The 72,089-nt window shown below is 35.9% G+C and overlaps 1 pseudogene across 1 annotated transcript; it reads left to right on the top strand.

The window, feature by feature from the left end:
* Positions 1-22,117: 22,117 nt before the first annotated feature.
* Positions 22,118-22,705, top strand: LOC308630881 (small COPII coat GTPase SAR1A-like; annotated as a pseudogene). The gene has a single exon. The product of its transcript is annotated as a small COPII coat GTPase SAR1A-like (transcript).
* The last annotated feature ends 49,384 nt before the right edge of the window (positions 22,706-72,089 follow it).

Here is a 72,089-nt window from a genome sequence, read left to right on the forward strand (position 1 = left end):
GCTCAACAATATTCCCATCACTATCCTCTTTGCTTCAAGACATGCTTTGGTGCCACCAAATATGTGGGCTCTCTGTTTCTCTCTGTGTCCTGCCCAAGGTGGATAGGTGCCAGAGGTGGGTTTTTCCTTTTATTGATTTCTAAAAATTTTATTCAATTGAATCTTTTGTGTCCGTAGGCCATTCTGAAAGACCAGTATTAAATCCTAGTAGGATTTTCTTTCTTTCCTAATCCTAGGCCATGAAGCTGTTTGGAAATTAACCATCTCTACTTGTCCACCTTGACTTCTTTCTCCTAACACATTCTTCTACTCACCTTTTCTTCCTGCCTTTGTTTTCCTCTGTACTCCATCCTTGTTCTCTCCTATTGTAAAATTCCTACTTATAGTAAGATAAGTTAGGAGACTTTGACCAGTGCCACACATTCGTCATTCTGATTAAGAGCTCCAACGGGAGTAGGCATATATGCATACTCTATGAAAGATGCTAGTTGGTCTAACTTAGCATTTGTCTTCATTACTAAGCCAACTACCTTGTGAGGGAAGGACTATAATGGACCAGTTCTGGGTTCAGTGGCTTTGTTGGTACTTAGATGATTAGGATTAAATTTGACTGTAGCTGAAATCTCTGCTAACATCAGTGGCCTTGAACAAGACAGGAGGCTCAGAGCACCTGTGCTCCAGAGTTTTTAGTCACTCAGATCCATTCTTATTACAATGTGAGAAGTCTCCATTTTCAAGATCACCTCATGATCTAAGATTGCTTCTCCAGCTCCAACCTTCACATTCATATGCCATCCAGCAGGAGAGAAATGCCATGGGTGGCGGGGGCGGGGGGGGGGGGGAAGGCAAAGGACATTTGCTAAAATCTTATCAACAAAATCCCAAAAGGTATCTCATGAAACTTAATCTCATCTGCCTAAACTCGGACATGTGACCATTACAAGTGAGATTCAGAAACTGACTCGACTCTGGTGGCTATTATTTTGCCATATTGTGGAAGTAGAAACAAATCTTGGCGAACATTTAATAGTTTCTTCTATTGTGTACTGTGATTGCTAGTTCTACCACCTTCGGGGAAAATAGTAATGAAAATAGACATTCTAGTTAAAGCCTGAGGGAAGCTAGGAAAGCCCCCTCAATAATTGATATTGTGGTGTTGGTAGACTTTTATTTTTGAGTACTACAGTGAATCTTGTTATCTTTCTATTATAAAATATATGTACTTACCACAGGAAAAATTTGAGAATGATACTTGTGTTCAGCTATGGTGAAAAAAAAAATTAAAATTAAACTGGCGTTGTAAGATTCCTTCATTTCTGCATTCTTTCCAAAGTAGATCCCAACTATCTTGAGCACTCAAATTAATGTAAGACTCTAGTGGAATCATTAGCTTATATAGAAATAAAATTAAATGAATCTTGTCTTGAAGAAAGATTAGCAGATAATATGTTCAACAAGCACAGGGGGAAAAAGACTTGGTATTCTTCTTTAAAATGGGGGTGGTAAAATTAACATTGCTTTTTTTTTTTCTAAAACTTGATTTTCAGACTTTTTAAATTTAATTGTTCTGACTTTTTTCTTTTTTAAGTAATGGAATCCTAAATACAAAGGAGGGATTCCTTGTCCCCTCCTTGCATATAGTGTGGTCCAATTGCTACTCGTGGGGCTCTGGCCCTTCTAACAGACTAAACTAGGTTCAAGGGCCTTTTCTCCCTGGAATTGTAATGTTGCTTTGAGTGACATTAAAAACTGGAAATGTTTAGAGCTCATTCCTTTGAGAGGAGACTATGGGGAAATGCCTGTTCTGTAGATTATGGACATCTCTGGTTTCTGCCAATTTCTGATTTTTCTAGCTTTTTCTTGGGTTTGGGGAATTTTATGATATTCCGTTTGTCAATTTTTCTTGCTGTGCCCAGAGTTGGTTTTGTCACTTGCTTTAGAACAATGGTATCTACACTGCTGGACTATGTAGCCAGACTTGATTTCTCTCTCACAGGGAAGAAGAATCTCTGTGCTGAATTTATAAACATAGCCTAAGTGGGGGGAATCCATACCTTATCCTCTCTACTACAGCCTTTTGTAGTGTGAACTATAAAATTCTTTAGATGGTAAGGAGAGGTAAAATGTGTCAGTATCTGTTCCTTTTGCCAATTTGTGAGTGACAATCTCTTAATCTGTAGGATTTATGAAAGGGATGATAGTTGTTAGCATGTTAGAAGTGTTATGGGAGGTAGCATTTCCTCAGGCTCAAATGATTCAGTAACAAAGAAGTCTACTCTACCCAACCTAATTAAATTTATTAGTACCTTTATTTTTAATGTTTTTTTCACTTAGACAGACTTTACACTTATGATCATTAACTTCTACCCAGAGCTGTGGATGCATCTTTATTCTAGCCCACAGATAATTGAAAAATTTAAAAAAATGTAAAGATAAGGCCATTATGATTCATTTTGGATTTTTCTGAATTGAAATCCATCCATCAACAAGAAATTTTTTGTATGAGAAGTGGAAACTCACCATGGCTGGGAAGATTGGGAGAAGGTGTTTAAAAGAAATATAACACTTTGGTATTTGTTCTCATGGAAACTGACTAGAGTCAGACTTTGGTGTTCTGTACCTCACTTGAAATGAGAGGGAGCTTAGTTGTTGAGACAAACACTCTCATCTTCTCTTCTCATGGGTAATCAACTTTATTGCACATATTTTATTATAAGCAATGAGGTCCCTGGCACAGAAGTTCAAGAGCAAGTCAACAGTTCAAACTTTGTCTTGATTTCAGTTATTTGTCTTTGGGGACTTTCCAAGGACCTTGTCCTGCCTTCATATATCCTTCAAATATACCAGCCAACCACATCTTTACAGTCCCATGTCAATTTAAGTTATTCCTGCCAACATGCAGCTCAGAGGGATATTTTCCTTTTGATTTCCAGAGCATTTAATACAGTAGATGCACATTACTAATGTGAATTCTCTCACTAGTAATAGCCAGCCCAACTTAAAGCAGCTTGTGGAAAAATGCAATGTATTTGCTCAAGCACCTGCAAGTTTGAGCAGAAGTTTGATATCATCAGGAGTTTGGCTGTTTATATCTTGAGGGACAGAATTTCACTAGTTCAAATCATTAATACTTCAATACCTGTGGCGTTGAGATTATATCAAGATTACATTAAATGATCTTAACTCGTATGCAATAATAAGCCAATAAATATAAGCAATCCCAGGACAAAATGGAACTACAAATTTTTACCAGATACTATTAAACACATGTAGTGAAGACTCGTAAAATATTAGCAAAGCAAATTAATCAACATAGAAAATATACATGGTAGCAAAAGGGTAAGGATTATTGGTTATGGCAAAGAAGACCATGATCCCTAATATTCTTTTTGTAATAGGGATTTCTATTATAATTCTGTTTTTGTAATAGTTTTGCAAATTATATCTGGTTCATGGTCACCTGGTTAGAGGTATACTCTCTAACCTTTGGCAATGAGGTATGGCTTATGACAGTGCAATAAATGTTTTGTGATGGGTAGGGTGAAGGGGAATGCAAATAGAAATGATGTGTGCTGTTTTTCAAGTTTTTTTTTTAAAAATAGGCAACTTCTTGCCTGTTGCTTTATGTAATCTTTCCCCAGAAACTGAAATGGTAGTAACAAAATTAACTCCCAATGGGCCCAGGGTTGAAAGCCAAGAATTGAGGGTGGCAAGCTTGGGCTTCTTTTCTTTGAATAGTTATTTGTGAATAAAATAAACTTCTATTTTATTGAGTTGGATTTTTGACTCTTGTTGTTATAGCACTTCACTAACACATACTAAAGAGGTAAGGCATAATTGAAACCTTAACTGCTTTCATTTATTGCCCCCACCTGGGTGCGTAGTGTAGCTCATTGCAGTTCCATTTGAAAAGCTTCATTTCGAGCTACCTTGGAGTGTAGGATCATAGGGATCTGGAATGACAGTCCATATTTCTTGCATCTATTCCCAATAAACAGAATACACATATGCCAATAAACCATTATCCTCCGATCTGTGACCACTCAAGCCCATGTTAGATATCAGACATTGCTGGACCAGTCAATCTTTTCTCTTGGGAATCAGGAAATTTGAGAAGAGAAAGGCAGAGGCTGTGATTAGCTTGGTAGCTGAATCATGTTACTGGCAGGATACCTAATGATGGACCAGAGACTCCTCTCCTGGGGTCTGCAGAGCTCTACTTTATGGTTTTCTTGGTTTGCTTGCTAAGTGTTTTCCTTGCCTGAACTAAGACATTGCGGTCCCCTTAAAACTTTTATTAAAAAGTGAACACTTGCTTTCATCTTGTAAATTTAGTACTCATAGTTCTCATACCTCACATTCAGTTCCCCAAATTAACATTTCAGTAGGGTACATTTATTAAAAATAATGAAACAATATTGTTGCATTGTTAACAAAGGAAATCTGAATAACAGTGATTTTTAGTTTTTATACAATGTCCTTTTTCTGTTTCAGGATTGCATCTGGAATACTATGTTACATGTGCTCATCATGTCCTTTTACACTCTGCTTGATCGACAGTTTCTTAGATTATCTTTTTTTTGCATAACTTTAACGTTTCAATGAGTACTGACCAAATATTTTGTAGAATATCAAACAATTGTGATTCTCTGGTTTTTCTCAGACTGAATTTATAGGTATTTATTTATTTATTTGAGACAAGGTCTCATTCAGGTTGGCTTTGAACTTGTAATCTTTCTACCACAGCATCCTAAGTATGTGGGATTATAGGTGTGTGCCATCATACCCAGCTGAGTATGTTTTTGAAAGGAAGACAAGTGAGAAAGTGTCACTTTATCATATCTATGGTATGTAGTGTCAACATGGCTTATTGATATGGTTTGTCAGATTTATCAAAAGAGGTTACACATTTTCTTTTTTTTCTACTGAATCTTTGGAAGGAAATGACTATGCATAGATTTAGAGAGCTACATCTTATCTTTAGGAATGTGAATCTACATACCTTTTTGGAATTCTGCATGAGTTTCTCTTAACCCTCATTAATTTATTCACTTCATATTCATAGAAGTATGGAATAGTGAATATTTATTTTATACATTGGGTTATAATCCAACAAAACTTAATTTTGTTTCCCAAATTGTTCCTATGGCCAATGGGAGCTCTTTCAGTTAGCTGCTGGATCACTTTGACATGTTTCCATTACTATGGACTAAATTGAATCCCCCTCCCCGATAAGTTGAAGCCCTAAAAACCAATGTGATTGTATTTGGAGATGTGACATTTGCGAGCTGATTAGGCTTAGATGAGTTCATGACCCTGGAGCCCTTGTGAAAGGACAGGTAGGTGCTCTTAGACACCAGAGAGCTTGTTCTCCATCTCTTTCTGCCCATGGAAGGATATAGAGAGAAGGCAGCCATCTACAAGTAGGGAAGAGAGCCTTCAGCAGAACCCATGATTGGGTATCCCAATCTCATATTTCCAGCCTCCAGACCTATAAAAATGAATTTTTATTACTTTGGCCATCTAGTCTGTGATATTTTGTTTTGACAAGTATGACTCTCATTTGTTTAGAACACTTGTTTTCTGGCAGTGTTTGGTTTCAGGCTCATTTGGTACATTTTCCTGCTTCAGTTTTAGAATGAGCCATTTAAGGAGCTCTCATTCCCTTTTATTGAGAAATAATATTAGAAATCAAAATTTGGGTACCAAGTTTGCTCATTGCTACTGGGGTGTCATTGCTTGCAGGTCTCTGAACTGACCCAGCAAAGAGACATGAGTATGCATACCAACCCATGTATGTACTAACTTGTATATATATACATATCTCTAAATATTTCCTAAGTTCCTTTAAAGTGCTCATTTCCTAAGTTCTTCTTGTCAGCATCTTTCTCCCTTAACATTTTAGTGAAGTTATTTCATTTATTTGTAATATTGTTAGTTTTGATAACAGTCTACGTTTCTTGTGGGATCCTCTGACATTTAATTATGTGTATAATATATATATTTTTTAATATTGAGAAAGTTAAGAAGTCAAGTTAGTTTTTGTTATTTGTAGCTAATCCAAATTTGAAACACTTCAAATAAATATGTACGCCAAGTCTTCATCCATATTTGGCAAAACATAAGTTTATGCCAGTGTCTACACCTCCAGTGCATTCCCACATGGATCATTCTACCCTGTTTCTCTTGCTTACAGGTAGCCTCCTACCCAAGCAGTGACAAACCTGGCTCTTTGATCTGCTATCCATTTACTGAATTGATCAGTTTCATTATACATATATAGCAGTATCAGAATTTTTAGCCCATTTATTTCCATGGGAAATGACTTTATAAAGAAATGTCTGATGCTTATGTACAGTTTCTTTTGCCTTTAGATTTATAGACTTTGCTCATTTCCTAAGTTCTTTGTGTCAGCACCTTTCTCCCTTAACATTTTAGTGAAGTTATTTCATTTATTTGAAATATTGAGATTGTTTTCCTCACAATCTACATTCCTCATGGGATCCTCTGACATTTAATTATGTATATTTTAATATTGAGAAAGTCAAGTCAAATTAGTTGTTATTTGTAGCTAATCCAACTTTGAAACACTTCATATAAAAACAATGCAGGTATGATTTGCAAAGTAGGGAGGGCCTCATCCACTACTTTGTGTGAAATAGAGAGACATATATCCCACCCCCCAAGTTTATTCCTTTCTTTTAGAAAACTGGCATAATAATTTGCATATGAAAGAAGACCATGATATTGATGGTAGGCTTGTACAATTTGCCTAGAGTGATCCTTTTTAATTCAGCAGACATTAGGATGAATAAGTGGACAATTTTCAGTAGCAATAGGCATCAGCGACAGTCTAGATGTGAAAGGAATGCACATCTATGGGCAACAGTGGAGACCCCGTGACCAAGAACAGCTCCAGGGTGGAGGATCAGAGATGTTCCACCATTACTGAAGGACTCTAGGCAGAGTGAGGAGTAAAAATCATTCCAGCTCCCCAGGATCTAGACCATGTAGTTATTAACTTGGATAAGAGGACAAAGAGAATAGGATCAAACACAAGAATAAGTTCAAAATAGCACTAATGAAAATGCTTAAAGGAAGCTTTGTGTGCAGCCCTTTAAATTCCCCATAAATGGGCTGGAGTAGAATCATCTATGTAGAGGGACATACAACCTTTGCTTTCCAATCATGTATTTTATCACTCAGTTTCTGAGTTTTGCAAACTCTCCTTCAGAGTCTGAATATGGGTGTGTAATAGCAAGCATAAAAATTTAAGTGTCACAAAACTGAGAAATCCAGTATATTACACCTGACCCCTAACCTCACATTTGAAGTTAGAGTATAAGGAAGATTGGAAAAGGGTGAATTGGTGTCTCTAAATACCATATGGTTCTGAGTATTGCATTTTCATGATCATGTGCTCTACTTATCATGAATTATATTTCTTTGAAGACCTGGTGCACTCATGATGGCCATTGGTAACCCCACAATCTTTTTTAAGAACTAACAATCCATTTGTTTAAGGTCCTGTTCTAAACTTTGGCCTGGAAATAATGCCAGTTTAAACAGTTGATGTGTACAGAATTTAATAATATTTTTTGAAAATCAAGATATTTAACAGTATTCATTATCATAATACTTTTAAAAGTTTCCATGATTCAAGAATTTAAAAAAAATTCACATATTAATGTTTTTGTCTCCCATATTTTTTTTCTAGGAGGAAGTTAAATATTATCTTATCCATGTTATACTTGATTTTAGTTGTCTCCTAATTGTTTGTGCCTACTCTTTCCATTTTTTGAAATTTATTTTTAAAATGTAAACACAGGAACTCAATTTTTCTTCCTCAAATGAATATTGTATTCTTCATAGGCAATCTTAAATCCCTGGAAATTTTTCAATACAAATGTTATTATCTACTAACCATAAAGAAGAATGTTCCAAGAGCAGTCCATGAGAAAATATTTGAGTTTGAGTGTTCCTTCTGGTGAAGCACAAGAATGGAAAGGTGCAATTCCCCCTCTGTCTCTCATTCCCTCCCACCTCTTATCCCTGTTTGATGGTAATCTTCTTCTCATGCTCTTCCTCCCTGCTCTGTTTTGAGTCGCCCCCCACCCCCTTATATCAAAGAAGACATTCAGCATTTGTTTTTTAAGGATTGGCTGACTTCACTTAGCATAATCTGCTCTAATGCCATACATTTCCCTGTAAATGCCATGATTTTGTTATTTTTTTAGTGCTGAGTAATAGTCCATTGTGTATACATGCCATACCCCATTTGAAACAAATGTATGATATATGATATGTCAAGATCAATGTAATGTTTTGAGCAGCTAATAAATTTCTGATGTTTAAAAAAAAATAAAAAGGCAGCAATATATGCAAAATATGTTTTTAGTAACTAAAATATTTAATCTGTTATTTCTTTAATCAAAATGTCCTGAAGTTTTTCTATAATCAGCAAATACCTTCCCTAATGTATTTTCCTTCATTCTGTTTAACATTCTTTCATAACATGCTAAAATCTTTACTCTGCTATAAAATTGATTAAAAATAGTTTTATTAATACAAACAATATAATATGAAGATGTTTGACTTTTGCCACACTTCTTTCTCCAACACACATGTGCACAAATAAGTCCTTGTTTTTTTAATAACTGGTGGTATCACCACCATCAATTTATTGGTGATAAGTCCTATTCTTCATATGTTGACGGATAACATTAGAGAAGCATGCTGAGGCAAGCACATAAATGGGGCTTATTTAAAAAGGGATGATACAGACTTCTCCTGGGAGGGAGAAGGGGGCTATTGCTGTTATCTTGGTATCCTCTTAAGTGAGAGCATTCTGCCTCCTTTTTATATCCTAAATTTTCTTTGTTCTCCTGCTCTCTTACCCCTTATCTCTCTCCTTTATATGTGACTAGACCCAGAAGATGCTCAGGTGGGATGGCCAGGAGGTAAGAAGCAGATGCACCCAAGGGCCAGCATGATCTGGGCAGGAAGGGAGTCCAGGACACATTAATTAACAACTTTTAAAACTCCCTGTATAGATTACCTTAGAAACAGGTTGGAACAGGGGCAGGTTATCTTGACAAGTGTGGAGGAAGGGCTCTGAAGGCATTAGTATTTCAATTCCTCAGGGGCAATCTCCAACTTCACTCAAAACTGGCCTCTATTCTCTGTCTCACCTGATTTACCTGTCTATACTGACTGCCTGTCCTTAATTCTGGCTTCAGTGGCTTATTTTTATTCTGTTCTACCTCCTACTGATGTTATAGGTATTAAACCGGTGGTTACTAACATTTAAAGAATCATTTGAGAATATGATGGAGGCTACAACATCAGATTAATTAGTATACTATATGAGTGATGGGGACAGAATCTTAGGACTTCTCGAGATTTAGCACCTTGCATTAAAGTGCCAACCTGAGTCTCTTTTAGAGGTATGTTTCCCTTTCCTGAGATGGAAGAATCCAGGTTATGTGGTGGGTAAGTATTTGCATACCCTTTGCTGCATCTCAGCAGGACAGCCAACTTCTCTGCTCTCTGTGGTTACCAGGACCAATAGCATTGATAGTAACAATTGATCTGAATGAAATCTCTCTTCTCAAAAAGATTTAATCTTTATATGTGAAAGAGAGACTCTTGTCTGCTAGGATTTAGGAATCCCTTCTTTATGTGCACTAGAGGATAAGATCCTGTGACTTTATTATTAACATCTCTGCAAAGCTTTGAATCTTTGCTAGACAGGGATACAGATTTTCTTATGTATTCTGCATGACTTTGAGTCTTTATATATTCTGTTTATTCTATTTCATCTTCTAAGATTGCCCAATTCTGCCTTCCCTTATCTTGGTCTAAACATTTATCTGTGTAGCCTAGAATCTGTTCATCTGCTCCAGTGAACTAGAATGGAGGGGAGATATTCTCAAGATACCTCCTCCTCTAACAAGAACTCAGGGAGCACATAGGGAGAGAAGCTCTCCAGTGTGTCCATCAGGACTGCAGGCAGCTTCTTAGGAAGTCAGTGTGTTTCCATACCTCTTGAATCTGTAGCCATAATACTTCCTAACTCTCCCTGGGGAAAATCCTCCATGAGCATCACAACAAACAGCCTTTGGGTCTTTGACATCTAGGTCACTTGATCCTGAGTTGATTTACTTCTCTTCCTGTTGTGTCCATTCATTAATCATTTGCAATTGGTACTCAGAAGAACCAGATGTCACTCCTTTCCTTCCAAATCCAAAGAGGCCCTTGACTTTTGTAAAGTCTTTTGTCATTTGTGTCAAACAGGATAGTGAATGATTTATTTTGGTTTAGAAAAAGATAAGCTTTGTTTCCCAGCTTTGAGCATGATAAAGAAGTGCTTCCCAGCCTGGGCAGTTAGAGTGGTGGGAGCAGGTATGTTCTTTCTCATCGAGTTTGAAGCTTTATACTGGAGAGACTTATTTAAACAAATGGAAAAGAGTCTCCAGTAATTATTCTTATCAGACATAGCGGGTAAAGCACAAGACTTTGGAAACAACTACTTCAACTACTTTTTTTTGGGGGGGAGGGGGTACAGGTTGTTGAATTTGTCTCATGGATCTTTAAGGCATCATTAGACAGAGAATAGTCAAGTTTAAAATTTTCTAGTCTTCTTTGACCCTGATGTTAAATGCTGATTTCTATAGTCTTGAAGGTAATAATAAAAATATCATATAAACAGATCCTCTGGGTACTATGTAATGTTTGAAAGAGCAAATTTCTTGAATATTTGGAAAATGATAATTTTCCAACATTTAGCTCTTTTTATTCATTATCTTCAAAGAGACTTTGGTCAAGTAAGATGTGATTTGAGAGATAGTGATGAGATTTGCACTTATGAATAGAAATGCCTCTCACTTGAAAAATGTCTCTTGGATTATTTCATTTTATTTCTAGGCTTCTGGGCATCAAACAGGCATCCATAGCTTTTGATGTATATCAAATATAAAAAAATAAATTTGCAGAGAAAGAAATTACAATTGATTATAACTAATGTTTTTGCAGGCTCAGTATGTGGTTTTTCTTATTGATTTTAGTCCACATGAAATTAAGTTATACTGAATTACTATATAATTATGCAGACAATTATTAATAATTATAAAAAAAATATTGCCTTGACAATTGAAGTGTTTTACTGATTTCTCCTATTAATTAAATATGTGGACACTTAAGTAGTATAAATCCGGAGAAACGGAGCAACACTGAAAGTGTGGTTATTTGACCTTTGTAAAAATATAATTCATTTTCTGAAGCCTCTTCAAACCAATCATATCTAGAAAATAATTTGAATGTCTCTTAGAAAATAAATAAAATTTATAGTCTTTAGATTGTATTAGTGGCATTAAACAGAAGTACAGACAACAGTTAAGACAAAACTTTTAGAAAATGCTCATTATCACAGGAATGAGCTCTGACCTGCAAAAAGACCTAATTAATCAGAATGAATTTTGCTTTCTTCCTCAAACCCCTCCATCTTCATCATCTTCTTTACATAAAATCCTTTTTAGTTCTATGTTCTTTTGTATTTTGAGAGGGTAGAAAGAACTGAAGCAAAACTACTGAATATACTAAAGAGAATCCAATCCAGACACAGGAACTATTACATACTTTATAATGAGGCAAACTGCTGGGTATGTCTCCCCATTTTGTGGGCCTGCCTGGTTATTTTTGTCTAGAAAAATGTATGATTTCACAGCTGACCCTGAACCTAATGTAAATGGTGTACACATTTGCTTCCTTGAAAGAGACAAGTATGTTTGAAAATTTTCTTTATCAGGCGATTTCCCAGTTAACAGGTACATAAAGAATTTTCTGTGAGCCCAACTTTGTTAGTAAGTATGTAAATACAGATCCGTGAGTAAGTATGTAAATACAGATCTGTGATTCCTTATCTATGATTCTGAAATCTCAAATTTTAGAAAAACTAACAGCTTTCTTTTAAGCCATCTGGCTGCAAAATCTGACCTCACCACAGCTGACTTATCTTTCGAAAGCTAAAATCAATTTGAATATTCATGCTTTTCAGTATAGAATATTAATATGCTTGATTATCAAGTGCTGCTTCTGGCCTCACAGGAGATTCAAAATGTGGTGTTTGCTGGGTATTATCTTTCTGAAGTCAGAATGATACTAAATTCTGAAATACATGTTGCCCAAGAATTTTAGTTAAGGGACCACAGGCCTGTGCTATCAACACACATATTTACACATTGTAAATAGTTTGACAACAGGTTTTGTAATCAGTTCTTCAGTTCTTAATTGTTTGCATCATATTAATCTCATTATCAACTATATGTAATTATTTAAAATATACTTTGTTGAAATACCTTTATATTGAGTATTTACTATGTGTAAGACTCAGTGCTTTTTATATCTGTATATTTTACAGATTTGAAGACTGAGATTCAGTAATGTGTCCAAGATCACATATAGTAATATCAGAGCCAGAAATTTAGAGCCAGGTATTTCTAACTCCAGAGTCTTGGGCTTTCAAGCAATATATCAATTCTGCTGTATAATTTTCTGCTCCACTTTTGTTCTGTTATTGTTTTGTGATTAAAATAATTAAAAGAATCTAAAATTCTCCACAGTTATATGGGGCTTAATTCACATAATATACAATAACCCTCTGCATATTCCCATTATGCAGATGATAAAACTGAGCCTCAGTTAGATCATGGAATTAGACCAAGAACTGCACAATTAGTGACTGATGCAGGTTTTGAAACCAGACAATCTGATTTCATGCTCTTAACCAGTGACTGAAATGTAAACCCCTCAGAATTGTTTCAACCTGCGAAATGCTCAATTGTATGGTCATAGTCTATTTTTTTTTTAAATGTTTCTACTGTAAATTAAATCCATAGCTTTACCTTGGCCTTAGTACCAGAAAATCATTGCTCTGTTGTCTATATATATGACTCCTGATAGTAAAAATGTGAGTCAAGCCCTAGAGGATTATGAGAAGTCTGTGTATGATCACAAATCTATGTCAGTGTGTTAAAAACAAGGTAAACATTTAAAAAAAATTGAAACTTGTTTTTACTGAACTGTACCTCATAAAGACTCAAGTTTTATTCCAAATCATTTTTTACACATATAAAATTTTGTGTGCCCTATATACATCTGTTTTAAGCTAAAGGTTAGCACACTATTCCTATCTTCTGTATCATTGTTTGTTTCAACCTTGATATATTTTGAATATCATGTCATATCAGTATAATGAAAGGTTGTCTCATCTAAAATATAATGGATAAATTCAGACATACAAAAAGTAGATATAAAATGAAAAAGATACTATAAAGAACTCCCATGAAATCATCCATCTTTAACTTGAACAATGGCCAGTTTTTCCCGTACTGGTAGACTAGCTACCTACGACAATGTAAGTTTTCTGCATGCATGATTACTTCAAAGTTCACCTTCTCGCTTTTACCAATTGCCAGCAGGTGACTGAACTCTACTGCTGGTCTTGAACCCTTTACAGGGATATTCAAAACCTTATATTTATGACTGCCAATGAAACTTACTAATGTAGGCACTGAATTTCCATTGAAGCTGATTAATTAAGGATGATGAGAAAGCAAGATGAGCCAAGTCATCATATGAAGAACAATGATGGTCAGACTCATTGAATCCCTATGTTTGGATAAAGCAATGCTTTTTGCTTTGTTCAGATATTAGTTTTTCAGAGAATGGATTTTGGCAACTTTAGAAATTCTGGTTGAAAGCAAGAAAATCTAGAGGCAAGTGACAAATGGTTATACCGAAGCAATAAAAAATTTCAGTACAGTTAGCTGAAATCATCAAAGAAGGTGCTGTTATTTCCTGTATTAAGTGTTCATAAGGTGTAGAACAAACAATTAAGAGGAAAGAGCTGAAATTTTTCTGGAATTTTCCATCTCCCAGAATTTATCACTCAAATAATTTTAGTCAAGATTTAATTGGCAACATTTTTTGAGACAGATGATTTTATCTTTATTAAAGTGCTACCTTATGGTTATATAGTACTTTTCAATGCTTAATATTTTTATGATTTAAATGTTAGGAACTTAACATATTACTGAAATAACCATATAAATTAAACTTTTGGCTAAATAGTAGATAAACTGTTGGATAATATGGTAAAAATGTTTTAGTTCTGTGAGAAAATGTCGTAACTGTCTTCCAAACTGGTTGCACCATTTTGTGTTTCTACTAGCACTGGGTGAAAGTTCCTATTGTTTCATGTGCTTGATAATATTTGCTATTGTCAGTATTTTGGATTTTGAACACATTGATAGTTGTATAGTAGTATTTCATTGTTACAATTTGCGATTTTATAACGTGATTTAAGCATCTTTTCAATAAGCTTGTCATCTGATTAACATTTTTTCATAAGGTGTCTATTCAGCTCTTTTCCTGATTTTTTTTTAATATGGTTATTGATTAAAGTTGAATTTTAAGAGTTCTTGATGTGAATAACAACCCTTTAATAGATATGCCTTTTGCAAATTTATTTTTCAAGTCTGGCTTTGTCTTATTTCCTTGACATTTTTTTCCTCAAAGCAAAAGGTATTAATTTTTAATGAAGTCCAAATTATTTTTTTTTATGAATCAGAAGAATCATGACTTTGCTGTTATCCAAGGTCATTTAGGTTTTCTCCTATGTTATTTTCTAGGAGTTGTATAGTTTTGAATCTTACATTTAGGTCTGCATTTCATTGAGTTAATTTTTTTGTGTGTGTGGAATGTGGGAGTTCTATGTCTAGACTCATGGTTTTTTTTTTTTTTTTGTTTGTTTGTTTGTTTCATGTTAATGTTGTTCCAGCAACTTCTGTTAAAGACCCTTCCCCTTGCCTTGCCTTTGCATAATCAGTTGATTATGTGTTCATGTAGGTCTACTTCCAGGCTTTCTATTCTGTTGGATTTACATATTTGACTATTTTGCCGATGCCATACTTTCTTGATTATTGTACTTTGGAATAAGCCTTGAAGTTGAATATTGTAAATCTTCACAAGTTGTTATTGAATATTGTGTTGATTATTCTGTGTCTTTTATCCTTACTATAAACTTTAGAATTTGTCAGTATCCACAAAATAACTTTGTGGGATTTTTGATTAGGATTAGTTCAATATATAGGTCAAGTTGGTAAGAACTCATGACATCCTTACAATGTATCTTCCTCTCTGTGAACATAAAATATTTTCTCACATATTTAGTTCTTAGATTTCTTTCATCAGGGCTTTAGTTTTCCTCAGATTTTACATATTCTCTTAGATTTGTACCTATGTAATTCATATTGGGGAATACTAATGTAAATAGTATGGTGTTTTTTATTTCAAAATGTAGTTATTTAATTCTAGTGTTCACATAAGTAATTGACTTTTGTACCTGAACCTTGTGTTCCGCAAGCTTGCTATAATCGTTAATAGCTCTGAGTTTTCGTGTTAATTTTTTAAATTTTCTACACAGATGTTCATGTCAATTATTAACAGTTTTTTTTTCCTTCCCAAACTGTATACATGTTGTTTCTTTTTCTTATCTTCTTGCAATAGCTAGGAATTTTCATTACTGAAAAGAATTGGTAAGAAGGGACCTTCTTGCCTTGTTTGTTCCTAATCATAGCAGGGAAGTGCTAGTTTTTCATTGGAAAGCTCTTTAGTTCCTTCTGCTTTCCTTCCATGTCCTGATCAAGAAACAGAGTGCTTTGACTACTTTGATTTACCCAGATCCATGTTTTCTTCTGCAGTGTTGAACTGGAGCTAGGACCTGGAGCATTCATAGGCACTGAAACACTGGCTTAAGTGATTGCCTGGGACACTGATACATCAAGAACCTTGATAATTATTATTAGGAATGAGTCAGGCCCCGAGCTCAAATTCTTTTAGCCTGTATATAAATTCTGTAATCTGACCCCTTGATGTTAACAGATGAAGGCAGAACATCTCTTGTCTTGCTGTCTATCATGAGGAAGTTAGAAGTCCCTTCTGTTTGTAAGTTCCCCTAAAAAACACTTTGGATTGGTCACCCAGGCATTAAGTGTTTCTTTGAGACTCCAACCAGCCCATCTTCAGTGTTTGAGGTTGTCCCTGGCAGCGACTCTCCTGCTATGACTTTGGGATCTACTGTAGTTTTGAGCTTAGTGGGGCTAGAATTCTTATTGTTAAATGTAATTTTTTAGCTGTAGGGTTTTTTTTTTTTTTTTTTGTAGATGTTCTTCATTCCAGTTGAGGAAGATCCTGCCTATTCTTTTTTTTTTTTTTTTTTTAAGAGTTATTGTGAATGGTATTGGATTTAGTCAAATATATTTTCTTCATCTATTGATATAATCATGTAATTTTTCTTTAGCTGGTTATATGATGGATTACATTAATTCATTTTAGAATGTTGAGCCGGACTTGCATATCTGGGTAAAATCTTACTTGGTCATGGTGTGTGATTCTTTTTATACATTGTCAAAAACAATTTTCTAATGTTTTGCTAAGGATTTTGTTTTTAATGTTCACGAGAGAGATTGTATATAATTTTCTTTTTATTTAATTTTATTTTTTTAACCAGGGATTGAACCTAGTGGGGCTTAACCACTGAGCCACATCTCCAGCCCTGCATAGTTTATTTTGAGACAGGGTCTCCCTAAATTTAGTGATGGTCTTGATAAATTGCCGAGGCTGTCTTTGAACTTGTGATCCTCCTGCCTCAGCCTCCTGAGTCACTGGGGTTATAGGCATGCTCACTTTTTTTTTTTTTTTAGGGTCCAGCATTAATTTTCTTTTCTTGTAATGCCTTTGTCTGGTTTTCTATGAGAGTAATTCTTATCTCAAAGGATGAGTTAAGAAATATTGGCTTCTATCTTCTATAAGATTAGAGGGAATTAATAAATTTCTTCCTTCAATGTGTGGTCTGTATTTTTTTCCCCTTAGATCTGCAATCAAGCATATTAAATTCCATCAGTCATTTTATTAGTTTCCTGAATATTATTTGGATGAGCCTCATTCTCTGGTAGATTACTCAAAAAGTTCATAGGTATGATTGCATGAATTCTTATTTAAATTTACTTAATTTCAAATCCTGACACTTGGTGGATTGGTTTTCTTGTCTGGGTTAACAAACGTCTTGTTCATAACTACTTCCTTGAGTTCTTAAAAAGGTTTCCCACTGTTTCCTTAGCTTGTGGGTTGCTTTTGAGGGGTATCTAATTGTCTGCTTCTCTTGTATATTAGTTGATATCTATGCTATTGCCAAGATAATTTTTTCTTTATAAAATACTAATATTTAATTGTATGTCCTGGCACTAATAAATATGGGCTAATTTGCCTAACTAAATGCTAACTGGACCCTTTTAACTGGTAGCTTCAGATCTTTTATTTCCAGAATATTTTCTTTTTCTTTCTTTTTTTTTCTTTTTTTTTTTTTGTTCAGGAAATCAGATATATTAATATAGAAACTTTATTGACCATTTCCCTTTATAAGCATTTTCCTGTCTTTTTGTACTCCTTTATCTTGTTTTTAGTTTCTTGTGTTTCTTCAATGTTAATTATTAAATTTATAATTTTGCAAATGCATTTTTTGGCAATCTTGTAATTTTAGTTTTCTGATGTTTTCCTTTTCTATCTTTTCTGAATTCAATAAGCTCTCACTTTATTTATTTTTGTTCATTTTCTATTTTAAAATTTTTACAATTATTTATTTGGATTGTTTTTTCTTGTCACACAATTCTTGATTGAAAATGTTGGTGAGTTTTATGAAAGTTTTTTTTTTCAAAACTGTGTTTTACATACTAGATCCTTTTCAGAGTTGTTATTTGCAAACATTTTCTTCCATTCTGTAGGTAGTCTCTTCCTTCCTTCCTTTCATTCTTTTTTTTGTTTTGTTTTGTTTTGTTTTGCTCATGCTTTTGGTTTTGTATTTCAAAATCCACTGCCAAATCTGAGGTCAAGAATATTTTATTCTACTCTATAGTTTTAGCTTCCATATTTAAGTCAATCACCCATTTTGAGTTAATTTTTGAATATGCTATGAGATAGATATCCAGCTCCTTTTTTGCATCAATTTTCTATAGATATACATGTATATTTTTGTATTGTTCTTTTTCATTGGTGTACATGCTTCTCTCTCTCCATCTCTCTCTCTCTCTCTCTCTCTCTCTCTCTTTCTGTGTGTGTGTGTGTGTGTGTGTGTGTGTGTGTGTGTGTGTGTGTTACTGGGAATTGACTTCAGGACTTTGCATGTGCTAAACAAGTGCTCTACCACTGATTTACATCTTCAGCCCTCTACATGCCATTTTTGAAAGGCAGTACCATGTGATTTTGATTACCACAGATTAGTACTAAGTTTTGAAATAGATAAATGTGAGGGTTCTAACTCTGTTCTTTTTCAATATTTTTTGGTTAAAAACCACCACCAACAACAAACACTGATCCTTCTCAAACACTTTCAATAAGAAAAAGAAAAAGAAAACACTCCTAGTTTAAAGACTGATCTTCAGACAAGTGGCCAGGCCATTTGAGTTCTGCTTTGGGCCTATTGCTCAGCCCAAGCCTAGAAGATAGCCAGAATGAAAACTAAGGAATCCTCAAGCCCTTTATGAGCACTGGTCCTGCCCTGAGCATAGGTGAGGCTTTCTCAACCACTTTGGAAGGAGGCTTTTGAAAGCCCTTATTGCCCAAACCAGCCTGCCCAGCTTTTCTTCCCAGGCTTTCCACGTATCTATTTTTTGTCTCAGTTGTTCACATGCCTCACAATGTGTTCTAGGAATGCCTGCTGAATAAGTGCTCTTCCCTTCTGAGCACCTCAAGTTAGGTAAAATAAAAACAAATACTCTGTATGTGTTCCTCAAGTAGCACCTGTACATTTTTTGATTCAAGGTTTGCTTGATTCCTGGAGTCTTTCAAATTTTCCCAGAATTATAAAGTTGATTCTTATGATTATGCTTGATTTTTCAATAATTTCAAGGAAGGATGGACCATGGAAACTAGCTAGTTGATGTCATTCTGTATATGATTTTTTATAATAGCTCTATGGTCAATACTCTGATGAACAGGATTATTTCCCTTTTTCACTTATTTTTTTATATTTGTTTTTTCTTAATGTGGGGCTTTCTGTTTGTAGGATTAAATTTTATTTCAATTCTTCTCTCTCGCACAGTTTTCTCAAATACCAGAGTATTTGCAAAAGGTTATGGCAGGAACTCAAGAGTTCTGATAGAAATTAGTATTCCTTTTTCTATGTCCAGGTAGTTAGAAGTTTATTATATTTTCTTTTAATTTTGCTGGAAATATGAAATGTTGTCCTTTTTGCTAATCTGTATCATTTTTGAAGTGTGCATGGAAAGAGTTGGACTTAGACATTTTGTTTTCTTCAGTGCTGAGAAACTCAGGGCCTTATGCATACTGGGCAAGTGCTCTGAGCTATATCACTATCTCAGAAAGTTTTTTAATTTATATTTTGTTTGATTATAAGAGTGTTATTAGTTTCACTTATATTCAAATTGACTTGTTTATTTAATACTTTGTGAATTTATTTTAAGAATCGATATTTATTGAGTATTTAGCTCTGTGTTCTTAATTTTGCAAATGCAAAGAGGGTGAGGTATCGAGGTATGATCACTATTCTCAGGGAATTGTATTCTAAGGAAGAAATAAATATAATAGAATGTGATAATTGCTCTCATCACTTATCACATTATTTAGAGGGTCAAATTGTGTCTCTTTTTTCCTTATTTTGAGTTTAACCCAGGGTACTTTATCACTGAGCTACATCTCCAGACATTTTTTATTTTTTATTTTGAGTCAGGGTCTCTCTATGTTGCCAAGGCTGGCCTCAAACTTATGATCCTACTGCTTCAGCCTCCTGAGTTGCTGGATTGAAGGCATGCACCACCATGCCCAGCTCATCTTCTGTTCTTAAGAAATATATATTCTGTTGGCAAATGAGGAACTCAAAACTTGTTACAAATAATTTATCAGTAAGATACTCTATTTTGTAAAATATTAGGTGACAGCTGCAGACAGGAAGAAATTAGCTAAGAAAAACGAGAAAGGATGGTCTGTTTTCATATCTCTTAATCCTTGTTTTTATTTTTTAACTCATTTGCGAACATCATTGAATATCTACTCTCAATAGAAGACCAACCGATCATATGACCCTATGAATGAGCAATACGACAAGACCAAAACATTACCTTTCAGGGACCTAGTACCAGTCATTGGAGATAAACACATATACAAGTTATTTAAAAACAAGACAAAACTTATAAGTGCTTTAGTAATGCTATATTTGAAGCATGGACAAAAATATATAGGCAAAGAACTATGTAAACCAAGAGTTTTAGAAGCTGGAAGGCATTCTCAAAAGCCTTAGCAAATGTTTTAATTGGGGACATTAATTTCTTTGCATATTGAAGATAGGACTGTTAACTATATTTAAATCCAATCAGTTTCCCCATGAGAGTAGACTTTTTATTTTCAGAGTAGAATAATATCAGGGACAGCTATAGGCAGGGTATGTGAATGGACAATAAAATTGACTTTACTAGCCAGACTTCTCACTGTTTACAACATGGGAAGCCAACAAGATTTTTGACTGGATTACACTGTGTAACTTTTGCACTTATGAAGTAATTAAATGATATTTTTATACACCCACTCCCTTTCCAAAAGGGAGTGGGTGCATAAAAGCCTAGAAGCTATAACCTATGGGTATGTAAAACCAAGATTTACCTATAGATAAAAACTAGCTGGTTTGGCAGCAAGAATTTGAACTGTTGAATCTTTTATGATTCTGTATTATATAGTTGTTTATTGCTTATTTAAAACAGATTGATGTTGGTTTGAAATAGTTTGTGATCATGACAAAATTGCTTATGTGGGTTTTTTTTTCCTTGATGGTTTTCTTTGTAGAATATGTTCTGCCTGTCAGAGCACTGTTTGCCTAATTAAAATAAGCCCATCCCAATCCTGTTGCACGTGGAAGGTAAAATTAGTTTCTAATTTTAAACCAAGAATCAGATTTATTTTCTATATCATTTTTCATAAGCTAAACCATAGCTCAGATTTGTATTTGAACATCTGAACTGTTCCTACTCGTGAAGGAAGGCTATACAATAATAAATTATTTTTAGCTATCATTTGATCCATGAATTGCTAACTGTAGGTCTAAAGGAATGCTTATCAGATTCCCTGTTACCCACCCATCCTGCCACAGCCATAATACTTTAAATTTTTAAAACTTTATAATTGACATTTAAAAATAATATGGTATTTGGATTTCTGGCTTCTCTTGATAATTCAAAGTATCTGGCAATTATTGGGCCCAAGTTTCCACATAGCAGATTTCACTTAGAATATGGAGATCCTAACTCCCTTAGCATTGGCCATGATATTTAATTTAACATCTTTACCTTCTGTTTCTTTCCCACTTTGTTGCCTGGTCACTGTAGGTATTTGGACTTACATGAAAATATATTCAATCCATATTTCAAGTACCAAAAATTCTAAACTTAAAGCTCTCATTTTTTTCCTCCCTCAGATATTATAAATATTAATAGAAATATTATAAAAGATTGCATTCAGATAAGGTGTAATTTTTAAGAAATCATTTGGGTGTTTTAACAAGATACTAAGAGTGGTCAGGTGTGTTCACGTCTTAGTTTGTGCTACTACAACAAGTTACCATAGACTTCTGTTACTTAACAGAAATTTATTTTTCAAAGTCATGGAGGCTGGGAAGTCTAAGATGAAGGTACTGGCTGATCCCAGTGTTAGGCAAGGACTTTCTGGTTTGTAGTCAGCAGTCTTTTACTTTGAGAGAAAGCTTTCCTATCTCCTTTTAAAAGGACACTAATTTTATTTATTAGGACTTTACTCTTATGACTTACTTCTCAAATACCCTTTTCCTATCATGATAATATTGGGGTTTAAATTTCAACTTATGAATTTGAAAGAGATACGAATATTTTGTCCATAATATATCCAAGAAAATATTAGAAATGCAATGAAAAAATGAAATTCTAAAAAGCATGTATATCTGCTGGTCTGTGTGTTCTGAGGGGGGGGTTCCAACTGCCTACCACCTTCGGAGGAGCCCCTCAGGCCACACTAAGCATTAATGTATTTCATCTTTGAGTGGATCTATAATAGCTTCAGCAGTAGAGTCCAGTTCTTAGGACTCTATAAGACGTCTGGAAAACTTGAATTCTTGGGTTTGGACTATGCAGGCAAAACCACTCTTTTTCATATGCTCAAAAATGACAGATTGGACTAACATGTTCCAACACTACATCCAACATCAAAAGAGTTGACAATTGCTAGAATGACTTTTACAACTTTTGATCTTGGTGGGTATGAGCAAGTTTGGAAAAATTATTTTCCAGCAATTAAACGGATTGTCTTTCTGGTGGACCATGCAAATCATTCTTGCCTCATGGAATCCAACGTTGAACTTAATACTTTAATGATTGATGAAATAATAGCCAATGTGCCAATCCTATCTTGGGAAACAAAATTGCCAGAACAGATGCAATCAGTGAAGAAAAATTTCATAAGATATTTGGGTTTTGTAGAACAAACCACAGGAAAGGGGAAAATGTCTCTCAAAGAACTGAATCCCTGCCTCATGGAAGTGTTCATGTGCACTGTGCTCAAGAGGCAAGGCTCAGGCAAAGGTTTCCGCTACCTCTCCCAGTATATTGACTGATGTTTGGACAGTGAAAATAAAACTTTTACTCCTCTGGGCTGATCCTATTCACAGTTCTTCATGAACTTTTCTGACAGAACAAGGAAAGCTCTCCAACCATGTCTGGCCTTGAAAAACCAAGAGTCTCGACTCTCATCGCCCAGTGGGGACATGTGCTCTTCTCCACAACGCTGTGAGGGAGTGCTGTCCCATATGTTGGTGCTGGACTTGGAAGCTGGCAGGATTTGTCGGGTAAGGCTCTGTGCCATCACAGGACACTAGAAGAAAAACGTGTCTCACCACTGTGGGGTTGATTTCAAAAGAAAGTGATTCTGCTTTTTAAAGAAAATGTTGTTAATGTATTTGGTAACCCTCCTAACTTTTTGAATTCACAATTTCCTTGGTTTAGAGTTTTCTATTCTCTTTTTTTAAAATTAGTGACAGACATTTAGATACTTCATAAAATTATGAACAGTTACACATTGGAGGCCAGAGTTCAGGAGGATGAACTCACTCCTGCTGAGGTGGCAGGCTGCTGAGAAGAGCTCCCCTGAGCTCCCTTGACTCTGTAATTGCCCCCTAAGAGGTGACATCAACTTGTCCATGGAGAACTAAAAAAAGGGTCAGAAACTTGGCCTTGTGGTTGTGGCAGGTTTTCACTGTAGTCAGCTGAAGTCATTTCCCCATCACAGATTAGATAACAGATTGTTCACTGTGAAAGAATTAATTATAGAATAGGTTATTATATCATTTTTACTTAAAAAGTTACAAATTTCAGTCAAAACAATAAAAAGCATGTATATGACTCTTCTGAAAATTACAGGTGGCTCTTGACAGCCCGAGAAAAATTGTTGATTATATAAATATTTAGTAACATGTTTAGCAAAGAAACAATATAGAAATAGTAAAATTTTAAAACAGGTAGAAAACGGTCATTAATTTGTTTTATCTATCTTGAATTTAGAAATATATTATCTAAAGATCCTGATACATTGTGGTCCGCCTCTGTCATACAAACTGACAATTATGTGTTTGCCAATATGTAATTAGTTTTGTAGTCAGGAAAATATGGATTGCATATCTATTTCAGCTTCACTTGGTGGAGATAAAGATCTTACCAGTAAGTTAATATGACTCATTTACTTTTCATTATCATTGTTTTTATAACAGAATTTAATGATGTACTATCTTATGGAAAGTCTGAAGAAAAGGTGCTGCGTACGTCTTAGTTTCACAGACATAGAGAAATGAAGAACCAATGATTGCTTTTCCCCCACAAATTTGTAGCAGAATAAGGAAAGATCTTGTCTTAAATTTTTAAATGAGGATAATTCTTTCTTCATAAAAGGTTTTTTGTGCAGGTCAAAGTAAAGATGAACAGGTTGGCATAAAAACCAGTCCACAAAAGATAATCTTCTTTGAAACTGATTTTGTTTTCCTTTATTAAACAGATGCTCTTTGACTGATGGGATTAAATTCTGATAGGCTTATGCTAAGTTGAAAATATCCAATAATAAAAATGCATTTAATACACCTACCTGACCAAACATCACAGCTTAGATGAGAAAACTTATATTTGCCCGAAGTTGGGCAAAATCATCTAAGATAGTCTATTTTATAACCAAGTGTTGAATATCTTATGTAACCACACAGATGGGTGGATATGATGGAATGCCAAAACATAATATCCAAAAGCCTTGGCAATATGTACACTGTTGAGTACTGGTCATTTACTTTTGTGATAAGTGGCTGAAGGGGAGTCATATTGCAAGAGAGCACCACAGTACATGCATTTTGCTAGCCTGGGAAAAGATCAAAATTCAAAATTTGAGGTATGTTTTTGATTGATTGTGTATCACTGCTAATTGACTCAGCCTCTTAGCTCCCAGGGCAGACATAGTCACCAGATTACCCAGTCACTGCATATCCTGCCAAGAATTGTTTTAGGATGGGTATATGACCCAAATCAGTTATAGTGATATACAGGAAAAACACATTATTCAGAAACTACCTGGAGAATTAGAATAAGACTGAGTACCTGGAAAGGTGAGCCTACCTGAGCCTTTCTCTACAGAGGAAGAAACATACTAAGAACTATTGAGTAAGAAGGTGCTAATAACATCCCCTAGCCTGTCAGGACAACATAGTTCTCTGAGTATTTCTAATAATGTTTCAAGCTCTTAAGCCAATATTTTTTAAGCTTAGCTTGTGGTCTTTATGTCCTATACAATACTGTCATTAAAATTTCCTTTCACTCCAGCCAGGACATTTTTCTCTGGCATCACACACCAAGTCAGGGGCATTAGGAGCAAGAGGAATAATTTCCCTGGGAGCAATGTCTACAGAGAATATGAAAACAATAATAGCAGACTAGAGCTCAGCCTGCTTCTTATTATTGCCATGAGCTGGCAATTCTAAACAATGTCAATGCTAAGACACTTCTTCCTAAAAATATCTTTCGTTGGTTCTAAACAATTCTACTTTAGAATTTTAATTGTGTGGCTTAGAATATATAGACTTAGATACACATGTTCATTTCAAGAATAAAGAGGTGACGTCACCTCTAGATCCTGTTTCAACTAAGACTGATTTTCAAATGTTCACTCTAGCCTATTTCACTATTTCAAATGTGGGATGAGCACGCACACAAACACATGCACACACACACAAAACTACAGAACGACACATTTGAAATAAAATCTTTTTTCATCTTTGTTTTGTCCTTATAGTCACCTACGCTCTCATTTTATTTCAAATGCTGAAATATATTGTACTGTGTGTTGAAGATAAGAATTGTGTTCAACACAAACTACGATATTTTTGATCCATTAAAATTTATCAGGTCTCCAAATTCACTTCCACATTGGATGGAAACATGATGCTTACTAAAGGACTTGGTATTATAAAACGGTTAACTTGAAAACTTGTTCCTCGAAATAGTCTTGTTATATGGAGAAGGGATATATTGAGAACCTGATGTGCCTCAGGGGTCAACTATTGCAGGTATAGCACTACTGTATGGGTCCCTCATCTGGTGCTGAGGGCCATTGCCAAGTAGGAATGACGCATCGATATTTCCTTGCCAGCGTACCCCATGTTAAATGGACTTGCCTTGGAAATTTGCTGTGACCTTGCATGTGTGTGAGAGAAAGGTGACCCTGCTCAATGACCAGGGTGGATCCAGGTTTTAAGAAGTATCCGGGTTTAAGATAATTTGTTTTTAAGGCGTTCCCGGTTTAAGACAATAGGGGTTTTAGGGAAGTTGGAGGTTGAAGATTATTGCTGCCGGGATTAGGGTGTTCCTGCTGCTTTTTCCCGTTGAGTTCTCGTGAGATTCAGAAAGGATTGGAAAAGAGCCTCGTGGAGTAGGTGAATTGGGCGGAGGAGAACGGGATTGCCCCAGAACGTGTGTGGAGGCCGGTGTGAGTTTGGGAATAAAGAATTGCTGTTTGAATTGACAAAGCTGTGTGGTGGCTCATGATCTTGTGCCCAGCCAAGACTGCGGCAATCTGGCACTTACCACATACTCTTAAACCATGACGTTAAGGTTGGTGAGTACAAGGAGGAAGTTTGTGCTTATTTGGATCCCTTTGACTTTCCAATAGAGGGGAGACCTTTTAAGTGGACATTTGGAGAATAGTGTAAGACTCTGATGGAGTAGGTGTGTTGTGAAAGCACTAGAATTTAAGCACTGAGTACTTTACAAGTTAAAGACAGGACTCATAGTGGTCAGCTTGAGCACTTAGAGACTGGTAGGGTAGACAGGCATATCTAAGCAGTTGGAGTATATTATCTAGCTATTTTTGATGTGCCCTTTCTGAAGGAGGAGCCCAGATGAACAGGATTATATGAGATGATGCTGCCTCTTGGCAAGGAATGAATTCAGAATCCAAGCTATGAATATCAATTCCTTTTCTCTAAAGAACTGATATATTCTTAAGAGAAGCAGAGACTGAATCAGATGTTATTAAATTTGGAGATATAGAAGCTTGACGAATTGTGGACTCAAATCGGGATCATGGTGATCCAAAACAAGTCACAAGGCAAGGTTTTAAGGAGCAAAATTGTAAAGCCTGTTGGAGACAGTAGGCAGGTAGCAGAATAAATCAAATGTGTACAGTGGAAGAGAAAGAGATGGCAAGCAAGCAAGAAAGAACAACTCAGTTCCCGTGACACCTGGTCATATTTCTGGCACAAGGGTCTATGAAATGATCCTCATTTTAAATAAATTTCCTTTCACTTAATTCATTGAGATTGGGTTTCTGCTTCTTGCCTAAATAGATCACTTCCTTTCCTTTTCCTCAAATTTGGTCTGTTTTAGAGAACATAAATTGTAGGAGAGTTACATCATGTCTTAAGTTCTTTGTGAATACTATGGCACTCTGTATGTGTACACCCTTAAGTAAATATATACACATAATATTGAGTATAATTTCAAGGATTTTATAGTCCATTGCTAGAGCCCAAAAAAAGCCTAACAGTCTAGGTTAGAAATCTCAATATAAAGCATTGCTATGTGTCTATAAATATGTTAACATCAATATATTAATAATTCACTGTGAGAGCTTTCTATTTAATGGAATCCTGTGGTGATTCAATTTTTGGATTAAAGAAGCCCCCCTTAAGCACAAAGATGTTTTAAATTTTTCCTTTTATAATTCAGAATTTTAAAATATATTTATTTGGCCTCAATATGATAGAATTCTAAGTATGTGCTAGATTCAAGTTTATTATATTTTCTTGGTTATTAAACAACCCCACCATATGTCTAGGCTAGAGAATGTTGCTACATCAACCTTTCATATGGGGAAAAAAAACCACTTATAGAGAAGGGTTTTTAAATTTAATATTAAATAATTAAAATCAATCTCACATCCACATCTCAAATTGAGATTGTTTACATGCTCTTTAATTAGATGCAGTTAAGACTCTCTCTCAAAGCATTTATGCCCAGAGGGAGCTTTGGCTGAGTTGATGGGATGACTCTTAAGACGCAGAAGTTGCCTGGTATCTGTGAAGGAGTCTTCCCTCTGGACAATGTGATAGGTATACTTATAGTTTTGCCACAGGAGGAAACAGATGCTGAGAATTTTCTTCAGAGAAAGAAAGATGCAAAGTTCTTTTTGGCAGTCCTGGAGAGCAAGAGATCTTTTCTGCTCTGCCATTAACCTTCCAAATTCCTTCTTAATCATAGAAACCATAAGGATAAACTACACCAGGTAAAAATCCCTGCAGGCCATCTGCCTCACTGGGTATTAGCCTGGAGTGCCTGTGACAGCAAGCCTAGCCCTAGGTTCCTGCAGAATCCCGCTTCACTGACCAGCACCAGACTGCTACTTTTTTTTTTAATGGTATCAGGGATTGATTGAACCCAGGGGCACTTTCTTGATGCATCTCTACCCTCTAATCCTCTTACCCTGGCTCACCTGGATCTAGAATCCTGTTTGGCCTCTTTGCCTGGAGTGTTCTCTTAATCTCCTGGCTGCTTCCGTCATTGCTGTTAAGTGTTTGTTCAATGTCTCCTTCCCTAGTTCCTCTTTTGTTACCCTCTTTAAACCTTTAGCTCCTTCTCCTCCTTGACGCTGTGGTCACTATTTCTGCTTTGTTTTAGTGTTACAATCATCTGATATATTATCTGATACGTTTGACACATTTTTAGTAAATTCTTTTTCTGCTACAATATACATTTCAATAGAACATAGGTTGGTACTGTTTTTCATTTCTCTGTGTTCAGCACCTATAATATCTAAAGAAGGTGATCTGTAAAGATTTGTTGAATGTTTAGATATTGAAAGAATGTAAAGGGGCTTAGTAGAATATTTTTCTGATTTAAGACTATAATTTTCATTTCTAAAATGATTTCTCAGTTTCTCAAGGTTTGATTTTTTTTTTGTCTGTCCCCCTTACTTTAAGAAAAATAACTTTTATCACATAAGTTAAATTTACCTTGTTGTATTTTGAAACTCCTCAGGCTAAAGTTAGCACTTCATAAAATTTGGTAGCAATTGCTATAAACTGGAAAGGCAGATCATTTAGTATATCCCTACTGTTCACCACAGTGTGAATAAAATTCATGGAGAAGTCAATAAATTTGAGGAAGTGGTTAGGAATCTTAAGACAAAATATAGAGCTTTTGAGAATGGTCTTGGCAAAGAAAATAGGCCTTACTCTATTTTTCAAATTTTAGTCTGGCTAGTGATCTTTAAAACCTCAGAGCAAAAGTGTGTGAGCTAGAAAGTAAAAGTAAATTTTTAAAAATTCATTTTGTGTTTAGCAAGAGCCTCAGAAGACTTGTGCAAATCAGGATTGCGAAATGTTCCAATGTCTAGTGATGTGCTCTTTAATCAAAAGAGATTCTGTTTTGTTGTTAGGAATTGTTTTGTGTTGGAACACATGTAAAAGGCAAAAGATGGACAGGCTTTCATAAACAGACCCTTTTTGCTACAGAAACTACTCTTGGAAAATCCTTTCTCATAACAGTATGAGCAGTGGGAGAAAGTCCAAAGGGAACAGAACTCTGATTTTGAAACACAACATTTGTGTACAAAACACATGCATCTTAGAAATTTCTAAGATCGGTTGGCGGTAGTGGCGGCGGAGGAGGCAGCATGAGAGGTTCCTAATGAAGGTGATAAGAAAGAATGTAAGGCAGGAAAATAATTAAATATATTTACTGTGGTTTTTGTGCTACATTGGAGCTGAAAAAAAATATAAGGGGAACACTAAGCATCCTGAAATCCAGAAAATGGATCATTAGGCAATGCTGAGCTGACGTGGATCTGGGGCGAACAGTCTGGGCCTCTCAGAACACACACTGAGCCCAGATCGGCTGAATTCAAGCTCCCATTCGCCTGCTTCCCACAGACAAACGGCTGTGACTCAGCACTAATACATCCGGCTGAAACAACTGGTCAGCCCTTCTGATCCCACGGAGGTAAATGCCAACCGAACCTTCATAGGTAGTGGCCACAGGTTTGAAACAGTGCTTGGGAGAGACAGTAAGGACCCACCCATTGCATTGGTCACCCGGCAAAGGGAAATGAACTGTTGCCATTTGCAAGAGATACCACCATGGCAGAGAACTGACATCACCAGACTGCGGCGGAGGAGATAACTTCATTGAAACCTGTGGCTACAGGAGTAAACAGTAACTCAGCAGTCAAACAGAACAAGAAGTAACATGAGCAGCTTGAAAACGCAAGGAAGAAAAGGAGTACAAACAATGCAGGGCAGCCTAAATATTCAGGAGGACCTAGAGTCATCAGAAAAATGGTCATATAAAGAACTCAAGGAACACCTTAGACAGGTGGAATGGAACCGTAAAGAGGATACGAGACAGCAAATTCAAGGAGCAAAAGAACACATTGAGAATGAATTACATAAACAGATAAAGATGCTTAACTTCTTCTTTTATCAGGAGATAGAAATTATAAAAAATAATCAAACAATAATTCTAGAAATGAAGGAAACAATAAACCAAATTAAAAACTCAATTGAGAGTATCACTAACAGAGTGTAGCAAGTAGAAGCCAGAACGTCAGATAATGAAGACAAAATATATCTTGAAAAGAGTCTAGCCAACTCAGAAAGGCTGGTAAAAAATCACGAGAAAAATATCCAAGAGTTATGGAATAACATAAAAAACCAAACTTACGAGTCATTGGTATAGAAGAAGGTACAGAGATTCAAACCAAGGGAATGAGTAACCTGCTGAATGAAATAATTACAGAAAACTTTCCAGAAATAAAAAAGGAAACAGATATACAAATTGAAGATGCATACAGGACACCGAGCCCACAAAATCACAGTAGACCAACGCCAAGACACATTGTTATGAAGATATCCAATATACAGAACAAAGAGAAAATATTAAAAGCTACAAGACAAAGGAGGCAGATTACATTCAGGGGTAAACCAATAAGGTTAACAACGGATTTTTCATCACAGACGCTGAAAGCAAGAAGGTCATGGAACAATGTATTTCAAACACTGAAAGACAATGGATGCCAACCAAGAATTCTGTATCCAGCAAAATTAAGCTTCAGGTATGACAACAAAATAAAAATCTTTCATGATAAACAAAAGTTAAAAGAATTTGCAGCCAGAAAACCAGCATTGCAAAGCATTTTGAGCAAAACACTACACGAGGAAGAAATGAAAAACAATAACCAAAACCATCAGTAGGAAGTGCCTCGGTAGAGACAGAGGGCGAGGGGAAAGATAATCATGGAGAAACAAACTAAATTTTTTTTAAAAAAGGATAAATAATCAAACATGGCTGGAAGTACAAACCATATATCAATAGTAACTCTGAATGTTAATGGCTTAAACTCTCCAATAAAGCGACATAGGCTGGTATCATGGATTAAAAAAACAAATCCAACAATATGCTGCCTCCAGGAGACACATCTGATTGGAAAAGACATACACAGGCTGAAGGTGAAAGGATGGGAAAAAATATACCATGCACACGGTCCTCGTAAGCAAGCAGGGGTGGCCATCATATCGAATAAAATCGACTTCAAGTCTAAGTTAATCAAAAGGGATAAAGAAAGAAATTATATACTGTTAAAAGGAACCATTCACCAACAAGACATAACAATTATCAATATGTATGCACCAAATAATGGTGCTGTGACATTCATAAAACAAACTCTCCTCAAGTTCAAGAATCAAATAGACCACAACACAATAATTATGGGTGACTTCAACACACCTCTCTCACCATTGGACAGATCCTCCAAACAAAAGTTGAATAAAGAAACTATAGAACTCAATACCACAATCAATAACCTAGACTTAACTGACATATATAGAATATATCAACCATCATCAAATGGATATACTTTTTTCTAAGCAGCACATGGATCCTTCTCAAAAATAGACCATCTATTATGCCATAGGGCAACCCTCAGTAAATATAAAGGGGTGGAGATAATACCTTGCATTTTATCTGATCATAATGGAATGAAACTGGAAATCAATGATAAAAGAAGGAAGGAAAAATCCTACATCACATGGAAAATGAACAATGTTACTGAATGATCAATGGGTTACAGAACACATAAAGTAGGGAATAAAAAAATTCTTAGAGATTAATGAAAATACAGACACAACATATCGGAATCTATGGGACACAATGAAAGCAGTTTTAAGAGGGAAATTCATCGCCTGGAGGTCATTCCTCAAAAAAAGAAAAAACCAACAAATGAGCTCACACTTCAACTCAAAGCCCTAGAAAAGGAAGAGGAAAACAACAGCAAATGTAGCAGAAGGCAAGAAATAATTAAAATTAGAGCGGAAATCAATGAAATTGAAACAAAAGAAAGTATTGAAAAAATTAACAAAACTAAAAGTTGGTTCTTGAAAAAAATAAATAAGATCGACAGACCTTTAGCCATGCTCACGAAGAGAAGAAGAGAGAGAACTCAAATTACTAACATACGGGATGAAAAAGGCAATATCACAACAGATGCTACAGAAATACAGAAGACAATTAGAAATTACTTTGAAAACCTATATTCCAATAAAATAGAAGACAGTGAAGACATCGATAAATTTCTTAAGTCACATGATTTGCCCAGACTGAGTCAGGAGGATACACACAATTTGAACAGACTAATATCAATGGATGAAACTGAAGCAGCAATCTAAAGACTACCAAACAAAAAATCCCGGGACCGGATGGGTATACAGTGGAGTTTTACAAAACCTTTAAAGAAGAATTAATACCAATACTTTTCAAATTATTTCAGGAAATAGAAAAAGAGGGAGCTCTTCCAAATTCATTCTATGAGGCCAACATCACCCTGATTCCGAAACCAGACAAAGACACCTCAAAGAAAGAAAACTACAGACCAATATCTCTAATGAACCTAGATGCAAAAATCCTCAATAAAAATCTGGCGAATCGAATACAAAAACACATCAAAAAAATTGTGCACCATGATCAAGTAGGATTCATCCCTGGGATGCAAGGCTGGTTCAATATACGGAAATCAATAAATGTTATTCACCACATCAATAGACTTAAAGATAAGAACCATATGATCATCTCAATAGATGCAGAGAAAGCATTCGACAAAGTACAGCATCCCTTTATATTTAAAACATTAGAAAAACTAGGGATAACAGGAACTTACCTTGACATTGTAAAAGCTATCTATGCTAAGCCTCAGGCTAGCATCATTCTGAATGGAGAAAAGTTGAAGGCATTCCCTCTAAAATCTGGAACAAGACAGGGATGCCCTCTCTCACCACTTCTATTTAATTTACTCCTTGAAATACTAGCCAGAGCAATTAGACAAAATAAATTAAAGGCATAAAAATAGGAAAAGAAGAACTTAAATTATCACTATTTGTGGACGACATGATTCTATACCTAGAAGACCCAAAAGGGTCTACAAAGAAACTACTAGAACTAATAAATGAATTCAGCAAAGTGGCAGGATATAAAATCAACACGCATAAATCAAAGGCATTTCTGTATATCAGCGACAAAACTTCTGAAACGGAAATGAGGAAAAACACTCCATTCACAATATCCTCAAAAAAAATAAAATACTTGGGAATTAACCTAACAAAAGAGGTGAAAGATTTATAAAATGAAAACTACAGAACCCTAAAGAGAAGTAGAAGAAGATTTTAGAAGATGGAAAAATATACCCTGTTCATGGATAGGCAGAACTAACATTATCAAAATGGCGATATTACCAAAAGTTCTCTATAGGTTTAATGCAATACCAATCAAAATCCCAACGGCATTTCTTGTAGAAATAGATAAAGCAATCATGAAATTCATATGGAAAAATAAAAGACCCAGAATAGCAAAAGCAATTCTAAGCAGGAAGTGTGAATCAGGCGGTATAGCGATACCAGATTTCAAACTATATTACAGAGCAATAGTGACAAAAACAGCATGGTACTGGTACCAAAACAGGCGGGTGGACCAATGGTATAGAATAGAGGACACAGAGACTAATCCACAAAGTTACAACTATCTTATATTTGATAAAGGGGCTAAAAGCATACAATGGAGGAAGGATAGCATCTTCAACAAATGATGTTGGGAAAACTGGAAATCCATATGCAACAAAATGAAACTGAATCCCTTTCTCTCGCCATGCACAAAAGTTAACTCAAAATGGATCAAGGAGCTTGATATCAAATCAGAGACTCTGCATCTGATAGAAGAAAAAGTTGGCTCCGATCTACATATTGTGGGGTCGGGCTCCAAATTTCTTCATAGGACACCCATAGCACAAGAGTTAATAACAAGAATCAACAAATGGGACTTAATTAAACTAAAAAGTTTTTTCTCAGCAAGAGAAACAATAAGAGAGGTAAATAGAGAGCCTACATCCTGGGAACAAATTTTTACTCCTCACACTTCAGATAGAGCCCTAATATCCAGAGTATACAAAGAACTCAAAAAATTAGACAATAAGATAACAAATAACCCAATCAACAAATGGGCCAAGGACCTGAACAGACACTTCTCAGAGGAGGACATACAATCAATCAACAAGTACATGAAAAAATGCTCTCCATCTCTAGCAGTCAGAGAAATGCAAATCAAAACCACCCTAAGATACCATCTCACTCCAGTAAGATTGGCAGCCACTATGAAGTCAAACAACAAGAAGTGCTGGAGAGGATGTGGAGAAAAGGGTACACTTGTACATTGTTGGTGGGACTGCAAATTGGTGCGGCCAATTTGGAAAGCAGTATGGAGATATCTTGGAAAGCTGGGAATGGAACCATCATTTGACCCTGCTATTGCCCTTCTCGAACTATTCCCTGAAGACCTTAAAAGAGCATGCTATAGGGATACTGCCACATCGATGTTCATAGCAGCACAATTCACAATAGCTAGACTGTGGAACCAACCCAGATGCCCTTCAATAGATGAATGGATAAAAAATGTGGCATTTATACACCATGAAGTATTACACAGCACTAAAAAATGACAAAATCATGGAATTTGCAGGGAAATGGATGGCACTAGAGCAGAGTATGCTTAGTGAAGCTAGCCAATCCCTAAAAAACAAATGCCAAATGTCTTCTTTGATATGATGAGAGCAACTATGAACAGAGCAGGGAGGAAGAGTAGGAAGAAAATAGTAACATTAAACAGAGACATGAGGTGGGAGGGAAAGGGAGAGACAAGGGAAATTGCATGGAAATGGAGGGAGACCCTCGTTGCTATACAAAATTACATATAAGAGGTTGTGAGGGGAATGGGAAAATAAACAAGGAGAGAAATGAATTACAGTAGATGGGGTAGAGAGAGAAGATGGGAGGGGAGGGGAGGGGGGATAGTAGAGGATAGGAAAGGTATCAGAATACAACAGTTACTAATAGGGCATTATGTAAAATTGTGGATATTGAACCGATGTGATTCTGCAATATGCATTTGGGGTAAAATTGGGAGTTCATAACCCACTTCAATCTAATGTATGAAATATGATATGTCAAGAGCTTTGTAATGTTTTGAACAACCAATTAAAAAAAAAAGAAATTTCTAAGACCCAAGTATGAGGCACCTAGTCTTGCACTGTATTTGAAGATATGCTTTTGCTTATAATAATTCTGTTTTTATAACACAAATGTAGAATAGGAGGTCTGTAAGAATGTCGGTGGTAGGTTGTGTGCTGTCAGAAGTATGAAACAAGACACTCCTCCAACAGGCAGGATCAGTGGGTTGATTTTTTTATCTACCGGGTGGGACTGCCAGGTTGAGCCTTCCTGCAATTGTGTGAAGGGAATGTATTAACCCAGAGTCAACTGGATTTCCAGACAGGGCAACAGCAACAACCAATTTTGCTTAAAATGTCAGGGAACTTAGTAGTCACTGTATAAGTAATCCTGGCAACCTCAGACTAAGTCAAATGACCTTGTGGAATTTAATATAAAACCCAGTGAGAGGAGAGATTTGCTTAGTTTGACTTGGGCTATTGTGATTTATTTAATTTCTCTGTTCAGTTTTACACTCTGGGGATTTGTGAAGCTACATCCAGTCATAATCTGTTGGTGATTCGTCATATAAATGAGTTTATAGATCCTACAAGGACAAGCTTTCTATTTGTTCTCTACGAGCAAATATTATCAAAATCACTGGCATATAAAAGAATCTAGATCAGTAGTTAAACTGGTGAGACATTAAATTAAATTCTCTTTCCATTTTATAAAATACAAATGACAGATTATTATGTCATTTAAATAAATCAAATATACTGATTTGTCAACATTTCACTACTCAGAATACTTAACAATAAATACATGATATCCCAAATTTTAAATGAATGTGAAAGAGAAAGAATCCTTTCACTGATGAAAAGTGTGTGTTTATGTGCATGGGTATATAATAGCCTCTTTGAATCTATTTTGTAAAGCCACGGTGTATATTTTTGAATAGTTTTATTTAGATATATTCTCAAGCTTTGACTATACTAGCTGCCTTTTTGTCATTGCAAATAATTGTGGCCTATTGTAAAATAGATGGATTCCTGTTGAGATTAATTTTGAATCTCTATTATAGGTGGCCATCTGAGAAGCAGCTAGATAGAAAATTAGCACTTGCAAGTTAAAACATCTGTCCTTAAATCTTTAGCCTTGAGGTTTATATTTGAATCCATCTCTTCCTTCTGGAACCTTAGTATATGTAGGGTAACATACCTGGAAGTTTACTCGACTCTTGTTTGACCCCAGTTTCAACTTTCCTGCAGTGCTAGTTCTTATTTCTAGAGAGTCTCTCCCAGGCCTCAGAGAATTTTGAGAATGCATGGTTACCTATATTTTCATTTCACCATATACTCTAAACCTGTGCAAATATATTTGTTAATTTTAAATAATATAGTAATATCCTAGTACAAACAACTTTTTGTATAGCTTACTAAATAAAAAAAATCATAGACAAAGAATATGAGCAAATTTGCTTATGGGATATGCAGAATGATACAATGCTTGGTTGTCAAAAGCTTAGTTGTTATTTTGTTTTTGTGAAAATGTGGTATTCATAGAAGCACATAATGAAGATTTACTATTTACATGTGTTATTACTTTGAATTTATATCTGAATCTTATATTATTGCACATATATGCTGAGAACCATGAAATTTATTGCCAAGAAATATATATATAAAATTCTTTTTTTTTTCTTTTTTTTTATTGATTATTTATCGCATTACATAGTTCATGATATATCATCTTTCATACATTAGACTCAAATTGTGCTTTGAACTCCCATTTTCACCCCAAATACAGATTGCAGAATCACATCTGTTACATATTCGCATTTTTACATAATGCCATATTAGTGACTGTTGTATTCTGCTACCTTTCCTATCCCCTACTATCCCCCCTCCCCTCCCCTCCCCTCCCATCTTCCCTCTCTACCTCCCCTGCTGTTGTTCAATTCTCTCCCTTTTTTTTTTCCCTCCCCCTTGCCCCTCATAACCTCTTATAATTTTATGTATCCTTGAAGGTCTCCTACCATTTCCATATGCTTTCCCTTCTCTTTCCCTTTCTCTCCCCCCATTCGTCTTTGTTTACTGTAGTCTTTTCCTCATGCTCTTTCTTCCTGTTCTGTTCTTAGTTTTTCTCTTTATATCAAAGCAGACATTTGGCATTTGTTAGAGCAGATTATGCTAAGCGAAGCTAGCCAAGCCCTAAAATTCTTTATTAGTGCATAAACACTTAATATTTTTATGTGGCCCAGTGTGAGTTGTAACATTCTAAAGAAAAAGGGTTCATAATGCTTAGTTTCAGAGAGATGATTTATGGGTGATAATTACATGAATGATTTTGCAGGGGTAAAGGATCAGTGTCACTTTTAGGAATTACCCTTTTCTAAAGGAATCATCAGATAGTACTTTTATTAGATGGTTGGTATTATAATTAAACCATTTGTAGGTTATATTTACTTGTTCCAAGAAAGTACCTAATAATGTAAGAGTCCAACGATAGTAATCAAATTCCTTGTGACAAACCTGGCTCATTTGGGAACTAAATTTACTGGTACTTTTTATGGAATATCTTATAAAATGGAGCAAGGACTCAGAAAGCAAGCTATTGGAGATATTTTCTCCAATTCCAACTTTAAACTTTGTCCAGGAGTCATGTTATGAATAATACTAATAGAATGTCTAACCAGAACAAATCCTGGGAAGGTTGATATTCAAACATTATCAAAATTATTCATATACCCTTTAGGAGTTCTGTTATCAAACTGCCCACTGACACTGTTCAGTGATTTAACTCATCACATAGATTGCAAAGAGTCCCTCATATAATAACCTTAAATAGTGCACCAGAAAAGTTCCCTGAAAGTTCCATTTTTTCATTAAAATGAACATTTATTACTATGTGTTAGATTCTGGTAGGAACTGAGGTCATATATCCAATTGGGAAAATATACAAATACTATACAACTTGGAATATAGCTATCATAAAGTTAAGCTTAGGAGAGGTGTTTGGCCCCCACCATGACTACTGGGGAAGAATGGAAGCAGGAAAACATCTTAGGAAAGGTACTTATGAAATTCATTTGGAAGGATGGAATTCACTTGTCATGTGATTTATAGAAGGTAATATTAAAGGCACAGGGGTGTGGGACATTAGGGGAACTGAAAATAATTTTGATGTTTCTTATTGAGAATGGGAAAAGTGTTATCAAAATTTTAAAAATACTCTCCAAAGGACATCTGACCATAAGAAACCTGAATAATTTGAGGATAATGTAGTGAATTTTTTTTTGTTTTCACCCCATGGTGCAGGAAAGTGAAACACATCAGGACCTTTGAATTATTTAAGTTGGAAAATGAATCATAGCTAGAATAAGTGTGGTTCATCCCCTGAAGATAAAGAAGGTAGAGCAATGACTTGAAAAGAGCATCCTCAAGCAGAAGGTGACAGAACAGGGAAAAGGATCATTCTTCTCTGATTGAAGAGTGGTTTGTTTTGTGTTCGTTCCCCTAGTGGGAAGTAAAAGGCACCCTATATTACAAGCAATCAACCTGAGATGTTGGCAGAATGAATGTGCAGTTTTTTAAATGGGTAAATGACCTTTGCTTCATACTAACAGTTTGAAGATAATAACACTGTAGTTTATAAATACTTCTCACTATATTTTTAAAAAATCAAGATTTTTTTAAGTGTACATGTTAAACTTAAAAAAAAAATCACATCTGCAGTTGTTTCTTACTGTAATGAAAATTGTCAGCTGGATCTTTCTAGCAAAGATTCAGCTGTCTTTTTCTCTGCAAGTGTAGAACCAAAGATAGGGATTACTTTTTTTATAAATATGCAATTATGATTTTTTAAGATTCTTACTAATTCATCCCCAACTCCTATAACATTATGTTTAGAATGTTAAACAACTGGATGAGTCAAGTTTTGATATTTAAGGAGATTAAGAGGAATATTTTGCATGAATTTTAGTTTCCATGACTGCCTCATAGAATATTAGTGGAGGACAATTTGAGGTAGATTTGTTTCTCTTACCCAAAACACATGTCCCTATGTTTCACTCCAGAAAGGTTTGGTCATCTGTGGCTTTGATAATCATGTGGACTCTATACCATGGCTCTGTATCAAAGCCATGCTGCTGACTTAGAGCAGAAAGTAGAGCTGGGTAGAGTGTATTCCTTCTTTTCTCTCTATTAAACACAGAATCTGAATTCTAATTTAAAAAATTGCGATAGAATAACTAGAGGCAAAAAGTTACACTCCCTTGGTTCAAATCTTAATTCAGTCTTGAAAAAATGGGTAAGTTACTTGACTTCATCCTGCCTGGCCTGTCAATAGGAATAAAAGGAACCTTGTCACCACAAAGCTGTTATCAAAATTAAATGAGATGATATATATATATAAAGTGCCAAGTACAGTGTTTAGCATATTGGCAGTAAACATATGGAACCTTAGCTATTTGTGCTGTTACTCAAGAAGAGACACAATGGAGTATAAAAGTATGTGTGGAGTGGAGTGGGTATGTGCCTATGGCATGGATGTGTGTCTGTTAAGTTATTCTGAACCTTGTAAAAACAGTAAGGATGATTTTGCTTAAGACTTTTAAAATAGGAATATTGTAATAGCAGAAAGATTGGACTCGACTCCAAATATAATAAAGGCAGGTGAAACAGATTTCTAGCCAGTGAGCAGAGCAAGGGGGTTGTTGGATGGAAAATTACTAAGAGGAGACATGGAAAGTAGGCATTGTTGGAAAACAAGTCTGGGGACTCTTGTTAAAGATAGGTCAAAGACTTAGCTGATTGTTTACCACCATCAACATCTATCAAGGGTGGGGGATCTTCTCTTAATGGTATCAGTAGGAGTCTTTTGAAGACTGGGCTGGGAGAGCCAAATACAGGATGGGGGCCTCTTTTAGTCAGCTTTTTCACTGTTGCAACTAAAAGATCTTACCAGAATAATTTTAAAGGAAGAAAAGTTTATTTGAGGGCTCTTGGTTTCAGAGGTCTCCATCCATAGACAGCAGGCTCCATTCCTTGGGGCTCCAAGTGAAGATGAATATCATGGCGGAGGGAAGCAGCTCACGTGGGAATCAGAGAGCAGAGTTTCTACTCTCCAGATACAAATATATACTCCAAAGCCATGCCCCCTCCTTCAACCACAGCCTACCACTTCAGTTACTACTCAGTTAATCCCTATCAGGGATTAATCCAGTGATTGGGTTAAGACACAACCCAATCATTTCTCCTCTTAACCTTCTTGCATTGACTCATAGTACATAAGGAAGTCTTAAAAATAGTGAAGGCTATGATCATTTTATATGTTATACAGCCTTTAAAAATGCATTCATCTATGTATTAGGGCCCAGTTTTTAGTCAAAATCTGTTGAGACTTGAAATTTAAGAGTATATGAGCAAAGTTAGGAAGACTGCTTCTATGTGACTCACTCAACTTTTGATACCGCCCCCTCCGTGGAGTTCTGTTGGATGCAGAGTAGAATCCAAAATTGTTAGCGGGGTTTCCAAAATTGACAGCGGGGTTTCCAAAATTGTTAAAAGAGGTATACTAGTTAGGACAGTGCCAATTGCTGTAATAGACAAGCCTGTCAGTGGTTAACTCAGTTAAGATTTATGGGTGATGAAAAGATTTTCACCGATTTCCACTGAAGAAATTGTCATTTATCTGTTTCTAGGCTATTTCTAATCCACCAATTCTCTGAGCCTTGTACATGATTTTCCTCAAAACACGCATGCAAACGTGCATAAACCCTTCACTGTTCCTCTGCACATTTTTCTGTAGTGTGCATGGCTCAACAGGCCGTGTGCCCAGTCAGCCACAGCTACTTAATGAAGAGAACATTGTATCATATTAGATTCGGCACCATGCCCAAACCATGGATTCCCTAAGATTTGCAGTTTCCCCTGATTTATTTGCAAAGTAGGTGGGGACCTAGCCTTTGCATTCTTGAATTCTTCCAAACCTACCAGCACTATATCTACTCCTGTAAGTTCTCTCTCCCTACCAGGCCCTCTTACTATCCTTTGAGCTTAAGGAGCAAAAATATTCATATCTCACCACTTGACCTGACAATTCTTCTCTACAATGTCCATCATCTCTTCCCTCTACTGTCTCCAAAGAAAAGTTTTTTTTCCTACTCTCTATTTTTCTGTGGTTGATGATATTCTAGAAAACATATTCTCTCTTGTAGGCACTAAGTCTCTTGGCCACCCTTTATGGTTCAGGGGCTCAGGGAAGAGTAAAAATTCTCTATTAAAAAGAAATGAAATGTAATTTGGGGCCTTTCCAGATATCATACCATCACCTACCTTTCTATAAGTCACAGAAAGCAAAGTGAACTTAATTTCTTAAGTCAATTCAGAAGTATTCCTAGAAGATTACAAGTTATAATTTTTAATTAGTGTATTATAATTTTAATAGTGGGGGGATTCATCATACTATATTCATACTTGCACATAACAATTTGCTCAGTCTCCTTCCCCAGTACCTTCCTTTTGTTCCTCACCCCTCCCCCTAGTAGCTGTATTTTTGCACTTATTATAAAATATGAAAGTAAGATTTTTCCCACCAAAATGGAGTACTCTCTACCTGTTTTTCCTGAATTTTGATTTGCTCAGAATTTACAGTATCTTTTAATTGCTTTCCTTTCTCTCTGCCCTTCTATAATCTATGAACACATGTTTTATTATATGTTCCTTGACATTTTATCTGCATAAATGGGATAAATAATGTAAAAATATGGAAATTCTTTTTGTTAGTAATTTCAGGGTCTTTGAACCCATTCATTCAAGAAGTGCATATACAGTGTTTAGTCTATGGTGCCTCACTTTACCAGCCACTTACCTCTTAGATCTCTTCTTTGCCTTTTCAGTAAATGGAGGTTAATCAGGACCATCTCTAGGGTCTGTTTCAGCTCCTTATTCTATGAAGTTGATGCTGTCCATCTTAAGATTTTTTAATTTCCAATATTCAGAAATGCGGATTTTGTACAAGTCTTTGTGCTGATCAGCATTTCATCACTGACAAATACCTGCGGAAAACATCTTAGAGGAGTTTAGAAAGCAGGCTTTGCCCTACTCTGTTATTCCATGATGAATAGAACAGTAATGTTCAGGCTATGGCATGTCGTAGAACAGTAGTTTGCCATGAGTTGTTCATTTTGAGAGTAAGTGCTAAAGTACAATGAATCCACACCTTGTTTGTACCTGTAAACATCCACCATCTGCACAGCACAACCATAAGGCGCAAACTGATGAATAAATTGTGCTAATAAAAATGACCACCTGTGAACTTATCAAAATAAGTCAGAAGCATATGCATGCACGAGTGTATCAACTGCATATCAGAAAAAACAAGCCCATGAGATTTTCAAGCATACCAGACAACTGAGTGAAGCAACACCTTCACCTGAGACCCATAAATGGAAGAGCACCCCAAAACTGGTAGGAGAAGCACACATCAACCTGACATCAGACCATCTGGTGAATGTGTCACAAGTTGGATAATGGCAAACCTCTGACCCTGTCCTTGGGCTTCAGCTCAGCTCAGTCTCTTTGCTTGATGTAGCCCACTTTGAATCTGCCTGCCCTCTGGACCCTGGCCTAGAATATGTTCCATGATCTGACAGGTCTGTGCCTGAGCAAGACCTGCAGTGACTTTTGTATTTCTATCTGCTGTCTGTCTTTGCTCTCAGTGCAGCCTCCTCAACTACTGTGGCTACCTTAACACTTTCTTAGCCTTTCCATGGATTGAGATTATTATTAAATATAATTGTGTAAAGTATGATGCTGAGGGCCATTGCCAAGTAGGAATGACACATTGAAATTTCCTTGCCAGCGTACCCCATGTTGCTTAGAGGACATTCGCTGGGACATTGCATGTATGCTTTAGTAAGGTGACCTTGCTCAAGGACCAGGGCGGATCTGGGTTTAGAGCTGATCAGGTTTTAGGGAGTATCCCGTCCTTGGGTTTAGGGAAGTTCCAGGTTTAAGGTGTACCCTGCTGCCTCAGGCACACCAGTCTTGGCTGTATGATGTGAGTTGAGTGTTGTTGGATTAGTAATTAAGACCTATGACTAGTAGGTCACCTGTGAGGAATAGGTGAATTGTAACCTATAGTTGTGATATACATTTATTGTCATTTAATAAATTCTAACATTGTGGAAAGACACAAATGTCTCTGGTCTATGTAATGGCATAGCTTACTCATGACTAGGAGGGAAGATTAATTTTGGCTCATGGTTTCAGAGGTTTTCATCTATTATTGGCTGCTTTTCTTTGGATATGAAGTAGGCAGAACATCATGCTGGAAGGGTGTGGTGGAGGAAAGCTACTCCGCTGAAGGTACCAGGAAGCAGAGAGCAGGGAGACAAAGAGCTGGGGACAAGACATACCCTCCCAGGGCGGGCAGGCAGGCCTCCGGTGGCCTACTTTTTCCAATCATGCCCTAATGCCTATAGTTCCCACCATATAGACTTTGGGCCCATTCCAGATCCAAACTAGATCAATTTCTAGCATCCAATTTCAAATCCATTTACTGCTAATATAGATATCATATGATTAATTATATATAGAAAACAAAACATACAGTTCACTTTCTTCTTTTTCCTGTTATCTCCTTTTAAATTTTGTTGGATCACTACACAATTTCCCTTTACCTCCAGTAAGCATTCAATGAATATTTGTTAATTGCACTACATTGATCCACTTCACTGTACAGCTCTAAGCTGAGGAGAAAGGCAAACTGAAATGCTCTTTCTGTTGGTTGCCTGTTGAGAGGCACTCTGAGGGAAGCTGGCGGCAGTTGCCCTTTCTAAGTCAAGTTGGATGCCTTCAAATGCTGGTCTTCGAGCTGCATGCTGGGGATTGTCTGTCTCCAATTCTTATAAGATTTATTTACTTGTAAGACTGGAAAATACCAATATTCTAAAGGTTAATAGACTGATGCGACTTATGAAAACTGCCCTTGCCCCTAACATCTGTGAATTTGGAGCAAGAGCACTGAACAGAAACACTGTCTCAGACCAGCAGGGTAAAGGTACTCGGTGGTACCAGGAGATAAGAAAGAACGACAAGACTGGGATTTGCTACAGGATGTTTGGTTCATGACTGTCACAGTCCCTGCTACTGAAGAGCATCTTGCTCTTTGCCATGGGGTTTTCTTTAATGATGTGTAAATGATGGTAGCACTCTTATTCCCTCTGCTTTGTGTGAATTGCCCATATTAAGGACTTCCATTCTTGTGACAGTTAAGTACTGTGCACAAATCGCTAGGCAGGTAGCTCCCTTTCTCTGCAGGAAGTCTCAGAAGATTTTGTTCCAGGAAGGACTGATCATTAAACTCCTGAATCGGGATTCTCTCAAACTGCAGAGGACCCCTAATGGTGCCAGGGCACCTCCCCAGGGCTCCAGGCTGAAATCCATGCGCTGCTCTTGACAGAAGCTCTGCACCACCTCGATGGTGATTATTTGACAATTTCACAGGCTGTCAATGACAATTGTGCCTGAGTAGCCTTGCAGAAGGGTAATAGGGTGCAATAACTCTTTAGAGAAAGGATGCCTGTGGGTGAAAGGTGTGTGTGTGTGTGGGGGGGTATTTTGTGCAGAGGAGTTGGGTAGACAAGGAGAGAAATCAAAGTAGATACTCATTTACAGAGTGGGATGGTACTACTAATATAACAGGCTGAAGTTTCCCAAGCCTTTTAAACCTGTATTTAGGAGGATCACAATGAGTTTCCTTTCTTTTCATCTTTGCATTTGGTGATGTGTGTTAAGGATTTCTCCTGAGGGGGAAAAAAAAAAGAGGGTAAGATACCTTCCTTTGCTGTTCCCCCTGATTTAATTAAGAAAGAAGACCCAGTGGCCCAGTTACTACTACTTTGTGCACCAACCCCACCCAGCGATGTTGGCATTTCAATCTGTTTTAGTACAGGAGCAGAATTAGTGTGACAGTCTCATTTGTCCCTAGTGAATTTCTGTGTCTGTCAGGAGAACAAATCATGCCTACCAAAGCACAGAATGAATTTAGCATGTAATATTGTCAGTGGTCTCTATGTAGTCCCTCAGCAGCTATCAGAGCAAGTAGGAGGAGGGGTGTATAGAAGTCCTTTCTTGACGAACACCTACATGGATCTTTTATGCTGGGAAAATGGAGGTATAGATAACTTTTCTCATCTGTGTGCTTTCAACATTGTCCTATCAATGGGAAAAGTCCACTTTCACTCTTTTTGTTCTCCTTCCCTCCTTCTCTGACTGGTGATGCAAGCTCTGGCAAGTCCAATTTGTTTATTCATTATTCATTCTTAACTGTGTAGTTGAAGCCTTAACTGGTATTAAGTAAAATGAGCCATTTTTTCTGAGCACTGGTTCCCTTAGGAATACACTCTAGCCTGAGGTACTGAGGAGTGTGAAATCTAGATGAAAACCTGGGCTGCACTTTCCAATGTCTAAAATTGTTCCTAAGCATATAACATGGGAAATTGCCTAAGTATTACACAAAATCACAACTTGGTTCAGAATTCAGACTTACTGGTTTAACAAAAATGACTGTATTTGCTATTGATTTCATTTCTGTGAACAGCTGCACATATTCATTAGAAACCTACATTCATAACATACATACTGAGCTATAAAAGAAGTCTGTTATTGAACTACATTTTAAACACATTCTCTGATTCTTTGAACTCCAACAAATATCTTAAGTTTTTGAACTAGTTTTAACATAATAATTTTGTAATTTGTCAAAAGACTTTATAGATTAAAAAAGGAAAGTCCTGGAGGGGAGCAGTGACAATGATGTGGGTAATTAAGCCTCTGCTTTAAGTGCTACATGGAGAAAGTCTGAGGTAGTCCCCTGGTCCCCATCATGTAAGATTCCATGGTTGTACACCTGCCATATGATGTAGAGATTAAGTTGCAATGTGCTGTTCTGGGACCAAATAGGAATATTGTCTAGAGGCTGCTATCACAGTATGACAAATATTTAAACTTAGGTGTTCAGTTTTAAGAGGAAGTGAAATCATATCTGAGATTTGAGTTTAAGCCTGTCTGGTTGGAATGTTTGTTCTGCATTATGAAACTTTTCATCTCCATCATTTTCATTTTGAGGGTGCTAGGGTTGGAAGGCTTGTAGTTAGTTTCATACTTTGAATCAACTTTGGAAAGAGTGGCTATAACATGAATGCTGTGAAAGTCATGTGTTATATCTATTGGTGCAGGTTCACTTTTATAAAGGTTTTTATTAGTGTAGTACATTTATGCATAATGGGTTTGATGTAATCATACATGCATGGAATATAATTTGCTCCTTTTCATTACCTAGTGCTGCTGCTTTCATTTATCATCTCCTCTCTCCTATTCCCCTTCCTCTACTCATGATATTCTATTTAGATACTGATTTTTAATTGATATTTTATAGGTGCATATTAATATGGAATTCATTGTGCTATATTCATATATGCACATAGCGTAATTTGTTCAATTTCATTCCACAGTTCCTCCTTTATCTTGTTTCTCCTCTCTCCCTCTCAGTCCCCTTCCTACATTCCACTGACCTCCTCTCTGTTTTCCTGGGATCCTTCCTTCCCCATTTTTCTTTTACCTTGCTCTAGCTTTTCATGTGACATTAAACATTCTACCCTTGACTTTCTGAGTCTGGCTCATTTCACTTAGCATGATGTTTTCCAGTTCTATCCATTTACTGCAAACGCTATAATTTCATTCTGTTCTTTCTTTCTTTTTTTAAAAAATAAATGACAGCAGAATGCATTGCAATTCTTTTTACACATATACAGCACAATTTTTCATATCTCTTGTTGTATATAAATATGTTGACACCAATTTGTGTCTTCATACATGTACTTTGGATAATGTTTATCACATTCCACCATCCTTGCTAATCCCCTGCCCCCCCTCTATCCCTCCCACTCCTCTGCCCTATCTAGAATTCATCTATTCCTCCCATGTTCCCCCTTCCTACCCCACTAGGAGTCAGCCTCCTTAAATCGGCAGAGGGAGGTATTACACTAAAGAAAAAACTAATCAGAGGAGAAACCAAGTCAAGTTAAATGCCAAAAATAAACAGAAATGGCTGGGAAATACAAACCATGTCTCAATAACCCTGGATGTTAATGGCTTAAACTCACCAATCAAAAGACATAGGCTAGCAGACTAAAGAAAAAAAAAGACCCAACAATATGCTGCCTACAGGAGACTCATCTGATAGGAAAAGACATACACAGACTGAAGGTGAAAGGTTGGGAAAAATCATACCACTCACATGGACTGTGGAAGCAAGCAGGGGTTTACCTCCTCATATCAAATAAAGTAGACTTCAAGGCAAAGTTAATCAAAAGGGATAAAGATGGACATTACATACTGCTCAAGGGAACCATACATCAACAAGACATAACAATCATAAATATATATGCCCCAAACAATGTTGCAGCTATGTTCATCAAACAAATTCTTAAGTTCAAGAGTCAAATTAACCACAACACAATAATCTTGGCTGACTTTAACTCACCTCTCTCACCACTAGACAGATCTTCCAAATAAAAGAAACTATAGAACTCAATAATACAATCAATATCTTAGACTTAACTGACATATGTAGAATATTTCAACCTTCATCAAGTGGATACACTTTCTTCTCAGCAGCACATGGATCCTTCTCTAAAATAGACCATATAATATTCCACAAAGTAACTCTTAGCAAATACAAAAAAGTAGAGATACTACCATGCATTTTATCAGATCATAATGAGATGAAATTGGAAATCAATGACAAAATAAAAAATAAAATTTTCTCCATTACCTGGAGACTCAACAATATGCTACTGAATGAACAATGGGTTACAGAAGGCATCATGGAGGAAATTTAAAAATTCTGAGAACATAGACACATATCAAAATCTCTGGGACACTATGAAAACAGTACTAAGAGGAAAATTCATTGCATGAAGTTCATTCCTTAAAAGAATTTCATTCTTCTAAATGGCTGAGTAAAACTTCATTGTACACTTATACCACATTTTCTTTATCAATTTATCTGTGGATGCGCACCTGGGTTGCTTCCGTATCTTGGCTATTGTGAATTGCACTGCTATAAACATTGACTTTTATCATTGTGCTTTTATCATTGTGGTATGCTAATTTTAGTTTTCTTGAATACATACCAAGGAGTAGTAGGACTGCTTGGTCATATGATGGTTTCATTCCTAGTCTTTGAAGGAATCTTGTACTTCTTTCCAAAGTGGTTGTACTAATTTGCAATCCCACCAGTACTGTGTGAATGTACCTTTTACCTGACATCCTCACCAGCATTTATTATTATATGTACTCTTGATGATTGCCATTCTAACTGAACTGAGATGAAATCTTAATGTGGTTTTGATTTGCATTTCCCTGATTACTAAAGATGTTGAACATTTTTTTCCATCTATTTGTTGGCTATTTGTATTTCTTCTTTTGAGAAATGTTTATTTATTTTGTCCATTTATTGGTTGAATTATTTGTTTTCTTGGTATTTTTCAAGTTATATGTATATTCTGGTTATTAATCCTCTGTCAAAGGAATAGCTGGCAAAGATTTTCTCCTATTTGGTGTCCTCTCTTCATGCTCTTAATCATTTCCTTTGCTGTGCATAAACTTTTTAAATTTGATGGCATCTCACTTATTCATTCTTGGTTTTATTTCTTAAGCTTTAGGAGTCTTGTTAAGGAAGACAGTTCCTGAGTTTTGATGGTCAGTTTTCTTCCAGCCTTGCAAATTTTCTGGTCTAGCTTCTAGGTCTTTGATCCACTTTGATTTGACTTCTATGCAAGGTGAGAGAAACAAAGATTTAGTTTCAATCTTCTACATATGGCTATCTAGTTTTCCCAGTACCATTTGTTTAAAAAAGGCTGTCTCTTCTCTATCATATTTTTGGCACTTTTTTTGGGTATCAGATGACTGAAGCTATGTGGTTCTGTCTCTGTCTTCTATTCCGTTGGTCTTTGTGTTTATTTTGATACCACCATACTATTTTTGAATTTTAGGACTTTTTTTTCTAGTTCTGTAAAGAATGTAATTGGTATTTTGAAGGGAATTGCATTGAATCTGTATGACACTACTGATGATATCATTTTGACATTATTAATTATGCCTATCCAAGAACATGGGAGGTCTTCCCATCTTCTAAGGTCTTCTTAAATTTTGTTCTTCAGTGTTCTACAATTTTGATTGAAGAGGTCTTCCACCTATGTGGTTGGGTTTGTTCCTGTGTGGGCTTTTCTTTTTTTGTGTGTGTGTGTGTGTGTGTGTGTGTGGTTATTTTGAACAAGATAGTTTTCTTGATTTATTTTGTATCAGATATATTATTAGAGTATAGATAAGCTATTGATTTATGAATGTTGGTGCAGATCCATTTTAATCCTCCTGGATAGATGAAGATTCAGATGTTTTTAAAAAACTTGATCCAAAGAAATTTGGGTGATTTTATTTTATATATTCATTAAGCTTAGTGAATTTCCTTAAGAAAATACACACATGCATGTGTATTATGTGTTTATATACACACATATATATCTTAAGGTTGTAAATAATATCTTATCATCCTAGAACAACCTCATCTTCCAATGATATTTAATTTGTTTTGTAGCATGTATAATTTGCAATTGAATTAAATGTAGGTCATATGTACATCACTTATTAAACCACAGGGAATTTCACCTTTATATAGAAGTAAAAAGAAACAAATATAAATAAATAGATAAGTAAAAGGAAGTCTAGCAGAGTAAAGGAAGGAGAATGGGAAAGGAGAGGGAGAACAGGCCAAAGGGAGGGAAAGGGGGAGATTGGGAAGTGAAATCAAATTCCATGCATTTATAATTTTTGTCAGGATGAACCCAGCTACTATGTAAATTATATATAACTATAAAGCTCTTTAAGAAAGAACATGTGTGTATATGTATATACATGTGTATATGCGTGTAGGCATAATATATGAATATATATGTACAGATAATATGTATACATGCATGCATAATTCATGGTATACATATAGGACATATGTGTGTATGTGTGTGGAAAGTATGTGAGAGAAGGAAGGAAGGAAGAGTGAAACAGATTATTCAAAATGGCATCTTTGTGGAAAGAAAACATTATTAAATTAAAAATAATAAGGAAATAACGGAACTGGGAGGAACAACAGGTTTACATCAGAAAATGAAGAACAAATAAGCACAAACCAAAAACAACTCTAACTCTTCATTCTGCCAAGAGATGTAAGACATCTAAATGAGCCTGCTCTTGGGATGCTCTATAAGAGAAATTTACTGATTTTTGTTGTTGTTGGTACTAGAGATTTAATCCAGGGGTACTTTTACCACTGAGATGTATCCTCAGACCTCCCCCTTCCCACTTTATTTTTAAATTTGAGACAGGGTCTCAGTAAGTTGCTTAGAGCTTCACTAAGTTGCTGAGGCCTGCTTTGAGCTTGCAGTTCTCCTATCTCGGCCTTCCAAGCCACTAGGACAATTTACTGGTCTTGCCACCGTCAATGCTGTTTCTGGCTAGGCCTATATGGGTGCCTAATGGGTAAGACCTAAGTATGGGAAAGAATAGAAGAACTCAAATTTTCTGCAGGCAGCTTTATTCCAAACAAGGAGGAACTGGAGACATACTCAATAAACCTAGTTTTCCTCTAAGTTTATGAATCAGATAAGTTACATCACCTCTCTAAGGTCAGACTGAATTAAAAGAACAATTGAAAACCCAGATGTGTATTAATTAAACCCTCTTATAGATAGATGTTAAGAGGTGGAAGAAGTGATTCCTACTTAACAAGCAGTATTAGAGAAAAAAACTGCATTTCCTTTATTAGAATTAGGAACTGGTAATCAGATTAGAGGGTGCAATTGGTACATGCAGAATATTTCAGTAGAGTGGCAATAGGTGGCGCAAAGCCAAACCAAGTACATTAAGGAGAAAAACAGTGAAAAATAGAAGCAGCTATTATAAACTGCTTATTACAATTAAAAGGAAAATATTTATTATGATGATATATTATTAGCAATGAATTCTCCCCCTCAAAACAAGAACATTTTCAGAACTGAAACTATAAGGGAAGCTGATATTAGAAAATGAAAGACTGAGGATGCTGGAGAAAGAAAATAATTTAAGTAGAAAGGGCTCAAAGAAATTGGGAGGCAATAAGGTCATGGATACTTCCCATCAATTTCCTGTTCTGTCTAAAGCAGATTCAAGATTTCACACAAACACAAGCTCTTGTTGGCCCAATAGCTTTTGGCAAATCTCAACTTGTTTTCCGTTTTATGACATGAATATCTTACCAGGGAGATGGTTTTTTGAAATAATAACACTGACCTTTATTAGTTTTTTTTTCCATGGCTATAGGTTCCTTAAGAAAACTGTTAACTTTTTTAAAAGCACACTAAAGAATTCATTATTTTAAAATATCATTATGGTGAATGATGGCTTTTCCCTGTGTACACAGCATGCTACAGACTCTTAAGCAGCAGGGCAGATTCTGTACATTGATGCTTCAGTGATGAAATTGTTGGAATTTCCTGTGCTTCCAATTTATTCCCAGTCTAACCACTTTAGGATGGTCCAGTGGTGCTGGCACCTAATAAGTCTACTTGGCAAATAGAGAAAGTCTTTAGCATTGTTGGCTTCATTCACAGTCATTTAAGTACTTTGAAGCAAGGTGTCAACTAGCTAAAATGTAGTTGCTTCTTAAAAATCCTTTAAAAAAGGAAAAAAAAATCCTATGCCTTCATCCGTCATTCGTTAGGCTGAGCTGTATGCTTTGAAGTCTCCTGCTTTTCTAACTTCAAGACTGACTATTCAGAGTCTCACTGTAAGCATACTAGTGAGCTGAAAAGAAATACTATGAATGGACATGGATTTGTAGACAGAACCATGTACAGTCTTCTAAATAGACTGAGGGCTCTTTAAATAAATAGACCTGTGGGCTTTCTCCAATTGCTGTGGGAAACACATATAGGAAGGAGCTGTTTCCATTGTAGCTAAATTCTATTCTTACTTACAAAAGCCATGTCTATTAGTTTCTTGAATAAGCTCTGGTATTTTACAAAGAAATGCATCCTTTGGCTTGAGTCATAAAAGACTTTTTTGGTGTATAGTGAAAAATACATTTACCAAGGTGTTTTATTACTCCATGGTTGGAATTAATCTCTCCCTGCTTTATGCTTCCTTAGCACATTGTAAGTGTCTCTATTACAGCGCTTATCACCATCTGCCTCCATTCAGAGCTGCTAAGGAATGTTTTTAAATTATGAGCTCCTGAGGGGCAAAGGATCATACCTTTCTTTTATATCTCCCCTCAGGCTGTATGCAATGATTTGCATTTAGTTGGTGCTAAATAAATGTTTGTTAAATTGAGTAGGTGGTATGTACATAGAAATATGCTGCTATTCTTTGAAAAGCATGTTTTATTTTTAATCTTTGAATTTCTCAAATTTTTCTGAAAACTCACAGGCTAAAGTACTATGGGAGAACATTTGTAGAGCAAATGTCCTCTCCTGGACATCTTTCTTTGGTGTCGCAACTTGATACACATTGATGTATGCTATTTATGTGTATTACAGCATAAAGATTCAGACTTTGAAGTTGGGCAACCCTGAAATATACTACTTTTAACTCCCTCCTAGTTACGTGATCTCACATGATTTATGTACCTTCTATGATCCAAACTCTTAATTGTAAAATGGGAACAATGTATGGGCATCAGAGTTCTAATGAGACTCAAATAGGACAGGTATGGGAATCAGTTAGTTTATTCTTGGAGCTAAATGAACCATGTTGCTTTCTGTTTCTCCTACTCTTACTTTAATCTAAAATTTGTTGATGAATTCTGGTCTTGATAGGTAGGTTTCATTCAATGACACTAACTATGTCAGCACCCGTGCTAAACCCTTGAGGTACATAGATGATTATGGCATTCACAATTGAATATGAAGTAGCAATGGAAAAAATAATGTTATGCATGCTGAATCATGATGGAGGGATGTATTTGGGCAATTCAGAAATAGAGAGGATGAAAGCTGCTCCATAGTTGTTACAATATAGATCTAAAAATGACCAACAAGGAACTCATGTGTTAGGTAATGTAACAATGTTCACTAATACAATCAAAATGGCCATAGTACCAAAAGCATTTTACAGATTCAGTGCAATCCCCATAAAAATACCTATGACATTCTTCACAAGTAGAAAAAGTAGTACTAACATTCATACAGAAAAATAAGAGACCCAGAATAGCCAAAGCAATCCTAAGCAAAAAGATGCTGGAGACATCACAATAGTAGACTTGGAATTTTACTCCAGAGTTTTAGTAACAAAAGCAGCATGTTACTGCCACCAAAAAAGAGCTGAATACCAATAGAAGACACAGAGGCAAACTCACATATTTATCTGATATGCCGAAAACATGTGTTGGAGAAAGGATAGTCTTTTTAAATAAAAGGTGCTGGGAAAACTGGACATCTGTTGATAGAAGAATGAAGCCGGACCCCTATCTTCACCCTGCACAAAGGTCCACTCAAAGTGAATTAAAGACCTAGGAATTAGACCAGAAACTCTCCAACTACTATAAGAGAATGGAGGCCCAACATTCCACCATACTTGGCACAGGAACCAACTTCCTTAGCAAAACCCGTAAAGCATAAGAATAGAACTAAAAATCAATCTGTTGGATTCCATAGAACTAAAAAGCTTCTACAAAGCAAAAGAAACCATTGGGAGTGTGAGGAGAGAGCCTACAGAATAGGAGAATATCTTTGCCACCTGCTCCTCAGGTTATTAATATCTAGAATATATAAAGAACTCAAAAATTTAACATCAAAAAAGCAGATAACCGGCTAAATGGGCAAAAGAGCTAAACGGACATTTCTCAAAAGAAATATAAATGGCCAACAAATAGATTAAAAAATGTTCAACATCTCTAGCAATTAGGGAAATGCAAATCAAAACCAAATTTAGATTTCATCTCACATGGCAATTATCAAGAACGCAAAAATAAGTTTTGGCAAGGATATGGGGAAAATGGTGCACTCACACATTGTTGGTGAGACTGCAAATTAGTGCAACCATTCTGAAAGGCAATACAGAGATTTCTCAGAAAACTAGGAATGAAACTATTGCTTAACTTAGCTATCCCACTCCTTGGTATATATACCAAAGTTATAAATTCAGCATACTTCAGGGGCACAGTCATATCAGTGTTTATAGTAGCACAATTCAAAATAACCAGACTATGTAATCAACCTAGGTGCCCTTCAACAAATGAATGGATAAAGAAAATGTGGCATATACCCAATTGAGTATTACTCAGATATGAAAAAGAATAAAATTATGTCATTTTCTGGTAAGTATATGGAACCATAGACTATTATTCTAAGTGAAATAAGTCGGATTCAAAGTCAAGAGTTGAATGTTTTCTCTGATATATAGAGGGTAGTCCAGAATTAAGGGGGAAAGAGAAAAGAAATGGGGGAATTCTATCAAAATAAAAGATCAGGGGAGTAGAAAAAGAGAATTGAGGGAGAGGGATGAGGGATGGGATAAGGGAAAATCAGTGCAATGAATCTGACCTAACTTTCCAATGTACATATATGAATATATGTTAGTGAATCTCATCATGTTAATCCACAAGACACTATTTTTTTAAAAAAAGGAAATAAATAGATCAGTGGTGTACAGGAAAGGGAACAGGGGAGGGAGAAGGAGAGGGGAAAATTAAGTACTGGGGACTTAATTGGAGTAAACTATACTCCATGAATTTATAATTATGTAAAAACAAATCCTAACTATTATGAACAAATTTTTAAAAAATCTAATAATTGAGCAACTGAATGAAGAAAGAATAAAGAAATTTCAAAAATGCTTTCAAGCCCCCCTCCTTCCAAAAAAATAAAGGCATTTTGACATTTTGCAGAGCAGTGATTTTTTTTTTAACATAAAGGTTATGTCTTTTGTTTGTCATAAGAATTATACTTTACACAATTGTAGGAGGTTTTGGGAAGTACAGGTTCAAGGAGGAGTTGAAGGGTTAGAAAAATGTTAAATATTAAATGAACTTGCTAGGGAGCTGGCAAGAAGCCTGGAAGGTAGTAAAGACATCTGGACCAGAGCTGCGAAGGAGGGCTGAGATAAATGTGTGTAGACATTTGGTAGCTTTCAAAGCTACCACCAGGAACCAGAACGGGAAATGGAATAGAAAGAGACAAAGGTGGAACTTTCTAGTAACACTTCCTGTGTTTGTTACAGTCTCCACCCATCAATAACCTTCAGAATGTAATAGTGGTACTTTACATCTGCCTGCGATCTCTTGTGATCCAACTTTTGGTCTAGTCTGTAATTTTGTAGGGAGAGGTATTCTAGAAAATGTAGCTCTCACTGTAACAAAATCATCTAACACACCAGTGTCTGGTGGCATGTAACTTCAGGTGGAAATGGAGATATAGACCTGAAAAAGGAGTCCCTTTTTTCATAAGGAAAAGAATTTGAATTTTACCTTGAAGATGTTTAATTGCCTCTTGTATTTTAATTAAGAAAGTAACACGGTCAGCTTTGCAATTAGACAGCAAAAGATAAATTGTTAGGGCCTGGGACATGCGTCACAGACAGGAGTCTATTGTGAAGCTGTCAAATATCCAAATAGGAAAAGACGAAGATGTGATCTAAGGCAGGGCCAGTCAGGAAGACAGAAAGTAGGCTACTCTGTTCGCTTCTGGTGGGGAGATTGTGTGGATGACGATGAGGTATAATATGTTTGGAGTTCAGCAGGAGAAGCTAGTTCACAAGACGGAAAGTTGAGAAGGTTCGTTTTGGATATAGACAACAAAGAGCAGGTATTAGGGACTTACAAATTCAGATTTGGAGCTTAGAATGTAGATATGGACTGAAGAAGAGTAGTATCAGTTGTGAGCGTGAGGTGGTGATTGAAGTCACAAATGGGACAGGCCATGGATACCACACAACACAGAAACACAGGAGCATCAAGTTGAAACCCACAACAACATCAGCACTTACCAAGACCACAGAGGCAGGAGAGGCAGCGAAGGATATGGGAAAGGAGTCAGCAGAGACTGGGAGGAGAAGCAAGACTGGCAGCTGGAAACCAACATAGCAAAATGTGTTCAAATGGAGGAAAAGCTGGTCCTGTTGAACTTCGCATGAAGAGAATGTAAGAAAAACATTGAGAAATACTTGTTTTCAGTGAAGTGATGAGACTTGAGCATGGTTTGAGAACAAGCCAGTGATGAGAGAATGGAGAGTCAGTGTAGATTACTCCATCAAGAGTTAGGGATGAATAGCGGAGAGAAGTAAACAGAGTTAAAGAAAACTGGCTTTTGTGCGTGTACTTATGTTGGTTTTGGCTTCTAAATAGGAAGAGTGTGCATAAATGCAAAGGGAAGAAGTAAATTTTAAGTTGTGTTTTTAATGGTTAAGACTATATATTATTACTCTAACAGTCGTTTCTCAGATTTGTGTGCTGGTTTTTCTGTATGTGATGGGTGTAACTGTTGTGAGGGATATGGCCACGATGCTAATAGACTGACTGGATTGAATTTGTTATTAATAAAAATCTTCTCTATACATAGAAAAAGTAATGTGAAAACGCTACTTTTAGGAACCCAATTTTGATGTCCACGGTTAGTCTAACTCATTCTGAGGCACTGGAAAATAGAGTGCTTGGAAAAACTTTTATTTGGCAGAACTTGAGGCTACATTAGCATTCAATTTTCAACCCCTTATTTATGGTTAAGACTGGAATCTGTTGTCTGTGTTGATAATGTTCAGCCCATTGTCAGTTATGCAATATCTGAAGTCACATATTTGAATAGAAGTATATCAAGCTGAAGGCCCTGAAAGCACATGTGTAGAAACTCTCTTGAATGAAGCATAACTTTTACTCTCACTAAGCCTGACTATGCAATCTCTATCTGCAACACATCATATTAGAGATTTATCATCTATATTGTTATGTGTACTGTCCATGTAATACAGAGGAACTATCCTGAAGCCAAATTCTTCCCTCATACATATTATCCCATGGAAGAATCACTCAAATCCTCTTACAGAGAATTCCAAGGGGACTGTTATTTTGTTATGTTGGAACTAGATTTAAATTTTTCCTTGAAATAGATGAACTCTTGGCTGGAGTTAAGATGTCAGCTGAATGGGTGTTTTCTGGGATAGGATTTGAGTTGGCATTATGTAAACAGATTTTGGCTCATGTAATTATATTGGAAGTTAACCCAGAAACCTAGAGATGGAGAAAAATCTCAGAGAATAAATTTTAAAAGCCACTTCTAATAAGTTAATTCTTCCTCAACGACTTACAGGATTTCTTTATCCTCTTCAGACTGTTCTGTAAATAAGCTTGCCCTGTAGAAAAATGCTCTCCTTTACCTGATCCCAAATATAATGTTTATGTTTGACCAGATGTTAGTTAATTGAAACTAATTACATTTCCCGAGTAATCCCAGCATCTGGAACCCGCCAGGCTGAAAAGCAAAGCTGAACTGAAGCCCTGTGTTGTCCCTGCCTTTTTCCAACTGCTTCTGGGAAAGAAACATTAAAGTACTTTTGCGTCAAAGAATCCAATTCAGCTTGCTTATTTCATTTTATTCTTTTTTTTTTTTTTTTTTTTTTTTTTTTTTTTTGGTAAATCGCCAGTAACGTCCTTGTTATTGGTGGTGTTAAGCAGGATTACCACAGAAGGCTCAAGAAAAATGTCTTGAGAACATGTGGATGAAAATTAGCATAGCTATTCTTTCTGTTACTTTTTACAAAGTCACAGTTTTGTCCTGGAAGGTTGATTAATGTTGTCCTCGTTCCAAGCCATACCACCAGTTTGAATTCTGGAATGGAACCTGAGGTGTTTTAATCATGAGTTTTGACTAAGAGTATTTTAAATATTTTTTTTCAGTAAAGAAAATATTTACTATGAAGAGTTTTTACAAATCTATTAGGAAAAACACACCCCACAATGAGTCAATTAAGCAAAACAAAATAAAAACTACAAATGGCTAGTAAATATCAGTCAATCCCCAAAGTAATCAAATAAAAAACCAATAAAAATAAGATTCATCCCTTTATCAGATATCCAAGTTTAAATCATGGTCATGAATTCCATTGGAAAGGATTTAAGCTATCAGTTGGGATTACCTTTTGAGGGGAGGGGTAATTTGACAAAATATAGAAATTTTGAGTTAGCAGAGTACACCCAGCAGGCCCACTTGTGGAAATTCATCTTCAGAAAAAAATTTTCAGAAAAAGCTATGATAAATGCATTCTACTGTCATGTATAATTAAAATAAATAAAAAACTTAAAATAAAAAAACTATAAATGCTCAAAAATGTTCTATATAGTTTATTTAAAATAGAGCAAAACTGAAGCAACTTCACTATCTAACAATAGTGGGATAAAGAAATAAATGTTTGTATACTCACTGGGTACAGTGGTACACATCTGTAATCCCAGTGACTCAGGAGGCTGAGGCAAGATGATCATAAGTTCAAAGCCAGCCTCATCAATTTAGTGAGGCCATAAGCAACTTGGTGAGACCCTAAATAACACATATAAATAAAAAAGGGGCTGGGGACATTGCTCAGTGGTTAAACAACCCTGGGTTCAATCGTGAGTGAACAAATAATAAAAAAAAAAAGTTTGCATACTTACAGGACAAAATATAGCACAGCCATTGAAATCCATGGTGTAAGCTGGGCACAGTGGCTCATAACTATAATACCGGCGATTCAAGAGGCTAAGGCAGGAGAATCACAAGTTTGAGGTGAATCTGGGAAATTAGCAAGACCCTGTGCCCAAGTAAAAGATAAAAAGGCCTGGGTAGAGTGGTAGGGCACTCCTGGATTCAATTCCCAGTACAGAAGAAAAAAAGAAGGCACAAAAGAATATATTAATAATAGAAAAAATGATCACCTTGATTTATGCAGAAATAGGTCTTGAAATCTATTCTTCCGGTGAGCGTTTATTGAGTGACTGCTAGTTGTGATTAAAATTCTGTTCTTATGGAATATAAATTCTATTAAATCGGAACATAAAGTAGTTCCAATTAATAAAAATACTTGATTAGAATGGAGTCAGACTGACATGTTAGCTAATTATCTTTGAGCTGAGTACTGACAGTGATTTTGTATTCATTTTTATGCTTTTCTGAGTTCTCAAAACGTTTTTTTACCCTTGTAATTCTGGGGAGTGACCAAGAGCTTTGCACATGCTAGGAAAATGCTCTACCACTGACCACATTCTCAGTCCCCAAACTTTTCATAATGAACAAATATCACACTTATAGTCAGAAGAAAAAATGGTATCTTCTTTTAGAAAATACAAATGAAGACCTATGTAACAGTTGTTTTTTTCAAAATCAGTGTTGGTTTCTCTGTGAAACCATGGTTCCTGTAGTAGAGGAAGCAGGGGAGATGGGGTGGGAGGAGGCTGCTTCTGGAGTGGAGGTGAGGGGACCATAGTGGCAGAGCTGGGTGTGGGATCCTGATAACAGTAAGAGAAGTAGGGGGAAAATGTCCAGGAAAAGGAATGAGGTATAGGTCTTTCTCCTATTTCTCCCCACAAAATCATTCTCATTCTGATTACAGCTTCTTTTCCTTGAGTCAGTGTCATCTAATCCTTGGGCCCTGGCCTCCATTAAGCAGATGGGGCACAGACTGCTCATTGGCTTGACTTAATCCTTCCTAACTGGCCTTTTCTTTTTCTTTCCTTTTCTCTTGTCTCCTCCCACCCCCTCTTCTTCCTCTTCTTTCTCTTCTTCCTCCTCTTCCTCTTCTTCCTCCTCTTCCTCCTCTTCCTCCCCCTTCCCCTTGTCCATTTTGGAACTAGCTTATAGAGTTGGACTTCGAACCACTCTAATCACCTAATGCACAGGGAAACCACTTACTGAATAGTGAGAGAGGAAAGGAATGAATGAAATAATGATTTTGCCATCCTGTGCTATGTCTAAGTATGATAATTCTTAGAAAGTTTTGTGACCTTCAGAAACACAATGATTAGTAGTAAGTCTTCTTCATCCGTCCATGCCTATCATTGTAACTACTAGTAATTAACAGACAGGAGCAAAACCTCTGTAAGAAGCCAGGATCTGGCAAGATAGGCTGAGTCTGAGGAAAAAAAAATTATTTTTGAGGTTTGTTTCAATGGAGGCACAGCTTAAATATTGGGAAAAATTATTGTGAGATATTATCTGGGATATAGGTCCATTTGACCTAATTTTGGTGGGAAGTATAAGATGACCATATTATTAAGAAAAGATATAAGTAAGTATTGTTGTGGACAGAGGACTTGGGAAATAAGACTTTCTTGTGGAGTTTTACTAGACAACATTTTAACTAGTAGAGTGCTATTTGAATTGGAGAGTAGATAGAACATTGAAGTCTTTACTGATCCTTGTTTGGTTCTCTGATTATAAAATATGCACTACTTGTTTGACTTGCCATTTTGCAACTTACTAATGGTACTTTAAAAGTTTAATCTTGGCATATGAGTTAGGAAGGCAGAATTAAGAAATATGTATGTGGCAGATTTAGTAGATTCTTTTTGTGAACTACAAGAGCTACTTGAAGTGAAGGTATTTTGATAGATGTAAGTAGTAATTTTGGGGGAGAAATGAAATATAATTTTACCTGGGAATTGGGAATCTCAAAGCTTCAAGTTGGCTTACCCTTATCGATTAGATATTTGGAGAAGGAATTGCTCTCCACATCAAACTTCCCACCAAGAAATTTCTATGCAACTGGCGTGCCTATTAACAAATTTGATATTCATGGGGAATAACAATCCTCCCTGTGTATATAGGTTTGTGCATTTGCTCATTCAGTGGTATTTAATGAAGACTATTAGGTATCTGTTAGCATGCATTCCAGGTGAGACTGAATATGAATAATATTCTGAGACTTGACAGATCATGTACTCTAAGTTCTTTCTTCCTTGGTCAGCTAGAAAGTTCAGCATTTTCTGTACTACTCCTCAGGATTATAGGAAGTTATTGTTGGAGTGAAACAAGATCCTTTTATACTCATAGTTTTTCATCATTTCTGTCCTTAGAGTGCAAATTCTTCCATCTGCAAATTTGGGCCTGCTTCAGGTTTCAGATTCCTTATCTGTTGGGAATGTTGAAAAATCACAGCACAGGAACTGGAAAAGTCTCTCTCTCCCTCTCTCTCCCTCTCTCCCTCCCTCTCCCTCCCTCCCTCCCTCCTTCCCTCTCTCTCCCTCCCTCCCTCCTTCCCTCTCTCTCTCTCTCCCCCCCCTCCTCTGCCATGATGTGCTGTTTCTTCTTGGGTCCAGAACAATGGACTTGACCAACCATGGACTAAACCTCTGAAACAGCACCAAATAAACATTTCCTGTTCTAAGTTGTTCTTGTCAGGTATACTGGTCACAGAAGGCTAAACTGACTTACACACTGTTTATTGAGCCTCGTGGCAAGAAGCATACTTCATCAAATGTTGGCCCCAAAGTTTTTGAGGGAATTTTCCATATTCAAATTCCATGTATCATGAAAGTCTATAATTTACCTCCTTCATAAATATTTCTTGATTGAACTATTCTTATGTACATAACATTTAACTTTCAAAATCACTTAAATCCAATATCCCTTTACCTGTTGTTAGAAACCAGAGGAAACCTACAGTAATTTTGGAGTTTTTATTTATGAATACTTACCCCTTATCCTCAACTTTAAGCTTTGAGCAGTGGCATTATGACATACTGCCCTGATGCTCCACTACTGCACCAATGTTGAGGGCTTAGAAATTTGAGACTACCCAAATAATATTAACTAAGAATGATTTTGTATATGTTAAACTCAATCAAGTCAAATTTTTGATATTAAAATTGGAGCCTATTAATTGCTACTAAAATTATGTATTTGCTGTAGACAACATAATACACATCTAACATATGAGTTAGTTATAGGAATTATGAAAAATAAAATTATTTATTTAATATAAAATCACTGATTCAAAGTAGTTCAAAGACCTAGGAATTAGACCAGAAACCCTGAACCTGCTAGAAGAAAATGTAGGTCCAACATTCCAACATGTTGGCTCAGGAACTGACTTTCTTAAGAAGACTTCAAAAGTTCGAGAAGTAAAATTAAAAACCAATAAATGGATGGCATCAAATTGAAAAGCTTCCTCATATGAAAGTAAATAATAAGTGTGAAGAGAAGAACTACGAATGGGAGAAAATCTTTGCCATTTGCTCCTCCCATAGGGCATCAATATCCAAGATACACAAAGAGCTCAAAAAACTTTAGTGCATATTTTATAATCAGAGAACCAAACAAGGATCAGTAAAGACTTCAATGTTCTATCTATCTATCCTCCAATTCAAATCGCACTCTATGAGTTAAAACTTAAGTTAAATGTTTTCTCTGATATGTGGAAGCTAATCCAAAATAAGGGGGGAATATAAAGAATATAAGTAAGATCAGAGGAGGGGCCAAAAAGGGATGAAAGAAAGAGGATGAGTGGGATAGAGAAAGACAGTGAAATGACTCTGAGCTAACTGTCCTGTGTACACATATGAATAAACCAGTCAATCTCACCAGCATGGACATCCACAAGACACTAATTAAACAAAAATAACAGAAAGATCAATTGAGAGAAAGGGAGGGGGGAAATACTGGGGTCTGAATTAGAACAAATTATACTATGGTATAATTATTAAAGCATGAAATATATTCTATTATGTATAACTCCAATGACTCAGTTAAAAAAACAAAATCATGGATCAACTTGAAAAATTGATCATTGCTAATCCTTATCAAGCTTTGTTGAATGCCTTCCTAGAACATAGCCTTTGGTGTGCTTCAAGAGATGACCTGGATTTGTGTTTATCCTTGCCTTATATTTCATTATATTTTTAGAATCTATGTATATATCTTTAAATAATATATTTTTAATTTTGTTGTTTTGACCCTATATAAGTAGTGTTATATAGTAATCTGTGACTTACATTTTCCTCTGAACACCATGCTTAAAATTTATTACACAGAAGAGCAAAATGGCAGTTTTTAATCTTCACAACTATGTACTATTTTGTTGTTTAAATAGAATATTTATTTATGTTTTATGTTGATACATACTTAGATTCATCAACTCCTCTCTTTTTTCCCTCCTCTCCTTTTCTTCTTTTGTCTTTCTCTCTATTGAAAACAAAACTCTGAGCACAGGTGAAATTTCTGGGTTACAGTGACTATTCACCTGTTGTTTAACAGCTGATGCAATACCATTTTCCAGAATGGTTCCACCAAGTCATGATTCAGTCCTCAGTGCTTTCTCTTAATGCTTAACTTGCCCCTATTCTTGATATTTGTCAATTCTTGATTATCATCAGAATTTTAATGTTTACCTAAGTGGCTACAGCACATCTAAAGTGGTTTAGTTAATTTTGTTTTTTGGAAGTGAAAGAAAATTCTTAACTATGGCATATGAATGTTACTTCTGTTTTTATTCCAAGTGAAAATTACTTTAAAATTATTGATGTCTAAAAAATGTTCAGTTGGGCTTCTCCAGTCCAATTCTGAAGGGTTTTTGAGAGGGAAATGCTGAATTTCTTCCACTTGCTTCTCTGCCTACCTGTTCTCCAAGACGGCAGACTTCTCAAATCACCTTTCTACTCAGAGGATCATGTACTTAAAACAGAAAACAAACCAAGAAGAAAAACAACAACAACAACTACTATACTCTTCCTCCAGAGGCACATGAGAGATGTGAAACTTCATTTTATTTGAATCCATTCATCTGTTAAACATTAGTTGAATACCTTTCAATTTGGAGACCCTCTGCTAGACACCCCTTTCTCCTGGAGGAGATGCCTACAGATCAGGGCAGAATCACAGACTGTCTCTAAGCATGAACATTTATTTCCTTTACTGCTCCATTTGGTGCTGATAGTCCTCAGCCTTATCTAACTCAACTTCCTTTTTTCATAGCAAATAATTTTTGTAAAGTCTTATCTTTATAAAAGTTAGATATTATAACTCATCTACTTGCTTAATTCCTGAAAACTCAATATATTATCCTTAGTGCAATTCAAAGGAGAAATAAAAAGAAGTAATTGGAATTTCAATATGAATTTGTCAATATTTAAAAACCTCTAGTGAAGGAAATGATGCAGACCTAACTGAGGGGACATAGGCGGGTGACTGGTCATTTATGCCCACACCTAATTTTGTCAAGTCATTCTAGAGAAGCCATAAATTACTGACACTATGTCCTTCCGTATCCTGCTTGTCCCATTCAAAGTCAGGCAACTTAACTTGACTTCCATGTTAGTGGCCACCTCATAAATTTAATCAAAAATTTATGTAAATAAGATTACTGTTCCCAGACTGCAGCTTAACTCCTTCTCTTTAGCCATTATTACTTTATTCAGACTTATCAACTTACATTCTTATATTTGAGAAACCTATTTTCTGAGGGCAAAAGAACTAAACAAGCATCTTTGAATTATTTTTTTGACTTTATGTACATGTTCAGGAAACAATAGAATAAATAATGAAATGGATGCTTGTAGATACTTATAGTGAATAGGTTTTAAGACTTAATTGGCTTCAATTCTGAACTGTAGAAAAAAAAATTATTTACAAGTGAATATGCAAATAAGTACAGCCCCTATAAGTGTCACAATTATACATACAGAATAAATTAGGGATAGTATATTAGTAATGGAAACGGCACACTCTGCCTTGCAATAGGGTCATGATACTTTTGTGGAGATGAATGAGCCTTGGAGAAATTATAAACAAATTTCCATAATTTGCATGGCATAAAATTCAGTTATATTAAAACCATGCAAAATTACTTTGTATTTTTGTAACAAAAAATAGTTATAAGTAGAGTTATCACCAATTTAATGCTGATATTCAGCAGAGCATTATAAACTAGTGCAGAGCACAGACTACTCTGTGATTAGCCTTGACGTTTTTCACATTGAAAACATCTAAAATCCTTGCCCAATAAAGGCAACAATACTGCACAATCATTGTAATGACAAAAAAAAAATCCACAAATCTCCAGAACTTGGTTTCTCCAAGCATTTGCTGATCTGTACACTGGATCTCATCTGGCTCTTATCCTAAAGATCAATAACTTGAATAGAATGCTTCTTGGCCTTTTATCACTGACTTGCCAATGGTTGTTTCAGATATCCTGCTTCTAGTAGTCCTTCACAGGAACTCCTTCCAGTATCCTCTCTTGAGAACAGGCTGAGTCACTGATCCACAGGGATGTACAGCATCAACACCTCTGAAATGCTGGTCAGGTGAGATCAACTTCCCCAAGAATTCTGTGTGGTGTCAATGATTACCTAAGGAAACCAAGCCATGGAACCAACACATAATGCCACATTTCTGACTCTTCAAGGCTTTCTTTGTTAAAACCTGAAGCATGGAAGGAGTTCATTATTGCTACTTTTGCTCCAGGTGTTTTGAATCCTCTCTGTAGTGGGAGAGAGGTCCTATCTAAGAGCATCTAAACTCAGGTCTGTAGAATACATCAGTAATCTTTGTTTGTTTGCTTTTAAAATCTTCCTCCAAGAAAGGCAAACTTGGGTTTTGTAGAAGTTAAAACTTATAGAGTTTTGGGGGTCTTTTAAAAGGAAAATCATGAAATTATCAAATCAAAATAATTTAAAATGAAAAAAAATTACAACCAAATAAAATTTGAAAATGTGACAAATATTGCAAAAAGTACTGAAAAAATCGCACACTATATTCATAGACTAAGTCCCTGACACACTTCTGTAATACCTTTTTACCTACATCTAGGCTGCAGTATCTTGAACGATAATTTTGTGGTGATCATTTTCTACAGAGAAGAGAAATTTGATTAAGTCTTTGTCAAGATTAATAAAAAAAAATCTCTGATTATTGACAACTTTTCTAAGTTTCATCTTCATACCTCATTTTTAGTGTTTGAAAATCATATCTTACATTTTCTAGTTGGGAAATCAGTTAGCAATCATTTATATATACAGGAAGGTGAGTGGAACCTACAAGAATGTATCCTACTACATCCAAATTAATGTATCTCTAATGTAATTCACAGTTGGCCAATTCTACAAAGTATCAGTAGAGAGAAAGGAAAATGTAGTAAAAAGAATACATAAATATAGTAATTTTATAAATTTTACAAAATATATGACTATGTGTAGGTATTACTAAGACTTTCCCTAGCTAGGTCCATGCAAGTGAGGGGCCCTAACTCTTTTTTTTTTTTTTAAACTTTAGCTCGAATCTGCTACTCTCAAAAGAGGAAGCAACACATGTGCAAATTGAATCCCAGGGACAGCAGAGCTCCCTAAACTATGCAAAACAACTCTAATTACAACCCTAGGCTATCTATAAATAGTGACATTCTCCTCACACAGTGGCTAGTTGACCTAGAAAGCCACAAATAGACCATCTCTGATGGGTGTGCCAACTGGATGTCAAGGATGATTAGTGAGAAGGGAAAGAAGCCCTCCTTCCCCCACTGACTTTAGGGGCATGCAGAGCGGTGTGTGACAGAGGTCTAGTGAGCACCTGCCACATGGTCTGGAGGGTGTGCATCCCTGCAGAATTACAATTATCTCTTTCACTTTGAAAGATTGTCCACCTGTGCCATTATATACTTCTCTACCTTACATACAGCGTTCTAATTTTTTACTACATATGTATTTGTTTCATTGGTGGGCTTATTTCTAGACATTGAGGCTTGTTCTGCAGTCTTTTATTCTTAAAGCTCTTGCACAGCAATCCAGTGGAATATATAAAAGTTATTCTTGTTTCTAGTTAGTATTTGTTTTTTAATTTCATAATAATACATCTCTGTGGAATGCATTTGGACTATAAGTGTTAGAAAGAAAACAAATTTCTACGCAAAGGAGTATGGAAAGGGTCAAACTTGTATTGGCTGTGTGTATTTTGGGCAAATCAATCTTTGAGCCTCAGTTTCTCTTTCTGAATATTGAGAAAATAAGAACTTTATTCTTCTACAATGTGGTAATGAAGTCTAAGGGAGGTGGTTAATATGAGTGTTTTTGCAAAGTGTAGTTGCTGATGTGTGTAAGTATGATTGTTTTACTCTCTTTCTTTGGCACCTTTCAATTCTGCCAATCAAGGGAAGAGTCTTACAGTGTATCACTAGTGAGCATCCAAAGAAAGACTATTTAATTAGGATTCCAAAGATGACTATATGTCTTTACTGTATTTATTATTATATGTTCTTTATTAGAAATAACATTTGAACAATAAAAACACAATTTGGAAAATAAGGCATCAAGTCAGGTAATGGAGAATGAATCTAGGCAGAAAGTCATAAACAAAGTGTATAAAGGAGGTAGATGGCATAGTAACACCTGCCACGAATGTTTATTTAGTGTCTCTTATATGCCAGGTGCTCTTCTGGGTACTTGAATATATTAATGAGCAAATCAATTAAAGATCCCTATTTCTGTGAAGCTTTTATTCTAATATATCAGAGTTCTCAAGGAAGGTAAGATTGTGGCTGGATTAAACAGAATTTTGGAAATTTTAACATATTGATCAGAAAAAATGAAATGAGGAAAATATGCATTTCATTTAGTGGATAATTCACATCAATTCCATATTTTCATTAAAAGACAGGATATTTGTTTCCAATGACTGCGGTGAAAATGTGATAGGGATATAGATTCTAAAGTTTTCTCTTTCTTAAATACATTTTGCTTTCACCACTGAGCTGATTCTTTCAGGCCAAAGTAAGTTCATTGCGTCACCAATTTGCTGATGTAATCCATGTCTATGCTCATTTGTTTATTCATTCAAAACAAGCATTTGCAATATGTCAATTATTATGCTAGACAACAGTGACACAAGATAAAGTTTAACAAAATGGACTTTCTGCACTTAGAGAACTTAAGATAATAATTATACTTTGGAATTTCCTATGTCCCTGATCATAACGTGAAAGTCAATAGTAAAATATTTTGTCTTCCTAAGATATAAGTAAAAAATAAATAATTTCATGCTGTTAGCAAAATAACTACTTCTATGTATGCATCATTCACTTCTACCTGAGGTGTGTTGACTATACTTTCCATACTGCTTGAGGAATGGAGTCAGACACAGAGGATATCACACAATAAATGTTTTTAAAAACCCCAGCATGTCAGCATGAGCCACCCATCTATGAATAAGATCTCTACAGATAGAAGGTGATAGAGGAAATGAAAAGAATGAACAGGCAAGAGTAATGGCTTCTGAAAGTCTCATAAAACTTAGCCTGAGATAGAAGATCAGCAAATGTAGTGTTTAGATCTAGCTGTCATACAAAAGAAGAGTAAGGAGAAAAATACCGACATGCTAATTAAAGAACCACACTAATATGTACTCTTTCAGCAGAATGGTGGCATTGTATGAAAGCAGATAGATTTTAGTGCACTGAGAATAAACTTCAGTGACTCCAGATCTCTTTAAGGGGGATTAAAATTTGGTAGCTTAAACACATTTTCTATTTTCCTATTTTCCTATCTATTCTGATGCTTATCAGGTTCACATTTTCTCTTTGGAAGTACTTATATTAATTTTTTTAATGAAAGAATCTCATTTGAATATCAACATATTTTATAGTCCCTCTTTGTCTTGCCACTGATTTGACTTTTCGAGTGAGTAAATGGTAAACCTATGTAACAGTATGTTATGCTTCAAAAATATTTTAAATGGTGTATTTGTTAGTTTCAAAATACATTTAGAAAATGCATTTTTGTGTGAGAGATGATAATTATCCCACTCACATAGCTTTATTTGCATTTGGACTTGAAGACCCTTCCTTGATTACTTCCCAGAGGCCTCCAGGGATTCACAGCTTCCAAGATTCCTGATGAAAGATTTTATAACAGTAGCCATATAGTTCACAAATAACTATAAAAACACAATCATTGATATTTTGTGTTCTGATATTTTTAAGGATTTTTTTTTTCATTATTTCAGTAGTCCTTGGAGACCACTTGGATGGGATCACTATCCACTTGCTATCTGACCCTGGGGCCTCTTAGACCTCAGAGCTCCAGAAAGTATGTGATTTCAGAACTAAGACTATCATAGATTGGCTCTACCACAGATCACACAGATCGACCATCATCAAGACTTGACAAACAAAATCCTGGGATTTTCCTAAACAGTGTTTTTAAACCACTTGATAACTGGTAGGCTGAATATGTGTATTTGAGAATTTCCTATTATACTAGGTATGAAAGTAAGCTCACATTTGGTTAGCACAGCAAACAGAGAGACCACCACTTTTGAAAGACCATGATTGTAGCAAAGTCTTCCATTTTATGGCATATTGTAAAGATGGATAAATCGGTGGGCCCTAAGAAAATTTGTTGATATGTAAGGTTTCAGCATGGCTTGGGGCTGGAAGCCATCCATGAATTACTTGAGGGTCTTCTTTCAGTATGGCAGCCAGGGAGATTTTAGGTTTAACCTTGGGAACTATCCTTGACTCTCCCATACAATTAATTGCCCAAGGCACATGTCCTTTATCTCCACTCTCCTGGGAAGATCCCTCTTAGTAGCTTCAGAGATGGGTGTAACCTGTTGGGAACAGTACAGCCCACGTTCTTCTTTTTTTGGTGAATAACATTCTATGGAAAGCCTTTGATGGTTCCCAATATAAATAAAGCAAGTGGGGGCTCCATTTTGCTTTTTTAGTATCGAAGCTCCATCCATATGATCAGCTAGTCTATCTTGCCCTTGCTTTCTGAAAATATTTTCTGTTTCCTGTGGGTTTTTTTTTTCATTCTATTTTTCTTGGCTTTTATTTTGCAGCCATCCCACTCCACTGAGGGGAACCCCATTTCCATCACCTACATAGGACTCAGATGAGAGCTCAGAGAGGAGCAGTAGAATAATCTGCAAATGTAAAACTGCTGCTAATTCCAAAATGCTAAACTACTGACTTCATGTAGGGACATCTTGCTCTAAACTAGACACTGGATGTCCTCTGCCCTTAGCCAAGTGTCATTTAATTAGAGGGATTTTGTTCAGTTACTCCACTGTTCAGAATCCTTTCTGTCTTACTGGTCATGAAATTGCTCAGCTGAACTAAAAGGCAAAGTGGCAATAATTGGAAACAAAATGTCTTTGTTCCCTTTCCCTCTGAGCAACAGACTGCTCCTTACAAGCACCATATTGGTGAAGGCAGCTTCTTTATTGAGCCTGCTGACAGAGGCATTCGGCATATTTATAACAGCTGAGGATAGCATGCCCTGAAGAGTGAACTTAATTCTGAGACTGCCAGGTAGTCTTCTGTGAATGACAGTGATTTGTCCCTTGTGATTCCTTTTCTTCCTCACCGACACTTCATAATGCAGTATTTGACAGCCTAATTTTATATAGCTAATAATGCTAAGGAACAATGTGATTTTAGAATGTTCATTTATAATTTTTTTGTATTAAACTAGTTTTAATAAACAGGTCTTCCCTATCCCTCTCTTTTATGACTTAGTGAGATTTGATTGCGATTTTTATTATTTTTATTAAATAATTTTCAGATACAAACTACAGATCATATAAACTCTTCTTCATTCTATCATATATAATAAATGTATTCAGTTGAGTGTACTATAGGAAAATTCTCATGCAATTTAATGGTTGCATGAAGGATATAATTTACACTATATTTAATGAATATTTTAAGTGTGTCAGACATTCTGTTAGGAATTGGGGATATAAAGTTGAATACATGAAACATATTATGAGCACTGGCAGAACTCAGTTAAGGAAGGGAGGAAACATTTTTCTTCACCTTGCTCCCATTATAAAGATTTTGATATAATTCCATTTTGCAGATGGGAAAACTGAGGCTGGTAGTAATTTAATGACTTGCCAAAGCCACTCTACTAACATGTGATGGATCAACGATTCAGTCTGATTCTAGTGTCTAGACTTTATATCACTATAAATTATTTCCTCTTAGTTTTCTACCCAGGGCTAACATTGCATTTATTTCCATCTTTATTATTTTTGTGCATAATTCAATCATATTCTTCAAATCAATTATTCATTTCTGTAGTATTTCACTGTCCCTAGGTGATATTTTTTACTCAGAGGTAGTGAGAACAGAAATGAGGGGGAGAGAAACCATTTGCTATTATTTTTATCTCTAGCTAATAAAATGTTTCCTTAGACTGAAGCTATGCCCAGGGGCCACAGGTCATCTTTCCATCTTTCTAGCTCTCAGCTATATTTTACTTTTATGTGTTGTTGGATTCCCATATGCACCCTTTAAGGTATTTGTTTCCATTACAGGACATGGTCTCTGCAAACTTTGCCACTCAAAGGCCAAGCTCCCCTGCTTGATAAATACTTTGTCATCCTGATTTTCCTCAAAATTTTGGTTTCCATAGATTTGTTTCTGGAATTGAATCATTCCTTCAGTCCACTGACTCAATGCCATCAATTTTAATGGGCAAGTTCTATCTTCAGTTCTGAAAGTTTCCTTCTGGGACTGAATTCATCTAGAGGTATGAGGCTGCATGAAAAGAGACTACTTGGCAAGATCACAAGACAAGGCTAAGTGGCTAACTCTGGAGTTGGGGAGCACTAAAGCCACTTTTCCAAGGAGAGTTATTCTCCCCAACATCCAGAGAAATGGAATTACCTTCTCTTCATTGGAATTTTCGCCTCAGAAGAAAAATATTTTCTGAAAGGAGAGGGCTGCTTCATTTTAGAGCAGTGTCACCATGTCAAGCTGCCCGCCTGTCATGTGTTATGAATATACAGGGTTCTAAATCAAGTCTTCTTATCATTCAGCTACAGAGCTCAAGGATATTTTCACTCTACAGTCATAAATAGGAAAATTATTTTGGTTTGTTCATGGTT

Source organism: Spermophilus citellus (assembly GCF_964194105.1).
Source record: "Spermophilus citellus genome assembly, chromosome: 11".
Taxonomy (NCBI): Eukaryota; Metazoa; Chordata; class Mammalia; order Rodentia; family Sciuridae; genus Spermophilus; species Spermophilus citellus.